The sequence below is a fragment of the Phoenix dactylifera genome, unplaced genomic scaffold, assembly GCF_009389715.1.
Source record: "Phoenix dactylifera cultivar Barhee BC4 unplaced genomic scaffold, palm_55x_up_171113_PBpolish2nd_filt_p 000434F, whole genome shotgun sequence".
NCBI classification, from domain to species: domain Eukaryota; kingdom Viridiplantae; phylum Streptophyta; class Magnoliopsida; order Arecales; family Arecaceae; genus Phoenix; species Phoenix dactylifera.
In genome coordinates, this window is record NW_024067870.1 from 30701 (window position 1) to 101137 (window position 70437).

The following is a 70437-nucleotide window of genomic DNA, read 5'->3' on the forward strand; positions in this document are numbered from 1 at the left end:
TCTAATTATTAAAAGATAGACAAAATTTTAGAGATTTTCCTAAGCAACTATGCTCTCTTTTAGAGGTGTACGATGCAATTCTAACTCTAGATGTGATGCCTACAGAATTCTAGGTGTGATGCCTAGAAAATCTCTATTTTTTTCTTTTTTTCTTTTAATCACAGCACCCTAAATCTCAAATTCAGATCTAATTCCATCCTCACTAAACCCTAGCAACTAAAAGCCACAAAACTTATAGCCATCCATCCATCAATGAACCGACAAATTCACAAAACAAACAAAATTTTATTCCCATTTTTCTACTTCCAGCTCACATAAAACCCTCAAAACTTCATCTTTTTGACATAAGTTTTAACCCAAATGGCTACCAATATAAACCATAGCTTCTTGCGCAATTTCCTTACCCTTTTAGCCCAAAACAAGCCGTTAAGCATCCCGGAATTTTCCCTAATCAATGCTGTCTGACATCAATCTGGTAAATAAAAATTTCCATGAAGCAAAATAAAAACAACAATGACCAATTTTTGAATGTATAGGAAAATCATTATTTGGCATCACGCATCGTTAGGCTCAGCAAAATCTTCTGACATGGACCATATTATTGCATTGATATGAATGATGAGATTGATGTGAAGTAAAATGGGGGAGGTCAAGATGATGAATCAATGCATTCAAAGAAGCATAGAACTAGCACCGACTGAGATCAAAGTGATGAGCCCATAAGAGGATTTACAGAAGCATTGGCATGGAAAGGTGTTCATATTTTCAATTAATGGCCCATACAAGGAGAGAAAACATATGATAGAAAGGTCAGAAGTTGTGTGAGAAAGGATGAAAATGCTTGTAGTGACAGCAAATCTAATCCTGACAGGAATATTAAAGAAGGATTAGGAATTTTTTGTGGCTGGGTTATGGTACAGAGAAAAGAAATGAAGATGGCAAAGGACAGAACTCCCAATATCTAATTAGAAAAGAATTAAACAGACATAGATAGGAGGGAGGGAGGAGGAAGAACTCTACCCAGTCTCAGAGATATTTTCTTAAACTAACCAAATTAAAATTCATGATTTGATTTTTGAACACTAAGACTAAAAAGAACTGATAAGCTAATGATGGGAAGTTTCTTTCTTTTATTAATTTGAGTGCAAATTCTGAATTCTCATGTTTTGATCAATTAGAAATGAAAGTAAAAGAGCTCTATTTTTTTTGGTAGTGAAAAGGACCTGTAGTCTATTAGACATGCTCAAAGCCTATCCCATAGGCTTCAGCCGAGGCTCTTACTGCCAATTGCTATGGGAATGCTTCAATCAAAAGGAGTTGTCTGCAGTAGCCAAATTGACCAACAGATCAGCCACCTGGTTTGCTTCTCTGCTTCTCTACATATACATGGCAACACTAGAACATTTCCACTGGTCGATCATGTTCCATATATCATACAGGAATGGCTGAACTCATCTTTATTCTATTGAGGATCCCTCAAAAGTACATTAGCAGCAATCTAGAAAACCTAATCTTATTCATCCCTGTTGGAACAAGAAAAATAGGTGAGCGAGAAAAACAAAGCTACAATCCAGAATTTTGCAAAAACAGGGGGCAAGAGACTTTGATTGTGCATTTTATTGTACTTCTCCAGCAACTAAACCCAACATAACATTTGAAGACATTGTTTTCTTCAATTGACCAAAAAAATAAACAACTAAACTCGAGGACCTATCAAAAAAGCAATCAATTGATCCCATGAAATGAAGCAACTAATTAAATAAGAAAGTAGTTAAGAAAATGTGAAGCCAGTAAAAAGTACATGAAAATCAAATAAACCAGAACTAGAAGTGAAGTTTTATATACATCTCAGGATTTAGATTACGAGTAACAGGAGATACAGAATACGAAAAATGCTTCATTATAACGTATCATACATCCTATTTCATACATTCTATTGTTGTTATAAAAGTCAGGGTCATGGGGCTTTTGTATATTTTAGCATATAGGTGTATGATCTGAAGAATATAACTTATGTATGGAAGAATAAGTTATTGTGCGCTATACGCTCTACATTGGCATCTATGATATCAAAACATAGCCAACCAATTTCAATATATCTGCTATAAAATCTCAGCAAGTTTAGAGTAATAAACGAACCCTAAGGACAAGCACGTCCTGAACATTGCTTCTTTTTATTTCCAAATGATTTTTATTATTCTTCTGCAAATTCTCATAAACTTAAGCATGACATCTGGTGGCTTATGCCTATGCCCTTTTTTTAGTGCCTGTGACATTTTGAAGTCTGGGTAGTGCGCCCTCAAGAATTGCAAGGAGGAATTCAAAATTGCAAAAGAAGTTGACCCGAAACAAGGATAAGCTTATAGGTGGAGAGAAACAGTGAAAGCATATGTTGTTGTTTATTAAAGACAATATGAAACGACATAGAGTAGCACGAAGGTCGCATCTTGCTTCTAATAACAGTGACTGTGATTTTCTTAAATGTGAAGATACAGAAGAAATAATATGTCATTCCTATTCCAAATGAATCCAGTCCAGCAAGACATCCCACAAACTGCCTCAACTCTATACCCCTAGCCCCAAGGCAATTGACCAATACAGCTTCAGCCCATTGACTCTCTATAGGAGGTTTTCACCATGGTACACGTCTGAACATAAATTCCACATCCTTCCCACCTATACGTTAAAGGTTCCACAGGGGGCTCCATGGGTCTCCAAGTGGCTCATAAAGCATTCTTGGTGCTGGGTTCTCGCTATGTATCCTTCTAACTCACATTAGGGCCTCAAGAAATCTCTAAGACAACACGCAGTTAGGCCTCAACGTCATGACTAACAAATAAAAAAGAAAACAATATGCGATTCAGCCCATTGCTAAATATCGTGCAATTATTGTTACACATGATTCCCAAGACATCAAGCAGAGTATTACGGGGGCCTCCCTATGCTTCATGCAGCATCGGCCCGTGATCCCATCCGGGCTGCGACACGGCAGTCGCAGAACGGATGGTGAACCTAAGCAGATAGATCGGCCTTTGGGCTTCCCTCCAGCTACCTGATATTTTTATCTGGGCTCTCGCAGGCGGGCAGGGAGGAAGGCCCATGTAAGTTGTAACCGAAACCTTCCCAGGCGACCAACCTCCTCTACACTGATCCAAGGAAGAAAAAAACCCCAAATTCTCGAGTCGTTCTGGATCGGAAGCCCAGCAACACGACTTGCCTCCGGAATCGAAATCACTTGCCAGATCCATGGGATCCGGTAACAATTTAGGCCAGAAAATCCCCTCTCTTTTTTTTATTCCCTCTCCTCTCTCAATCGAACACTAAATAGATCTAACACACACCGAAAACCAAACGCGAAAAGAAACCTAGGAGCCTATAACAACGACAGCGGAACCAAAGCAAGCGACTGACGAAGAGGTTTCGCGGAAGAAATCAAATCTTACTCGGAGAAAAAACCGGGCAACCCCACAAGAATCTAAGAAGAGAAGAAAGATCTAGCGAATCTTACCGGAGATCCGAGGTCGAGGCTTGCGATCAAGTGGACCACCTCGAGTCGAACCCTAGGGGATGGAGGCGAACGATGAATGAAGAGAGCAGGAGAGAGAAGCAGCGATGGCGGGAAACTCTGATCCTTGAATTCTTCTGCTATTTTAACCCCTTGCCCCCTTCTCGAAGAGAGATGGTGGATCGGGGCCGATGGCGAGATGATGGGTCGGAGGCCCTCAGCGCATTGGAAACCCTAGCGAGAGAGCGAGCGAACAAGGGCGAGAGAGGGGGGAGAGGGCGACCGAATCCCCTTTCTTTTATGGGCTCTGTAGCCCAATGGGCTTGGGACACCGAGCCGCCGTCCAGCCTGGACGAGGACGGTCGGTCGTGCCCCGGAGTGGGCCCGGGCTTCTTCCTTGGTTCACGCTGTCTTCCTGGGCTTTGCGTGTGGGAGTCCCCAGGCTGGGACCTAATTAGCCCACATAAATTTTTATGGTTTCAGGGTGGGATGGGATTGGTTTGCTGGGATGGCTGGATCAAGTAGGTGGATCAAGGAGACTCGAGCAGGTCTCCATGCGGCTTGAAGAGGAACCCATGCCCTTTTTTTTTTTTTTTTTTTTTTTTTTTTTTTTTTTTTTTTTTTTTTTTTTTTTTTGGTAAAAACGGCTACTCATATTGGTAAAAACCCATGCCCCTTTGTGAGGGGATGATGGACCAATGCGGAAGCCCAAGCTGTAACAAAGAAGAGCCCAAGGCTGTGCTGACGAGAGTTGCTTCCCTCTTACCAGCCCATGACTGCCCCTGCTTTCTGCGTGGACTGGGAGGCGTTTCCGGCAGTCCGACCCACTCTGATTTGTGGACTTGTCGCATTGAGGGCTATAAAATTTTAAACTTGGGTAAAATGGGCATTGTTGGCATCATGACGCAGATGGGCGTCATGGGCGATCCAGCAGCGCTTGCCACCGCAAACTGTATAACTAGTGCACAGTTAAGAAACAAGTACATCTATAGTTTACATATATGAACATATTATTAGAAACTAAATAGAAAACTTACAATTTTTTCCATTGGTTGCGAGCTAGCACACCTGGGGAGGCTTGGTTACTGGAGTTATATGGTATGTAATTTCATATTTCATATGTTTATCCTGAAGAAACTTGTTATCATAGAAGAAAATCTTCCAGTTATAACCTTTTTTCTTTTTTTTTTAAGGAATTTCTAGTGTAATCAAGTTTAGACTATTGGAAGACTGTTGCCTAGAAATTTGCTATGTCATTATTTTAAAATAGTATTATAAAAGAATAATTTACTAAAATAAATTCAAAAAAAATTTGAAAAGAGCTTTTTGGATTGAGACGTGTGATATACACTTACTTAAGAATGTGATTCGCCCCTTACGTACGGGTTTGCAGCGAACTCGTTCCTAAGGTATAACAACCTGGCTCAGCCCGATCCTTATCTAATGAGCACGATCGCTGGTGACGCTTGACCCGGTCGACTCTTTCAATTGTCTAGAGAAGAAGAAAAGATGAAAATCAGAAAGTTAAAAAGTACAAAAACTTTATCTGTGGAAGAAACTTTTGGAAAATAGAGTACCAGTGAAAAAAAGAGAAAGAGATTAAATTAGATTACGATTAATTCTAGAGGAGTCTATTTATAGACTCTATTCGGAACACCGAAGAAATGTGATGGATCTGAAGATTCATAATTTTTTGAAAACACCGTATCTTTTCGGAAACCAATGTTCTCTTTCGAAGAGTCACAAGTTTTCTAAAATAGGCGTCTCACAAAAAGTATCTAGCATTCCTTCGATCGATAAGCTTCTCTCCTTTCTCAACCCCTTTTCTTTTCTTCATCAGCTTCTTTTTCTATTCTCCTTAGTTTTTGAACGTATGGGTCACATGAGTGACTTGCCAGTTGGTCATCCAGCTTGAGCTCCTCATTAAGTCAGTCTTCCAATAGCTCGCAAGCGGTCCAACAAGAGGTCCCCTACAATCTAGGCACAGCGGAGCGTGTCTTGGACAAAGGAGATTTAGATAGGTTTTGGAGAAGCTACTATCCTATGTGTCTTCTCTCGTAGGCTGCCCGGGCCTGAGGAAAGGGCCATTTACTGTTCTCCTTGCCATCTTTGCTTGTACAAGAAATCTTTGAAGAAAGGGATGATATTTCCTCTGCACTCCATTATTCTTCTTTTAGACTAGTTTCATCTTCTCCCACCTAATTGGTCTGCAATTCATGGCGGATTATTATAGGCTTCCACTTCCTCCTAGCTCTACATGGTGTCCATCCCGCCATGGACCTCTTCCGAGCTCTTTTCATTTTGAAAGAGCATCCCTCTGTGCACGGTTGGTTGTACTTTCTTGCTTGGAAGGGTTATCAACTGATCAAAACCCCTCTTCAGTCCATGGTGGGAAGAGCCATTTCTATTTTGTTGTGTCCAAGCAAACCTAAGGGTTCAATACTCTCTGGTCATGAAGAAATCTAGGTATCAGGCTCCAAGTCTCTCTAGTGACAAGCAACAAGTACTTGAGCTCCATGCTCTGTCCGTGTTTCTCTCGTCTGGGAGCTCTTGGCTGAGCAAACTCTGGTTAACACGAGTCTGAGCCCCACCTAGCGTTAGGGTAAGGACCTCCTTATTGTTCTTTATCATCCAAGCTAAAATTGACGAGCTATCTAAGTTTCATGTTTTATATGCAGATGTGGTCTTGGAAAGCTTTACCGAATAAGGCTATTGCCGCTGTTGCTGGAAATTGGACCCGGGGGCGACCGTCGGTTGAGAAGGAGGAGCTCCGATGTTGGAATGGCAGGTGGCGGTCCGTCGGCGAGCGGCGTCCTCCGGAAAACCTGCAACAAGCCGGTGGCCGGAGTTTCCGGCGCCGGCCCTCCGATGCTTAAGTCAGAGGGGGCTAATGTGCAGGAGGAGGGAGGAGATATCTTTTCTGGGTTTTAGAGTCCAACCCCCTCTAAGTGGGAGGGTTTTCCTTTTATAGAGGGGTACTGGATTACCTGTGACATGACGGGGCGAAGTTACCGTATGATTGAGCATGTCGCCTGAATTAATGCACGATCGTGTGAATTAATGCCTTGTCGTAGGAGATCAGACTGGAGCCAAGGAGTTGTCATGACTGATCAGACGCAGCCGAGCAGATTTACCGTGGAAGGCTTGAGATCCGTAGATGGCAGGGGCCATGCGCATTAATTGTTGAGTAAGCTGGAGGTCTGCAGGGACCATGCGCATTAATTGTTGAGTAAACCGGAGGTCTGCAGGGACCACGTGCATTAATTGTTGACGGCAGTGGCAGGACATGGTCTCTGGTCGAATTGCGGAAGGATGTGACTGTGGTAGGTGAGTGGTGAGGTCGGACTTCTAAAGTTAGGCTCTCGAGGGAGATTAGGCCGAGGTCGAATGCTAGGATGAGGCATCTCGGAGTCCAGCGCCTGATCGGACGTCGAGCCTGGTTGCTCATCTTCAGGTCGGGCGCCTTCAGGTCGGGCGCCTTCAGGTCGAGCGCCTTCAAACACGTGATGGTCACGCACCTATGTATTCCCGGATGACTTGTTTTTCCCCCCCAACAGCCGCCAAGCGGAAGGCAATAGAGTAGGTCGTCTTTGCCTACCAAGTGGGCTTGTGCTGCCACGACTTCTTAAGAAGGTCACGGAGTAGCTAAAACTCCTCAAGCTAATCCTACTGCACCAATCTATTGGTGCGAAGGTTGATCTTCCCTGGCCTGATATCCTCATCCACCGCCTCACGCCCGCACCTCGTCGATCGGTGAACCTCATGCCCGCGTCCTCCTCCCCTGGTCGATCAGTCACCAGCATGTTAGTCTCCTCCCCCTCGGTCTATTAGCCTTCTCCTCTCCTGGTCAAATGGTAAACAACCAAACGAAGCTCTGTTAGAACGGAGGTCGTTCGGTAACTGGAATGTTTCCTTGGAGTTCTGGTTTTGGGAAGGGATTGGAGGGAGGATGACGTTCTTGGTCATCGATGCCGTCACGACTGGCGGTGGAGGCGGATGCCAGCAAGTCCCCAGAGCCTAGCAGCTATTGAACATCGCGATCCACCAAGCGTCGCGGGCGTTGGACGAGGCAAGATGCGTGAGGGCGGACGTTCTCGGGGGCAACGTATAGCAGCACTAGCCATTTGGAAACTTCGCTGCCTGCTTTGTTAGTTTCTTTCGATGTTCTCCTTCGGGATTATGAATATATAAAATATATTGGTGAGCTAGGTTGGAATCATGCTTGCCTCGCGCATGAGTTGCATGTAAACCATTCCATGAAAAGTTTATGACAGTTCTTTTTTCCCTCTTGAAATTCTTAGTTCTTTCTCATGTCTAGATTATATGGATTTCAGTTGAATTCACTGACTTTGGTTACAAAAGTGGAATGCGGGGAGAAGATACCGAATGGATGAAAGCGGTGCTTCGATGTCCCAATCCAATTCATGATGATTGGATTGGAGTGTTCTCCCCTGCAAAATTCAAGTAACTCGCTCAATATTTATTATCCTTTCAGATTAAATAAGGTACCAAAAAAATAGGTTTGGAATTAATCTAAAAATCATGTAGTATGAGCGAACCTTGATAAGTATTTTATCTTATGTTTAGTAAATGAGAATGGTTATGCATTGTTTTTTCTATTTCTCAGTTCATCTACTTGTCCTGCCGAGAATGGTAATGGCAGAGAGCAAGAGCCATTGATATTCTCAGCTCTTCAGCTTTTCAATGACCGGTCCAATCTTTGTAGCAGCAAGCATGGAAAAATGTGACACAAAATCAAGTGATTGCCTCCATTTCTTTCTGATACATGATTTCAGCTGTGGCACGCCTTACTTCTTGCTGCAGACATATTTTGGTTTTTTTGGTGTGCCGAGGCTGCTTTATCATGTCAGGTTCTGTGTTGCTAGAACACCTGAGGTTCTCTCTTTATTAGCCTTTTTCTGTGCCTTCGGGTTGCATGGTTCGACTGACTTTGTAGACGGGTGTGGACTAGTTTTCCAAATCTCTGTTTCTAAAACCTATTCAAAACTATGAAAACGTAGAGGGGGAGGAGAGAAGAACTTTGAGAATATTGTCATATATTTTGTATATTTCAACGAGTACAAGAGCCCACCTTTTATAGTTGAACTCATCTAATCAACCCTATAAATAATCAATTATAGCTTATATACACCAACAAAATATGGCTAAACATGGCAATCCTGGATCATACAGCTCATATACACCAGCATCCTCCTTCATACAACTCATATACACCAACACAATATAGCTAAATATGGCAATCCTAGATCATACAGCTCATAAACACCAATATACAGCTCATATACACCAACATTCATCCTCAAACTCAAGATAGTAGCGAAGATGCCAACTTGACTTTGCTAACCAAATCACGGTGATGCCCTGATAGATGGGCTTTCGTAAAAATATCTGCAAGCTGATCCGCAGAAGCAACATATATTAATTAAATAGTGCCCTGCCTGATATGATGCTGAATGAAGTGACAATATATACACTAATGTATTTTGTGTATAAGGAAATGAAATCAGATAATACTCCTTTCTTCCTGAAAACTCTATTCTTTCTCTTCTCTTCCTCTCATGCACGTAAGTCGCCATCTTCAAGAACCCTAGGGCACGTAGCCATCAAAGGAGAAGTCCTTCACGTCCAAGGACTTGAACCAACCATCAGCTGCGCGGCGGTAAGGGAGAAGTCCTAACCTGAATAGGACTTGTGTTCGGCTATAAGCAAGAAGAGCCTATTTCCGCTTGGCTCTAGTTCTCTTCCACCATCAAAGAACCAGTGATCCATACCTCAATCAGCAAGGGGATGCCCTAGGTGCTGAGGTTTCAGAGGCGGTTCATCCCCCCACAATTGGGATCATAGCTTTCTATCTCCTACAAACTTGAGATCGTTGGCGTTTCTTTGCTCATTCAACTCGATGAGATGGTACAAGAATGACAGCTTCCATGTTGAAGGTAAGGTTGAAAGGTGGCTCCTTACTTGGTGTCCGTCGAGTGGTATAGTAGGCCCACAATATGATGGGCAGCTCGTCCACCCATAGGCCTTTAGCTCGATCAAACCTAATCTTTATCATAAAATACTCTTGATCCTAAAAAATACTGTAGAAGATTATGTTATGCATGTTAGTCATATAGATCATGTTTCTACCTCTTCATTATCTCTAACTAACATTTATTTAATTCCTAAACTTACTTTAAATCTTATTTTTATCTGTCAATTGTGCGAACTTGGTCTTGATGTCTATTTCTCTGGTAATAGTTATTGTGTGCAAGATCATCAAATGGGTTAGCCTCTTGGGACCGCCCGTGTGACTGGACACATGTTTGAGCTCATCAATCTCCACATTCTTCTCAATCAGTTGCATTTACCTCATCTAATTCATCTTTGATTTTTTGGCACTCTCATTTGGGCCATGTTTTTTTTTTGAATAAATTGCGTACTTTATTCTCCACTGATTTGTTATGGTCAGTTAAAATAAAAATATTGATTGTTTATCTTGTCTACTTGTTAAAAAATTGTTTTACGCTTTAATAATAATAATTCCGTTTCTTTTGCACCATTTGATTTGGTTCATTGTGATATCTGGAGCCTTTCGCCCCATGCTATCGTAGGAGAGTCAATATTTTATGATATTTGTTGATGATTACTCTTATTTTACATAATTATATCTCATGCATCGTATATCTAAGTTACCTAACATTTATTATGATTTTATCTATAGTGTTAAATCTTAATTCTTTTGTCATATTAAGGTATTTCATTCAGATAATGCCATAGAAAATAGAGAAATAGAATTTCTTAACTTTCTTCATTAGCAAGGCATCATTCCTTAATGTTCTTGTCCAAGAACATCCCAACAGAATGGGAGTGCTTAATGTAAACATAGGCATATCATCGAAACTATTTGCGCCTTGCTCATATTCTCTTCTTATCTTGAATGCTTCTAAGGTGAAGCAACTCTTATTGTTGTCTAGACAATTAATTGCCTTTCTTCATTCAGATAATACCATAGAAAATAGATAAATGGAATTTCTTAACTTTCTTCATTAGCAAGGCATCATTCCTTAATGTTCTTGTCCAAGAACATCCCAACAGAATGGGAGTGCTTAACGTAAACATAGGCATATCATCAAAACTGTTTGCGCCTTGCTCATATTCTCTTCTTATCTTGAATGCTTCTAAGGTGAAGCAACTCTTACCGTTGTCTAGACAATTAATTGCCTTTCTTCATTCAGATAATGCCATAGAAAATAGATAAATGGAATTTCTTAACTTTTTTATTAGCAAAGCATCGGTCCTCAATATTTTTGTCCAAGAACAACTCAACAGAATGGGAGTTCTAACAAAAACATAGGCATATCATGGAAACTATTTGCACCTTGCTCATATTCTCTTTTTGTCTTGAATGCTTCTAAGGTGAAACAACTCTAACTATTGTCTACACAATTAACTGCTTTTCCTAACTTATCCTTGTCAACCAATCTCTATATGAACATCTATATAGTACCCCTCTTAACTACAGTACTCTTAAGGGCCCATTCTTTTGAGGTTAAATATCATGGGAAAGTTCATCAACTTTCCCATTAACCAACTTATCCATGTTCTTAAGCTCCTCCCAAAATAGTGATGTTACTAAGTTACTTTCTCATAAGGAGCATTTAACCATGAAATGGACAGAAACACCTACCCAACTGAAAGATAGGTAAATTGGTTTCCCATCAGCCAGTAAGGTGGCCCTATTTTTTTACTAAAATACCCCCTTTATGATGATACACCAACAAATCTTGACCTCTCATTTACTTTTTTCATCTGTAATGAATTCTAATCCAAGTAGCAACGCTGTAATCCCCAGCCAATTTTTAGCCATAAGATCGGTGGATTCCGATGAGTCTTTCATAGTTTTTAAGTTAAATTTTTATGATTGATTTGGTGAGATTCTACCTTTTTTTTAAGTTCTATTTCATAATGGCATTCAGTCCTTGAAACCTAGAGGACTAGTATTTTGTTGTGAAAAGGTCACTTGAGAAATGATGATATGTTCTCTTTTAGTTTCTTTCATACCTAAGCATTTTAAGTTCTATGTTAGACATTCTCAAATTTGTACAAATGTCCACTTCTTGGCTCATTGTTGTAGCTCTTATTTTAGTTTGGAAAACCTAATATGGGTTGTAATTTTTTACTTTTGGTAAATCCTAATTCTAGATGGGACTTAAATGTCACGTTAGAAATTTTTTTAAAAAAAATTGACCAAACTAGCCTTAACTGATATAATATCTATCTATGGAGGAGAACAACTGTAAGGCACCATGGGTTTCGAGTTTAATTTTGACAAACCATCTAAAAAAAGCCATGTACTAAAGAAAAAGCAATCTAGATCTCTCAGGCAAGTGCATGCCTCTAATATTTTCTGCTATAGAGAGCTTGTGTCAAGAGTTTTGTCACTTGAGCCAGCCTGTTCATAGTCCATGCCAGGCCATGGAACAACTGATGCACCCTTCAAAAAGAAGGGTTCTCACGTATCTACTAATTTGGATCTTTTTGATGACACACTGCCAAAGCTATCATAGTTCCATTTGTAGACATAGAAATCTTTATCCACAACGACAATATTAAAAAATCATGTCTATGGTATTGGACAAGTAGAACTAGGAATTAACAAATAATGTACTAGCATCTCCAATCTCTATGACGTGGTAGATGGACTGTGAAGTGAGAACAAAACCAGATCAGGAAGGACACCCGTTGTTGGATGTTGGTTAAGAAGGATGCTCGTTGTCGGATGCCGGTTGGAAAGGAAGCTTAGTATTGGTCGCTTGTCGGAAAAGGACGCTTGTGGTCGAGTGGCAAAGCGAGAAAGAAATCTTAGTTACCCAATCTCGAAAAGAAGAAGATTCTTGAAGACGGAAGACTTCGAAGAGATCCAAAAGTCAAAAAAGTGAAAGAGGAGCCTTATTTTTTTTATAGAAATAATTTTGACTTTTCACAATAGATAAATGGTTTCACTAACATTATAAATTTAACTAGGAGTATGTAAAAGTTTAAGTATAATAAATCTAAACTTTAGAGGGTTTTTGTAATTTACTCATATATTTTCTTATGTCCTTAAATAGTTGTTACATCACGTAGGGCTATTTTGGTTAATTATTTTTTTTTGAGGTGGCATTTGAATTTCATTAAAAGTTAATGTTTGACTAACGTTCTATTAAGTTATGGATTAAAGTATTGGATAAAAATAAACCTAAATGGATAATTATAGATTTTTTATATTATTAGGTATAAATATAATTTACCTTGAAGATTTTTATAATTTATTTTTTTTACTATGTTAAATGTTATTCTGCTATCATATACCAGGTTAGATATGAGATCGACCAAAATTCTTGGGAGGTGAAAACTGTTGTGTAAGGGTTCTGAATGAAAAAAAAAAACCCTCTACGTAGGAGGAGATTCCCATACCTCAAGAGGTCAGTTCATATTTGGCTCTGGTTCATAACACCAAAGATTATATTATCCCTTTAGCAAAAAAAATAAATAAATTATATTATCCATGTGAGTCATTGGACGGGGATCTTAGCAGCACTACAGGAAAACCAACTTTTTCCGGCGCTTTTGGCGACCTTTAGTGACGCTAATAAGCGTCGGCTAAAATACCACTGACGCAAACAGAAGCGTCGCCAAAGCGTTGGCAATACTGAAGTGGGAAAAATTTTTCCCGACGCTCTTGAGAAGCGTTGTAAAAGGTGGATTTTTAGCGACGCTTTTTAGCGACCCTTAAAAGCGTCGCTAAAACTACCTACGCCGACGCTTATAAGCGTCGGCTTTGGCCCCAAGTTTTTTTAAAAAAATATTTTTCATCAGGGACTTGGTGTCCCCGATGGTTGTTGGCTTAACTCCCTTCCTCATAATGGCTATCCTCTCATTTCCAGCTGCAGCTCTCCGATTTCCCATCTTCTTCCTCGCAGCTATCTCCAGCAGTAATGGAGATTGTGTGGCCAGCACCAGCTAGTTGAAGAGGGGTTTGGGGAGAACCAGACTGGGAAGCACTCTTCTGTGAAGCAGAATAGTGCTCCTGGGGAACCCATAAATCTCCCATAACGACAACAGGATGGTTCACTGCCGTCGAAGCATTCGGCACCCTTTAAGAAGCAAGAAGCAAAGAGGCAATCAAATTGAATCCAAACCTACCTGCAAATGGCTCTTCACTTCATCATTGGTGAGCCCGTCAACCTTCATCAGTTCTCTGATCTGCTTTGGGGTAGCCACTGCATCAAGAGAAACTTCAATCAGATCAAAAGAACGGAATTGCGCTGTTCTAATTACTGGGAATTGCAAATACCTTGGTGTACCCTTGTCCCCGATGGTGACCAGGAGAAGCTTCATGGCAACCTCATCTTCCACAGAATCTTCCCCGGTCTTGGAACTCCATCGCCCTCAGATGCGCCGATCTGCAGGGTTCCAGAATCAAGAAAATGAAAAACAAAAAACCATTAACAATTAAAATGAAACTTTGGATGCCAAAAGGAACTAGAAAGAACATACCGGAAAAATTAAAGAATTAGAACATACTCATCTCTCTGATCTCTTTCTCTAGCCGCCTCCGAGGCCTTTGAACGTTCCTCGGGGCCTGATCGAACTTTGGATGCCACGAGCCGCGGCCTGGGCCTCCGATGAGGGGAGGGTGAGAGGAGGAGGAGTTTTTGGAGGGAGATGGGGCTGCAAGGCTGGATGGAGAGGTGAGGGGGAGATGAAACTCACGAGATGGACGGGGGCCTCCATTTGCCTGCATCCATGGCCACTCATCGCGTCGGACCACAGCCCGCCTGCCGTCACCGCCGTATCCTCAGCTCGGAGGGGTAGAATACCTTTCTCGACGGCCACCATCGTCCTCGAAGCTCGGAGGGGGAGGGGGATCCGAAGAAGAACAAGTTGGATCAGGGAGGAAGAAGGGGGGGATGGCGGCTGGGTGGAAGGGTTAGGGTTTGCTCCGCGTGCGAGAGAGAGAGAGAGAGGGCAGGGGATCAGGGATGAAAAAGGAGGGATCAGGGGATCGGGGATGAAAAAGGAGGAATTGGAGGTGTTGGGCCCCTTTTGGTCTCCGACGACGTTTTAAAGCGTCGTCGTATCCAAATTTCATCCGACGCTAACAAAAAGCATCGCCAAATTTGGCCCCCGCTCGAAATGCGCTGACGCTGTTTGATAGCGTTGATAGCGTCGGTGATGAATAGTCGGCAAAGCCCTACTTTCTTGTAGTGCAGGTATATTATCCATGTGAGTCATTGGACAGTGATCTTAGCAGGTGACCTGATTTGTGCTGGCATCACCACTAAAGCTGAGAACGCTCACCAGCTAACTTTAGGAGCTAGCGAATACAAGATGTCCTACTTGATGGGTCACCGTGATCAGCTGCTGCTGTCGTTGTTTGCATATTAAATGCTGGCGTTGGTTGCATATTAAATGCTGTCGTATAAAGTAAATAAGCAGCTGGGACCTGTGAACTGACGGAAACTTACATGAATCAAAATGTTTATTTCCTGTATTCACCATAACGTTGGTCAAGTGGTCTCTCTCTCGCTCTCTCTCGGCTTCCAGCTGGTAATAGGTATTGGTTGTTCCAATCTTTACCACTTTGGCCTCTGGTGCAAGCTGTCCATGAGTATTTGTGAGTTGGGACAGGACAGATGCTGAAAGCCAAGCAGAGGTATGAAGGTGGTGGTTTTCCATTGAAGTGGAATTTATGAGGAACAAAAGATTAAGTACTCTAGCGTATCTGTGTCATCATTTGTGGAGTTATGCTTTTTATTGTAGAAGTATCCCCTAGTTTGAAGTGAGTAGACAGGATGTAATACTAGAGTTTCCAGACAGTTTTACCGATCCATCGTTATCATGAAGAATTCGCCTGCCATCGTCTCAGTCCGTAACTTACTGGCTTCACAAGTTTAGCTTTTTTTGGTCAACATTCATCTCTTCGGACGGCAGCTCTTACTCCTAGCTCACTTGCTTTCCAGACTTTTTTTTTTTTTTTTTTTCCATCATGAATTTTTAAGGCAGGTACTTTCCTGCTGCTTTGTGTCAGCTCTAGAGGTTTTGGCAGATAGAATTGGGCTGATAAAGCAGTGGTGATGTCTTGATTCGCCTGCGTCTTGTCAAGCACGGAAGGTTGTTTCCTTCTACAGAGATAAGCCAGCCGAGGCTTGGCCCATCTTTGTCAACTTGAGGGTGTCTATAATTGTGCCACGTGGTGGCATTCTAGAGAGACAACCATTCTTTTTTATCATGTTGCTTCATTGCTTGCTAATTAATTGGTTGTTTGTTTACGTTTCTCAAAAAAGTTTAATTGATTGATTATGCTACGTATAACTTGATCTCATGGCGGATGCTTATGAGGTTTGCCTCCAAAAGTATTAGTTCCCCTTCTTGGATTCCCGCAGTGCAAATCCGAGTCCACGCTCGTTTCAGTTACAGCCAAATGGGAAAAGGTTGAAGGATGACTTCAATACACTTAAATTCGACAATAGTGATGGAGTGGACTCATTATCATGACTGAATACAATACTTGTAATTCTCTTTGTCGAGAAACAAATTAGATAGATTAAAAATTTTTACGGTATTTTTATATTTTTAGATTTATCCAGCCTGTGCTTGGATTTGGTTTATGTCTGTCTTAATTTAGTGTGAAATATGGATGGGAAGATGTTAATGGAGTGAAATAATGGAGTGCCCTGCCCATGAAAAAAAATAAATAATGGAGTAAAAAACAAGAAAGCTAGTGGTACGGACGAAGAAGGCAGTAATGGCGGGTAAGGTCAAAAATTTTTTATAGGACTAGAATTATTTATGTGGTTTTAAGAGTATTACGTGAGCGACTGCCAACCATAAAGGCTGTCCGATTCATAAATGCCGGCCAAAGTTGTTGCGCCAAAGTTTTTGTTTTAAATTGCCGACAAGCTAGCTCCAACGGCCTTCCCGAATTGCTTCCTCCCACAGCCCAAACTTAATTTATAGCTCTGAACAAGCCACCGAACTCCCTCTACTTCCCATCTTCTCCAACCTATTTTCACTGGAGGCTGTGTGCTCTTTAAATGACAGCTAAATCTTCTCCACGCTAATCGAACGCCATACACCGGACCGGACAAAAGGCAAGATAACTGGGGGAAGACATGGAAGTTTATTCCGTTAAGGTGGAGGAGTCGAGACCGGCCGCCGGAAACAAGCCTTCCGCCGGTCCGGTTTATCGGTCCATCTATGCAAGAGACGGTCTCTTGGAACTGCCCGCTGGCATCGATTCCCCCTGGGACTTCCTTAGGTTGGATTTTTCCGGTTAATTTATTTGTGTGTCTGCGCTCTTCATGATTATAATCTTCGTTCATCAACATATTTCTTGTGCACTGTGGTTCCTTTTGCTAAGTTTCCATTCTCAAGTGCTTCTTGGGTTTCCATTGATTGCTTTTGCTCCATTTGCTTGAAAAGCATGGATGAAGTGAGAGTTAATGAGAATGTTTTGTTCTTTTATGCATTCTTTAATTTCTTCCCTTCTTACAATGACCCATTTTTTCAAGGAAAAAAATGGTTTTTAAATATTTAAGGGAAGCTTTTTTTTTTTTTTTTTGGCCACAAGTTGAATGTGGGCGGTACACAACAACATTTTTTGCTCTTTGAGGATTTCTAGTTGTATTAGATCAGATGATATCCTGTCGAAGACTCCTGAGTTAGCACTTGCCCAATTTGGCAGAGCATTGATTTGAGTTCACGACTTCTTTCTTTTCTTTTCTTTCTTGTGTATATTTCCAGTTTCCCAATAAACTGATCATATCTACAACAGGTCCGACGAAAAACAATGTACGATAAACATGGGAAAGGATTTCTTTAGAGAGAGAAATTTGTTTTGAAATGGAGGAGGCATGCATTTGAACTTCTCTTTGTTACCGTTAAATTATGTGACTTACTATGTTTTGTCTCTGTTTTCTTGCAGTGGATCAGTTAAAAGATGTCCTCAGAACCAAATGCTTGGTCATCGCGAAGTCATTAATGGGAAGGTAATTGGCATATCTTTACATACGCAAGTATCCATAGAAAGTGCATAAATCGTTTTAGAGAAACACAGTGATCAAGTCACCAACATTTCATTAAAGGGAGAAAAAGTGCGTATGCGCAAATGGATGCATGGATATGCATAAAGGTACAGTATAAGTTTGTTTTTGCATGGTGAAGAATGTTCCTTCCAACTGATGGCCTTTGTCATCCGTATTTGCTTATTACATGATAATCCCGAATGCAGCTGAATTGAGACATCTATTTATGGGTTTATGGGTTTCTCTCTTTCTAATCCACCAAAATTAGAGCAAAATCATAACTTATACTTGGCCTAGTTAATTTTCATAATCCATAAATGCTTTATACAATATAAAGAATGTTGTTGTATCAATTGTGCACAACAGCCTATTGCTATTACTGCTACTGCTGCATAGTGGCAACAATACTCAGTGACTAAAGAGAAGCTGAATTTGTAGGTCGGTCAGTATGCATGGCAGACGTATGGAGAGGTCTATGACATAGCTATCAAGATTGGATCTGCCATTCGAGGGCTTGGCATTAACCCTGTAAGCCAACCTAAATGCTTCTATTACATGTGACTCTTAACTTTAGGTGGTGCATACTTGACTGGGTTTGCATATGATGTGATAAGATTTTTGTTTGCATGAGGCTATATAACAAAATACTTACAAGATGCTATTTTATTCTTAGGGAGATCGTTGTGGCATATATGGATCCAACAGCCCTGAATGGGTGATTTCCATGGAGGTATAGTTTTTCTCTGTTATTGTGCATCTTATGTTAGTCATACATTTCATAAGAGCCATGTCCACCTGTACGAAAAATGGAAAAGTGATGTTGAGTGCATTTTTTTTTTGTTACACCAGTTATATGATTTATAATGTTTTTGCATAATGGGGGTGAGGAATACAAAATTGTTTCTTAGACATTTTCTAATCGTGAGAAAATAATTAATATAGGCCCACATAGCGTGTTAAAACTGTTCTTGAATTATTAGCTCGCTCTTGTTAGTAGTTCTTAGTTTTAATACATCGTGGATTTTGCAGGCCTGTAATAGCCAGGGAATCTGTTATGTGCCTCTGTATGACACCCTTGGTAGGTGCTTACTTTCTTTTCTCATGGAATAATTCAAATGGCTTATTCTGATTTATTTGCATCATAAACATGAATATCTATTCTGCTGCAAAAGCTTAAAATACAAAGAGTCATACTAGATTGTAGAATTTAGGTGGGTATCTCTCGAGAAAGATGATATGTTGTTGACTGTTGTCAGCATCAAGTGATTCCAGTGCCCCATGTTTGTATTAATATATTCCATAAAACTATACCATATAATATATATGTCAGATCTGAAGCATAAAAAACTTTTACCCAGTTAAGGCACTATGCTATATTGTTTAGCAAAATGCTTGCTTATCAAAAGAAACAAAAAGAACTAATTGGTTTATTTTCCAATATCATTATTCATAATAGTAGCATGTTCAAGTTTGAACCATGCATATGGTGGTTATTCAAAGATTCCTCGGAAGATTCGGTGACGTGACTATGAGAATCTACTCTCTTCATCTTTACATGACATTCATACACTTAATTTTTCAGACTTTAAGTCTTAGCATTTTTTCATTAGTTTTACATCTTGCAATGCAGGTGCTAATGCAGTGGAGTTCATCATCAACCATGCAGAAGTCTCAATAGCTTTTGTTCAAGAAAACAAAATAAAATCTGTATGTTGAAATTATTTTCTTACCTCCCAAGTTATGTCAATTAGTATTTATTAACAACCTTCACATGCCAGTGGTTGCTGAGACAGTTTCAACCTACCTCTTGACTCTTTCAATCAAGATATATAGGTTTGTTTCGTAATAAATATGGATATTGTCTGAATTTGACCAGATTAAGATTATATTTGTCCCTTTATTAAGTTTTACATGTGCATTTGCTGAAACCTGTTCTGGTGGTAAAGAGCAGTTTCACTGCTGCACTACTAAGAAAATTTGCAAATTAGTTAGAGCTTTAACTATAGAATATTTTCACATTTTATAACATATTATACTCAGCCTGAACTGCATGTACTTTCTAAGCTAATCCGACCACCGGTTCATATGCATATTTGTGGATTTCTTCATGTTGTAGCATTATGCTGACCACTAAGAGCTCAGTCAGTGTGTTGCATCCTCGTGCCCGTCAGTTGGCATCATGAGGAAGTTTTTATTTGGGTCAGAGTTAATAAGTTTAATATCTTGTTTTGCCATTGTTGATGTGTTGAATTTTATCCATTAAAAATGATAGAACGGGGGGAACCTTTGTTTGGTTTTATATTGTTTCTCATGCTTCCAAAGCTACACAACCACAAGTCCTAAATCATATTCTTGTAAAGGAAAAATTTGCTTACAAGCTTGACTTATTATATCAAGAAATCCTAAATATACTCATAGTGTTGGTCGGGCCTGAGCATAATCAACATCATTAACCCCTCCTTTTATGTTATATGTATCTCACAATTTGACTCTATGTTATTCAGATATTGATGTGCCTACCAAAATGTGCCATGTATCTCAAGAGTATGTTGAGCAGCAATCTTGTATTTCAATATCTATGCATTACAATGCTTCGGGGCAATAACATCTTTATTATGCATTATTAAATCCAGCAATTGTTAGCTTTGGAATGGTGACCGATGAACAAAAAAGAGAATGTGAACAAGTTGGGGTATCTTGCTTTTCTTGGGAGGACTTGATCTCTTCGGTAGTATCTTTACACTTCCTAATGTTAGAGTTACATATTTTAAATTCTTTATTTACCTTTGCTCATTGCTCTTGAAGATGCTAGTTAGTTTTTACATTTTTAACAAAGCATATATCCAAATCAATAATACTTCTGCTGGTTATCCCCTTCTTCATGGCATGATACCTCCCAAGTGTATTAAGTCTGCAACTATCATGTATATAATGCGAGCTATTTCTAATGTGCCATTAGAAGGTATGTAAATCTTTGTATTCTTAATTCAGACAGCAGATTTATACATGCTACTCTTATTTGCAGATTTACAAGTGATAAAATCAAACATAAACTATATCTGCAGTAGAAACTTCATTCATATGATTTTGACAAAAATCTGGACCTTTTTGTTTTTCAGGGTAGTGCTAACTGTAAACTTCCTCCAAAACACAAGGATGATATATGCACAATTATGTATACTAGTGGAACAACTGGAGACCCAAAAGGTGTCATGCTGACAAACAAGGCTGTTATTGCTGAAGTCATTACCACAGAACATCTACTTCTAGAAACAGATAAAGTGGTAAATACTTAGCTCCCAACACTTGTAATGATATACAGATTTTATTGTTCTCTTTCGGAGAGCTTTTCCACTAGGGTAGCTTCAAGAACCTAGCTCTTTTGCTTAAAGAAGGGTAGAAAGGAACTCCAAACTCCAATTTCGCGTTTCCTATTACAGCATAGCTGACTTTTATGTAACTGAAAAATTAAGTAATTTCCAATTGGGATGGATGCTATTTGGCGACTAGCGTGGCATCACATTTTCTCCATGTTTACCCATTTTTCAATTTCGCATTTCCTATTACAACATAGCTCCCTTTATTTAACCTAAAAATTAAGTGATTTTCCTTTTAGATGTTGCCGCTCGGAATTGGTTCAACTCTGGCGCTGAGTTGGTGGGGGTCGCTGGAGATCCTGGCTTGTCTGCTGTCTGAGTTGGAGAGATTGGATGGGATTGCTACACACCTCCATGGCGATGCTCCGGTGGACTACTGTGCTTGATTTGCGGTGATCCTAACGTCGAGCACCCACAAGTCGGCATTAGATAGTGGCGGAATGGCTTCGAGTGGTGCTCCGACACTACCTCTGATCTAAAATAGAAAAAATAAAGAAATCCATCTTTCGGAGCATGTTCAGTAGGGCGCCCTCCAATGCCTAAGTCAGATACAACTCTCAGAGAATAGGAGGCCTGAGAGGGACAAAAAGGCAGCGCAAAGAGTCGAAAGAGAATTTACTTGGAGGGCCATCAGGAACATAATATATAGGCGAGAACCAAAACCTGTCGCTAAGTGGTTTGGGGCTATATGCTGGTTGATTGCTTGTGAATCTCACCCATGCTTCTTGGTTGTAGGATTTGTTTCAGTACCATATTTGTTAGAAAATAGTTAATGATACAGCCGAGTTGTTGCCAGTTGTGGAAAGAGTTTGAGACATAGAGGACTCTTTGCATGCTCTTTGAGTCGGACATGTGGTAAGCTTTCAATGGTCAGCTTATGGCTAGGTGGCGAGTTTTCATTGGTCGGTTTGCCTTGTCAGCATAGGTTGGTTCTGAGGTATATCACTTGCCCCCCACTTCTAAGGCCAAGGGATCGGCTCGAGCAAAGGAAGTGCTTTCCTCAGGCAAAACCGGTTAATTAAGACAAGTTGCAAAGTTGATCAGTCGGGCTATCTCGTTAGCTTCGAAAGCCTTTGGAAGATTGCATCCTTGGGGCAATCCCGACCTTGAGAGGTCAGTTGGCTCGCCAGATCATTGGTGTGGGTGCTGGTACAGGATAGAGATGTTGCCTCCTTAGGGCTGTGGAATGGCTCTCCCGACCTGTGCACCCGAGCTGTCTCGACCTTGAGAGGTTGATTGACTCGTCAGGTCTTCAGCATGAGGGCTAGTTCAAGATGAAGATTTTGTCTCCTCAGGGTTGTAAAATGGCATGTTCGTCCTATGCACCCAAGTCATCATCCCAACCTTGAGAGCTAGGTTAGCTCACCAAGTCTTTGGCACGATGATCGGTTCAGGACTAGGTGTTGCCTACGTGGGGTTGTAGAATGGTTCACTCGAACTATTATACTCAAAGGCGCTTTCGTCGATGATCACTAGAAAGACTTGCTCAACAATATAATCCATGACTGGCATTCATCGGAAAGGATGCCTAACTAGGGTGTTCTAGGCACACACACCCATTATGGGTATTGCAGTCAACAATCTTTAAGGGACACGCTTGATCCCCTTTAGCTTATTGTAGAGTAAGTTACCTAATCTGAAACACTCTTGATAATTTTTGGAGAAACAATGTTTCATTTATTGAGATTAGGTTTACATTGCAATAAGACATTTCTTATTGATAATACATTCAAAGATTGGTTGAATTCCATATCTAAGTTACAGGTGTCCCATCAAGATGTTGTAGATGATAAATTCCGAGGTGAATGGCCTCCGTTACTTGGTATGATCCTTTCCAATTTGGAGTGAACTTGCCTTGTTCTGTTGGTTGAATCACCTTAGTCCTTTTGAGCATTCTCAAAGTTGGAAGAACTTAACTTTTACCTGGGTATTGTAATACCGAGCTACTCGTTGTTGATACGTGTCCATTAAGATCCGAGCTTGTTTCCTTGTTTCTTCTAGCAAATCCAAGTTATCTTGGAGGCCTTCCAAATTTCTTTGCTCGTCGAAGAAGTCCACTACTGGGAGGGTAGACTGATCTCCAAAGGGATCATAGCTTCGTTGCCGAAGGCGAGGTTGAAGAGTATTTCTTCCTTTAGAGTTTAGTTAGTAGTCCGGTAAGCCTATAGAATACTACGGAGCTCGTCCACCCAAAGCCCCTTTGTTCAATCTAGCCATACCTTTAGATTCTACGGGATGGTCCTGTTGGTTACCTTGGCTACTCCATTGGCCGTGAAGATATCCGACTAAGGTGAGCCGATGATCTATGTGGAGGTTAGTGTAGAACTCTCTGAAGTGGATGTCGTCGAACTCCCTTCCATTATTAGTGATGATGGCCCAAGAAAGCTCGAACCAACATATGATGAACTTCTATACGAAGTTCTGGGTGTTCTTGGTGATCCGGGCTAATTACTCAGCCTTGACCTACTTGGTGAAGTAGTTGATGGCCGCTATTAGGAACTTTCTTTATTCGGTTGCCTATAGGAATGGTTTAAGGATGTTCATCCCCCAGAAGGCAAAAGGTTGAGGAGCACTGATCGGTGTGAGAGAGGCAACTCGTTGTCGCTGGATGTTTGCATGTCGCTGTCATTGGTCGCACTTCTTCATGAAGTTAGCTGCATCCTTGTGGATGGTCAGCTTGTAATAGCCTTGTCGGAGGATCTTATAAGCTAAGGCCCTGCCCCCTAAGTAGTTCCTGCAAATTTCTTCATGGACTTTTTTGAGTGCATATTTAGCTTCGAAAGGTCGGAGACATTGAAGGAGAGGTAGGGTGAATGATCTCTTGTAGAGCTTCCACTCCAGGAAGATGGAACATGAGGATTGATTCTTGAGCCCTCGAGCTTCCTTCCTATCCTTGGAAAGTCTTTTGTCTTGAAGGTAATCAACGAGGAGGTTGATCTAGATCAGCTCAAGATTAGCTTGTGGAACTAAAGCTGGCTCCTCAATGTTTGGCTTGTCAAGCACTTCAAGGTAGGCCATCCTCGGTAGATCAACACATTCTAAGGTGGCGAGCTTCAAAGGTAGGTTAGTCATAGCATTTTCCGATCGAGGAATCTGTAGGATCTCAAACTCCTTAGAGGGCAAATTGATGTTCTTGACTTTTTGAAGGTATCTTGACATCATGGGCACCCTTGCATCTAAGTCGCCTTGAACTTAACTGATGACTCATTGGGAGTTGTTGAGAGCCTTTAGGCACCAAACTCTAAATTCTTGGGTTATCTTAAGGCCGATGAGGAGGGTCTCATACTCGGCTTCAATGTTAGACGCCTTAAAGCTTAAACGCAAGGCATACTCCGCCACGACTTCGTCTGGACTAGTGAGGATTAGCTTGGCTCCACTTGTATTTGGGTTGGAGGATCTGTCTATGTAGAGCATCTAGTAATCTTCCAGTTTGTGCTTCTTTAGCTTTGTGTTAACCTCTGCATCTTTGGCAATCATGCACTCTACGAGGAAGTTGGCTAGTGCTTGAGCTTTGATGACTGGTCAAGGTTGATAGTGAATGTCGAACTTAATTTCCAAGCTTGACTGCCCATTTAATCAGCCTTTCTGATGCATCTAGCTTCTGCATGACTTGCCTTAATGGTTGGTCAGTTGGCATGGTGATGGAATAGGCTTGAAATTGGAGCCAAAGTCTCCTAGCCCAGGTGATGAGAGTAGAGGCTACCTTTTCAAGCTTAAGGTACCTTGTCTCGGCGCCTCGGAGGACTCAGCTCACATAATAGATTGGCCTCTATACTTCATCTTCTTTATGAATGGGAATTGAGCTTGCAGTGGAAGGAGATACCGCAAGTTAGAGATAAAGCATATCTTTTAGATTTGGTTTGGTGAGGAGGGGTGGTGAGTTGAGGTACTGCTTGAGTTGGTCAAAGATGGTCTGAGACTCCTCGGACCATTAAAAGTCTTTAATCTGCCTTAGCACTTTGAAGAAAGATAAACATTTCTTGGTTGATCTTGCCACGAACTTGCTCAATATCGCGATCCGACCTGCCAAGTGTTGGACCACCTTCTTCATCTTCTAGGGCATCATTTCCATCATGTAGATACTTTCTTGCATTGACTCCAAAAGGGACTTGCTTGGATTAAGCTTCATGCAATACTTTCTTAATGCTGTGAATGCCTGTTGTAGGTCGATCATGTGTTGTTTGGTCTCATTGCCCTTTACCAATATGTCATCAACGTAGATATCCATATTGTGATTGATCTGGTTCTTGAAGATCTTATTGACCAAGCATTGGTAAGTTGCTCCAATGTTCTTGAGTCTGAACGATATGACCTTGTAGCAGTATAGCCCTTTACCAGTGATGAAGGAGGTTTTTTCTTCATCCTTCGGTACCATCGGTATTTGATTATAGCCCGAGAATGCATCCATGAAGCTTAGCATTCAGTACCCTGATGTCGCATCGATGAGCTGGTCGCTCCTCGGCAATAGGAAGCTTTCTTTAGGACAAGCTTGGCTGAGGTCGATGAGATCAATATATGTACGCCACTTTCCATTAGCCTTCTTCATGAGGATGACATTTGCTAACCAGTCGGGGTAAGAGACTTCTTGAATGAAGCCGGCTGTAACGAGCTTGTCTACCTCTTCATCAATGGCCTATTGTCTCTTAGGAGCAAAGCTCCTTTTCTTATACCGAACTGGTCTAAATGTTGGGTCCATACTTGTGAAAAAACATATCAGGGCTTATATCTGGCATACCAGAGGCTGATCAAGTGAAGATGTTGGCATTGGTCCAAAGGAAATCCATCGGCTACACTTTGGTAATTTCATTGAGGTTGGCTCCGATCTGTACTATCCTTCTTGGGACCGCTTCGCTGAGAGAGAATTGGAGGGGTTTCTCGGCCGGTTTTCATTGCTTCTGCTTTTGCTTGTCACAAGTATCGAATCCTTCAAATGTAGTGCTTCTGTAAGATTCTTTTTTTGGAGAGTTGCCACATGGCATTGACGACCAAATGTTTGGTCCCCCCGGACTTCTTGTGTATTGTCTAGTTGGAAACTTCATGACTAGGTGGTAGGTAGATACTACGATGCAAAAGGTGTTCGACTTAGGTCGGTCCAAGATGGCATTGTACTCTAAGAGGACTTTTACGACTAGAAAATCGAGCATCACAATTGCTTGCTTTGGGGTCCAGCCAGCTATGACTGGAAGGAAAATAAACCCCTCTATGGAGATGGGGTCCTCCAAGAATCCGATCAGAGAAAAGTTTATCCTCTTTAATCGGTCAGTAGGCATATTTATCTTGCAAAAAGCCTTATAAAATAATACTTCCATCGAGCTTCCATTATGCACTAAAACATATTTTACATTATAATTAGTGATGGTTAAGGAAACTACAATGGTGTTATCATGCGGAGTTTGTACATCCTTTATATTAGCATTCGAGAAGGAAATCACCATGTCCGTCCTCTGCCTTTTCGAATCAAAGCTTCTTGCTTGGGTAGAGCGCTCACAGTTCCTTCGCACAGACGAGATCATTCCACCTACTGTTGGATCATCCAAGATAGTGTTGATGATGCCGCAGTAGGCTAGTTGATTTGGTGCTCGGCGGCAAGCAACTCTCGCTAATGTTGTTTCAACCTTGCAAGTGGTCGATGAAGCACCCAAGGTACTCTTGCTGGATCGGTAGTTCCATCGTAGATCTCTAGTTGGGACATCTTGAATCGAGGAGGATGGGATTCTTCCATGATCTTCGTTAAGAATGAAGAGTCGGTTATGAAGTCAACTTCGTCCTCGAGCTCGATGTTGCGGCCTCTTAAGGCCTTAAGACACTGATCCATCTCCTTAAATCTATGGTCGAGGTTAACCACCCTCCTGGAGATCCTCTCGAATGGTGGTGGGATGAATGTCCCGGCGTTGATCCCCCTCGAGACTGCAAACTTGGGGACCAATGCCGCCTCCCTTGCCCTAACTCCTTAGGAGAGAATAGTGATTGTGTCGGGCCTGTCCTAGACTTTGAGGATGGGAATAATGACTCGACTGCACCGGATGGTCCGGATCCTCGTGATCTCATGGTTGTTGTCATTGTGGTTGCTGCTAATGCTGGTTAGCAGCCATCTGCTGCAGGTTCTAGATGGTAGGGGTTAGTATTTGAACCTGCTGCATGAGTAGAATGGATTTGCTTAGCTGTGACCAATGGGTTAGGCTGTGGCTCCTGCTGAGGAGGAGCACTCCAAGGGCTCTGTAAAGAGCCGTCAGACTCTAGGGCTACATTCTGCTGGGTGACTGTAGTCACTGCACGTGTTCTTGATTTCATAGTTGTGTCATCCACTCGATCGATTAGATCTCCAAAGATGGGGATTAAAGATCCTTCTTTTAACACCAATTTGTTGCCGCAGAGAACCGGTCCAACCTAGTGCCCAGTTGGTGGAGATCGCTGGAGATCCTGGCTTGTCTATCGTCTGGATCAGAAAATCGGATGGGTTCGCTGCACGCCTCTATGGCGATGCTTTGCTGGACTGCTGCACTTGATCGGCGATGATCCCGACGTCGAGCACCCACAAGTCGACATTGGAAGGCAGAGGAATGGCTTTGGGTGGCGCTCTGACCTAAAACAATAAAAACAAAGAAGTCCACCTATCGGAGCTTGTCTGACGGGGACCTTTTGATGTCTAAGTCAAACACAAATCTCAAGAAATAGGAGGCTTGAGAGGGGTAGAGAGGCATCGCAAGAGAGTCGAATGAGAACTTTCTTAGAGGGCCCCCGAGAACGCAATATATAGGTGAGAGCCAGAACCTGTTGCTAAGTAGTTTGGGTATATACACTAGTTGACAAGGCAACAAATTGCATATTTTGCCCATGAATCTCGCTCACGCTTCTTGGTTGCGGGATTTGCTTGAGTACCCCATTTATTAGAAAACAGTTAGTGATATGGCCAAGTTGTTACCAGCTATGAGCAGAATTGGACATACAGAGAACTTTCTACAAGCTTTTTGATTCGGCCATGTGGCAAGCTTTGAATGGTCAGTCTGCGGCTAGATGGCGAGCTTTAATTGGTCTGTTTGCCTTGTTAGTATAGGTAGGTCCTGAGGTATATCAGGATGGATGCTATTTGGTGATTGACATAGTATTATATTTTCACTTGTTTATACATTTTCTCCTAGATTGCTATATCATATAAATCATTTTCAACTCCTCAAGATACCTCCATGTTTGTACATAATTTGGAGAAATCTTCCTGTTTTTAACATTAAAAAAATTGCCTGTTCTATGGCATACTAATTTGGCAATATGGAATGAATATCTGGGGATCTACTCATGCCTGAAATTTGCTAGGTTATTTTGATAGTGGTATTGTTGTTTCTTCAATGAAAACTAAGGTATTTTAAGAATTTACTGTATTTTATTTGGCATATTAGTAATAGATAGTCATTTCGCTGCATCAACATCTGCAAGATCTCATCTTATTTACAGGGCAAAGTGTCCAATGCTTAAAATGTCCAAAGATTTAAAAATTGTTGTCCCAGCAATATAATTCTGTTTCAAAAAGAATTACAATTAAATTTTGATAATAAGATTGGTTAGACATCTAGTCTCTAAGCTTATGAGAAATAGATTTCTTAGTGAAAATCTGAATTATCTCTTCAACTACATGTTTGAGATGTCTGTTTGGAAACAATCTTAGACTTTCTTCTTTTCATGTAATTTCTTCCTAACCTATAAAAGAAATAAAAACATGTTGCCATGTAGTCATTTGCAACAACTTGGTTCCAACGCAAGGGGTGTGCCAAATAAATGATTTTTGATTTTAGAGGTAGTATATCATATTCGTTAGATCATATCTTCGTTTTTAAAAACCCCCATCTTCAAATGTCACCTAATTGGATTTTGTATCAAACCCAGTTAATCTCACCACTACATCTGTATATTTTTATCTATCCACAAAAAGACATACATTTGATGTCTTTCTATCAATCTCGATGTCTTTTTCTATAAATTATGCTAGCAAGACTTGAAACATACTACAAAATACACACTTCTGATATGGAAATTGAGCAGCATAGACATGTTGTATTATCTGCATGCCTGCCACTTGGATCTGCAATTTAAGCATTTTAATTTCATGTGCTTTATATGACATGATTCAAGGTTTACCGCAAATTTGGATGCCTAGATTTAGATTGATCTCCAAGAAGAGTAAACTAATGTTCTTTAGACAATCTATCTATTGTCAGATTGAGAGATCATGAATTTTGTGCCTATAGGTGACTGAGGAAGACTCATACTTCTCATTCCTTCCCTTAGCCCATATATTTGATCAGATAATTGAGAACTACTGCATCTTTAAGGGTGCCTCCATAGGATTCTGGCAAGGGGTATGACCTATGTATCTTTGCTATAACCTCCCTTTGTTATGATGACTTTCTATTCCCCTGATTTTCTCTCAATTAATTTGCACTTGTTGTTTTCTTTTGTAGGATGTTCGATATTTGATGGAGGACATTCAGGAACTGAAACCCACTTTATTTTGTGGTGTACCTCGAGTTTATGACCGTATATACACAGGTCCACTGCTTATAGTTTATAGTTTTTGGTTAACTTCTTAAGCAACTTACTGTCAGAATTTCCTTATTCAATTTTCCACCTTGACATTGTGAGGTGTATGTGACTGAAGGTATAAATCAGAAAATTTCATCTGGAGGAATGTTAACAAAGAAGTTATTCCAGTATGCTTATGACTAGTACGTTTTTTAGAGTGCAGCCTCATGGCACTGTCCTTCTGATTGCTGTTGTTGATTTGCATTTCATAGAACATTCTTTCAATCTAGATTCCAGCAAATTTTTTGATAAATATCTATATTTTATTTATGTTGTATGGCATCGCTGTGCTTTCATCAGCAAATTGAAAAATTTGAGGAGAGGGATGAAACAAAATGAAGCATCACCTTTCTTCGACAGATTAGTCTTTGATAAAGTATGTGCCAACTTTCAGCCCCTCCTCCATGACTTCTTGAGATGAGAATGTTTAGATTTCCCTTTTCTTGATCATCACCACAGATCAAACAAGGACTCGGGGGCCGAGTGCGCATCATGATATCTGGAGCTGCGCCGTTACCTAGACATATTGAGGAGTTCCTCAGAGTCGTATGCTGCAGTGTCTTTATACAAGGATATGGTAATGGTGAACTACCCTTTTGGTGCATGTAATCTTAAGAAACATTGTCATATGTTGTATAGATCTTGTGCTGTACTTTCACTGCTCTTGGAAGAAGCCCATTCTCCACATTGTGATATATCTTCTGCATATAATTGAACACAAGACAGATCTTCTATGCATAATTTTTAGTACTTCTATTATATTTGGCTTGCAGGTCTTACAGAAAGTTGCTCTGGGTGCTTCACATCTATAGCCAACGTACTCCCAATGATGGGAACAGTGGGAGTCCCTGTCACGACCATAGAGGCAAGACTTGAGTCAGTGCCGGAAATGGGGTATGATGCTCTTTCCCATGTACCTCGCGGGGAGATTTGCTTGAGGGGTAAAACCTTATTCTCCAGTTACTACAAGCACCAGGAGCTTACGAGTGAAGCTATCGTAGATGGCTGGTTTCATACAGGTTAAAAGAACTCTATCTATCCCCTCTTCTGTATATCAAAAATAAGCATCAATCTGTTCAGCATCTTGCAGACCGTTCTAGTTGAGATTCACACTAGTGGAAGAATGCGTGACCGAGTTCTTCTTAAAGCTCTGACATCAGCTTAATGAGTTGGGAAAATCAATTAGAGCAATTCAGAAAGATGGATTTCCACTTACACTAGCTAGATTTCTCCTGCAACTATAAGTTTCAGGGACTGCAAAGCAAATTTATATATAATGGCATTTGCTTTAGGCTTTTAGCTATGCTGGTGGTAGTTATTTTAGTCTTTATTATGCAGGTGACATTGGAGAATGGCAACCCAATGGTGCAATGAAGATCATCGACAGAAAAAAGAATATCTTTAAATTGTCTCAAGGAGAATATATTGCTGTGGAGAACCTTGAAAGCACATACATGCAGTGCCCTCTTGTCGCATCGGTAGTAATACTAGCATATTTATCTGCAGATTTGAAATATGTTATCATCTTACGTAGTTTATATCGTGTAGGTTTGGGTCTACGGAAACAGTTTCGAGTCCTTTCTCGTGGGCGTGGTTGTTCCAGAAAAGAAGCTGGTAGAGGAGTGGGCAGCAGTCAATGATGTCATTGGTGCATTTGAAGAGTTGTGCAAGCATCCAAAAGCAAGAAAATACATTCTTGATGAGCTCAATAATACCGGTCGAAGACATGAAGTACGTCATTAATCATTGGCATTTCAAAACACTTAATGATACTGCAAAACATGACTTGACTGATATAAAATTCGATCACCGCAGCTTAAAGGATTCGAGCTGCTGAAAGCAGTTCATCTCGAACCAACACCATTTGACATGGAGAGAGATCTGATTACTCCGACCTTTAAATTGAAGAGGCCGCAGTTGCTCAAATATTACAAGGTAGTAAGACTCAAACTGATGCAGTGCTTTCTTGGTGATTTACAATTTTTATATATCATTTGTAATTTTTTTCAATTATTTCTCATCATGGGAAACAACGATTAATTACAGGACTTTATCGATGGACTGTATCAAGAAGCGAAGGAAACAAAGGCATGATTCCTTTAGCCATGTAAAAACTACTGTATTATGGTCACCCAGACGAAGTACGTTCATCTGAAAAGTTTCTCTTCCCTCATATTTAGATGTAAACGAAGGTTGGGAGAAAACTAACAAAAAAAATAAGGTTTCTCGGTTCTGTTTTCTCTGTAATTCCTGCTTTTCATACTTACTGCTTTATCACTGCGTCAGTTTCTGTCAAGTTTCTCAGCCCCACCAAAAAAAAAGAGAAAAAAAAACTGTGATTGATTAATTACGACACTTGAATAAAATTTGGATTGAATAATTCTGATCCTCTGAGAAGTATCCTGCAGTTGTTTTTCTAATCTGGTAGCCTGTGATGAATTATATCCATGCACTTTTGCTTCGTTGCATTGTGAGCTTCGAAAGGAGGAAAACACAAGCTGAGGAGATGAATACAGCTCCGGCAAAGCAAGCTAGATCCAAGCCACTGGCCAAGGTCACGTTCTTGAACTTTTCTAACATCCCTGTTTGAAGTATCAAAAGTATGGCATGCCCAATTTTTGATTTTGCCTCTGATATCGACTGCATCTCCATACTCTTTGCAAGCATCTGAAAACGATTTAGCAATATTATGAGATTCCTGCTGAAATGTTTCTCAGTTAAATCCAAATATCTAACCTGAAGGTTAAATGAGCCAAGGCTGGACTCGGCAATTTGCCATCCTCTGTTCTGTTTAGTGTCGGCAGAGCCGGAAAACATGACATACAACCCCATCCCGAACGTAAGCAGAGCAGTTCCAACAAGAAACGTATCTGTCAGGGATATTGGTCGAGACCATGAACTCGTTACTGTGTGAATAATGAAGTAAAAATTTGATTTAAAGATCAAAGGAGCTCCAAGTAATCGATGATTTGGAAGTATGGGGAATTTGTACCTATGGCTTCGATGAGTAGCTGTATGATACCTCCTTCAGCCAGCCGTTGTGATATCATATGGAAGTACTGGAAAAATGCCTCCAGAACAAGGAAGCAACCCTGAAATCCATCAAGTACACGTGCATTTTTTTTTCAAGTCAAGAAGGGGGGGGAAAAAAAACTCTCTGTGAATCAGCAATTCCATAGAAATACCTCAACGAAACACAAGACCGAGCCGATCAGGGATCCTGCAACCGCGATTAGTGTGAAGGATTGGCATCCAGCGATCCCCTGCTTGAAGCAAGCAGATAGGTGAGGAGATGGATTCCGCAAGATGAGAAAGCAGCAGTAGTAATGGTAGAAGTAGTAGTGCTAGTAGTAGTAGTAGTAGTAGTACGGTTTCGACGAGCATCTCGGAATGCGCAGAAGAAAATCCCTCTGGAGCCTCCTGCCGCGATGGAACGAAGAGTGTGAGAGCCAGCTTTGCTACCTGAGCTACGCGGGAAGATGAGAGATCCATAATCTCCATCCCCTTTTCGAAAAAAGAAGGCTCGTGCTTCTTTTCAGGTGAGGTCACCGCGGTGCCCGGAGAGACGGGCACCCTCTTCCTTCCCCGGCAGTCTTGTGGAAGAATGCTCTTCGCTCCTCGACCGGTCAGAAACTTGGGACACGGGAGACGACAAAAATTGGAAGAAGAAGAGGAAAATGGAGGGTGGTGATCTGATTGGAGAGCTCTGCTAGTCCTTAGCAATCTGCTTGCTCCTGCCATTTTTGTTGCTTTTGTGCTTTTCTTGGAACCCCTCTCTCTACTTATTCCAAACTCCCCGTGTTTACTTGCTGCCGTATTTATTCACGCGTATCATAGATTCGGGGGATGGAGAGGGCGCTGGAGGGTAGGTGGAGGTGTGGGAGGGGAGAGGGGAAGATTCGAGGCATATCTGTGGGCCCATCGGCCGAGCGAGGAGATTCGGCGGGATCCGACCGAGAGGACGGAGAGGGAGAGAAGTAGTCGGCATGGAATTCAATGCAAAGAAAGCAAGTACAAGTTTCCATCGTCCTGGGTGGGCCCGCGAGAGCTCAGAGTCGGACGCGTGTCGTAGAGCGGAGCCTCTTTTCTGCGACGTTATTCTCCCGACTTTTCCCCGGCCTTTCCACTTCCACGGGACCGGAGGAAGGCAAGAATGGGTGGCCGCTCGGTTTGGTTAACCAAAAATAAATAAATAAATAAATAAGGAAAAACACGTGCAAAGCTCGGTCTCTCTCTCGTATTGGACGGTCTGGAAGCGAAGTTTCCAAACCGAAGAATGGCTCAGACACAGGCCGTGTCTAGCAACTACTTGTGCTTCAAGCTTCCAAGTCTAGACTCCGCGTATCATAATGGTCGACATCGTTAGCAATCATAGAGATGCGCTTTTTTTTTCAAAAAGCCTTCTATAATTTCCTTTACGGATAGCTATGGTAGCTTGAAACTTCTCCCTGCTGGATCCTGCATCCTCCCATGGCATGGAATCCAATACCGGATGTCCCCGCATTTTTAGAAAAATGATGAAAAAATTTTACCTTAAAAATGTATTTAAAAATAATTTATCTAGCTTTCTGAGATGCAAAATTACTAATCAAACTTTCTACTTAAGATTCAATAAAGTACTATTTTCAATCGATAATATAGCTAATCTATTTAATTTTTTTTGTGATATAGTTGACCGCAAATAATATTTTATTAACTTTAATTTTGAAAAACTTCTTTTAGTAGAAACAACTGTTACATGCATTGTTAACAATATCCTGTAAGCAATGCATGCATTTGGAAAAGAATTTACTTTTTTCATAAAACGTAAAAGATCAATAGGGATACTAGTTTTCATTTGTAAAACTTGTTTTAAAACTTTTAACTCTGAAAATAGATCAAGACCATCAATATCAGAATATTCACCATGTTTTCAAGATGAAGACAATACTTTCTCAAATCCTCTTCATTCAAAGATTTTAACTTTCTAAAATTAAACCAAAAACCAAAAATATTTTCATATATTGTGAATTGTTCAAACCTATTTTGAATTGAAGAAATAGCTTGATTTACTATATATAAAAAGTAATCAATTCTAAACGATCCTTCAGCTGATCTTGCTGTCTCATCATCACTATTTTCATCAAATTGTTTTTTCTATGGATCACATATTTTTTACGAAATGTAGAAGCTCTATTTTTATTTTATTTGCAATTTCTTTAGATGAAATTAAAGCAGTCATGAATCCATTTTCTCTATAACTTTTTAAATAAGAAAGAAGACCGTTTAACTGATTTATAGCAACATCAATATGCATACTTCAGATTGTAAGTTCTTACTAACTGAGTTAACAGCAAACAATATATCATATCAAATATTCATGCCCAATAAGAATTCAAAATTCTCAATCTCATATATAGCTAAGAATGTGGCTTCACTCTTTGTTTTAGGATCTTCACTAGTTTTCGCTAATTGAACTAAGGCATCTCTTATTTTAGGAGCTTGGTATTTAATTGCTTTTACACTTTCAATATGACTTTTCCAACCTGTCTGTGACAACGACTTAAGAGACAATGTGCATACATTATCTTATAAAATATTTCATCATTTTATAGAAGAAGAAAATAAGGTATAAATTCATTGTATCACTCTAGAAAAAGATATAGCCTTAGGACATAAGTTAGCAGTATCATATAATACTAAATTCAAGTTATGACATCCACATAGTATATAAAATGCTCTAGGATTTATATCCAATAATCTTTTTTGTACATATTGATGTTTTTTTTAATATAAGATCCGCTGTCATACCCTTGTCCTCTTATATCATTAACCTAAAATTTATGTTTTTGTATTATATTTATAAGTTTACTAAAAAGGCCTTTTAAAAATTCTTAAAAATATTCTTCTATTTTTACTGGACTTGTTGAAGTATCTACACATCTTAAAATTAGGATCATTTGTTCTTGATGGCTTGCATTAGGAGTGTAATCAAGTAGTACAGCGAAATATTTTACTTCTTTAAGTTTTTTAATTATTAAATTTTAATTTCAGATGCTAACATTTGAATTAATTCATTTTGAATCTTATGACCTAAATAATAATTATGAATTTCACCATGTTGAATATGTCGCACATGTTCTTGCATTACTAAATCAAATTCTGCAATTATTTCAATAAGACTTAAAAAAATTTCATTATTGCCTTAGTAGATCTTTTTATTTTTTTTCCAAAATACTAAATTATTTTTTGCAAGATTTTTTACGACAACAATTATTCTCAATAGTACTTTTTTCAATGATCCTTCTCATGGTTTATTTGTTCTTGGAGATTTTTGTCAGTTGTTCTATTTTTCAACATTCTCACTTCTAAATCAATCCAGTTATTCTCAATAGATTTTACTGTCCTAATCACAATACGAGAATTGTGGAATCGGAAATGCTAGATTCCTTCAAAAGGGTGAAATCAGTGGGAGTGATACACCACGAAATGTGGTGATTCAAAAAGTTAGGATACCAGTCCTAGTACCCATACCTTCAGAAAATATTGTTGCTCCAACTATTGTGGATCAGTTTGACGATGTTGAACAACAATCTACTGATCAATCACTCTAGAGTGAGATTGTCACCAATGAACCGATTGTAGAATAACCATATGAAGTAGCATTAAGAAGGTCGCAAAGAGAAAGAAGATTGGGTATTTCGGATGATAATGTGGTTTATCTACAAGAATCTGATTATGACATTCGGACTAGTAAGGATCCGGTTTCATTTTCATAGGCCATATAATTCAACGATTCAAAGAAATGGATTAATGCCATTAATGAAGAGTTGAAATCATGGAACAAAATGAAGTCTGGGATCTCGTCGAATTGCCTGAAGGATTTAACACAGTCGGTTGTACGTGGGTCTTTATGACCAAGTTTGACTCTAATAGCAATATCGAACGACATAAAGTTAAACATGTTGCCAAAGGTTTCACTAAAAAAGGGAGGCATTGATTATAAAGAGACCTTCTCTCTCGTTTCTAGGAAGGACTCATTCAAAAACATCATAGCATTGGTAGCTTATTTTGATTTGGAGTTACATCAAATGGATGTGAAACTTTTCTGAATGGAAGTTTAGAGGAAAAAATCTATATGGATCACCTCGAGGGTTTCTCAATAAAAGAAAAAGAGTAAATGGTTTGCAAATTAAAGAAGTCAATATATGCACTTAATCAAGCTTCCAGACAACGTACCTTAAGTTTCATGATACTGTTGTTTCTTTCGGATTTAAGAAAAATACCATTGATTGGTGTATATATTTGAAGGTTAGTGGGAGCAGGTTTATATTTTTGATTCTATATGTTGATGATATCTTGCTTGCCAGTAGTGATCTTGGTCTAATGTCTGAAACCAAGAAATTTCTCTCTACAAACTTTGAAATAAAAGATATAGGAGAGGCAGCTGCATGATAGGAATTGAAATATTCCTGATAGATTACGAGGATTGTTAGGATTGTCTCAAGAAGCCTATATTGAAAGAATTTTAGAAAGATTTAACATGAAGAACTGTTCAGCTAGTGTTGCTCCAGTGTAGGAAGAGGACAAATTAAGTCTCATGCAATGTCCACAGAATGAATGGAAACATAAATGGATGGAAGCAATTTCTTATGCATATGCAGTTGGAAGCTTGATGTATGCACAGACTTTCACAAGGCCAGATATTAGTTTTGCTGTTAGTTTATTGGGAAGATATCAAAGCAATCATGGAATGGAGCACTAGAAAGCTGTAAAGAAAGTTATGAGATACTTGAGAGGCACGAAAGATTTTATGCTCACATATAAGAGGTCTGATCATTTGCAGGTGATTGGTTACTCCGACTCAGACTTCACCGGATGTGTTGATAGTAAAAAGTCCACGTTTAGCTATTTGTTCCTGTTAGCTGGAAGAGCAATCTTATAGAAAAATGCCAAATAGATTATTATTGCAACATCTACTATGGAAGCCGAATATGTGGCATGTTTTGAGGCCACAGTTAATGGATTGTGGTTGCGAAACTTTATCTCAAGACTTGGAATTATCGACAGTATTGCCAAGCCACTGAAAATTTATTGTGATAATTCGGTCGCAGTGTTTTTCTCCAAGAACGACAAATATTCTAATGGTGCTAAGCATATGGAGCTCAAATATTTTGCCTTTAAGGAGGAAGTTCAGAAACAGAGAGTGTCTATTAAGCATATCAAGACTGAGCTCATGATTGCTGATCCCCAACGAAGGGTTTACCACCAAAGACATTTAAGGAACATGTTAACAGAATGGGCTTGGTTATAACTTGTAAAGATTGTGAATCAATTAATGATTGTTTATGCTAATGATATTTTTGAAATCTCATTACCGTGTTTTTGATTTTTCTGTTTCCCTATTGTGTATATACCTTATATTAAGGGCTAATGTTAACAGGAATTGTCTTACACAAAGACCTTATATGGACCTTATGTTTGAACTTCTCACTTATGGATCATGGTTAAACAATTTGCTTGTATTGTAGTACATGGAAGGGACTATGTCGGTTTAATGATGTACAACCGCCCTGACTCGCACTAATCAGTTGTTTGATTATGATATTACAATGACCATATTAAGATTAAGTTGAATTGAATTTATTGTGCGCCTTATGTTAGCCTTGTATTTGTCTTGTCATATGGGCCAAGTGGGAGAATGAAAGATCTTTTATGTCCCACGTGACCAAAAAAAAAAAAAAATGTTGAATGACTTTTGATTTACTTGACTCTTAAGTTATTTGGCTCTTTCAATTCCTCATAAAGTTTGTTAATGCTCATAAAGTGTGTTAATGGCCATAAAATGGGCTAATGGTCAAATTTGTGAGAGGTTAATTTCCTCTTAAAACTCCCACTTTGATGGACGGTGGAGAGGCTTACGGTATGTAAAAGGTTGGAAATATGGTCCTCTATCTACCCTGTAAATGAACACTATCTCCAGCATTTTGGTGCATCTGAATTGAGGGCTAAGTGAGAGAAATCATTGCTCTAAAGATTTCAACAACAAGAATAGGACTTATTCTCATGGATTCAGGTATGTCCTCTAAATTACTTGAGCCTTATGTTTTTATTTGTGAAAATCGTGATGGTTGAAGGTCTTGGGGTTTATGTTTATTAGATCTCTTATATGTTTAGATCTATCTTATTGATTAACAATGTGCAGTGAGCTTCGCTATATGAGCCATCCCTCTCCATCCCTTAGTTTTATATCCACAAGGTCTGTTTGAGGATGATGATGTCAGCAAAATCAGTTAGTTTGTTTAACAGAAAGTTAATTGTAGGAGGTTATGTGATATGTATATAGTAAAACTTAAGTAGTGGAATGAGTATTTTGAAAACATTCGCTGGAAATCTATAATTACTCTAAATCTCGAGAGATTATTTTCAAACTAACAGAAAGTTAATTGTAGGAGGTCAGTGTAGTTTACTCTACAATTTATGATATTTTCAAACTAATAGAAAACTTTTATCCTAAATACTTTACTTGGCAAGAGACAGGATCGATATTTGAGATATTATTTTGCAATACCGTAGATGTGGTGTGCCACATTACTCAGAATTAAAAAAATGTGTCATCAATTAGTGAGGACAAGAATATTAGAGATGTACCCCCCTGTACATATCATTGGATTAGACTTGTTGGGGGGGAATAAAGTTTCCCCCCAAATGACATAAATACCCCTAAGAAGCCGTACACCTCCGACCCCGGACAGCCGAAGTCAGCGTCCGACCTCGGAACGCTCGGCCACAAGACGACCGACCCCGAAACCTCCGACCTAAGAGAAACCCCGATGTCCGAGGACCGTACTCTAACACCCCTCCGGCATTTATTGCGCATGGCCGCTGTAATCTTCCGGCACACTCAACAATAAATGCGGATCTCCGGCTTACTCCACCATTAATGCGGATCTCCGGCTTACTCCATAATAAATGCGGATCTCCGACTTACTCCACAATAAATGCGCATGGCTCCTGACATCTACGGATCCCCAGCTCTCCACGGCAAATCGACCCAGCAGGGTCTAGTCGACTATGATAAGTCTCTGATCTCGGCCATACCGCCGACATCAGTGCAATGATTCGCCTGACCGAGCGCCGACCTGAACAACATGCCAAGCCGTACTACGGTCTCGCCCTGTTACATCACAGGTAAACCGACCCCCGCATATAAAAGGGAGCCTTGGCCTCTCAAGAGGGGATGGGAACATTCATACACCCAAAAATCACTGTTTATCTCCTTCTCCCCACTATTTGCCCCCTCCCTGACTTGAGCGTCGGAGGGCCGGCGCCGGAGAACCCGGCCACCGGTTCGTGTGCAGGCACCCGGACGGAGGACGCCGCCAGCCAACGGATCGCCGCCCCGCTGCGAGGACCTGCTGTTCCTTCTCTCCGACCGCCCCGGACGGTGGACGCCGCCCGCCGACAGACCGCCGCCCCGCCGTGAGGACTAACAGTCGCTCCCTCTCCTCGACCGAAGATTGCCCCCGGGTCCAATTTCCAGCAACAGTTGGCGCTAGAGGAAGGGACCGAGTAGCAGTCATGAAGTTGAGAAGTAAGGGAGCCTCTAACGTCTCCCGGCGTCCCCCGCAAAGTCCTGGACACTCCGTCCAGAATTCTCCAACTCCGGCTGACCCAGCTCCTCAGGTCCAGCCGGAACAGTTCAATGCCCTGGTACAGCAAGTCCAGGCTCTGGCCGCCGCCGTTCAGGGCCTGCGGCGCGTGGAGGCTTTACCGGCACTTCCCCCGCAGGCCCAGGCCCCGCCGGAGTGTCTCCCCAACGGCCCGGTTCTCCCCAGCCAAAATTTGCATGGCTCCTCCAGAGCCAACAATGGAGAACGAGCTTCTCCCCGGAGAGAGTTACCGGGAGAAGGCTTCGATCGGAGACCCCAACTTTCTGAGGCGGAGTCAGCCCCGGATCACCGTGAGCTGGCGCAAACCACAGCGACAATCCCACGGGTGGGGGAGCTCGACCGAAAAGTCGAGCATCTGGAGCGCCAGATTGCGGCACTCCACAGCAAGAAGGCAAGACAGGAAGGGGACTTTGAGTTCACTACCAAGTCCCCCTTCTCCCGCCAGATCGAGGACGAGCCAGTTCCCGCGAGGTTCAAAATGCCTCAGGTGGAGCCCTACAGCGGAATCACCGACCCCCTCGACCACTTGGAGAGTTATCGGGCCCTCATGGCCCTACAAGGGTCCTCGGAGGCCATACTCTGCAAGGCCTTCCCAGCAACCCTCCGAGGGACCGCTCGGCTTTGGTTCTCTGGTCTGAAGCCGAACACGGTGTCCTCTTTTGAGCAGCTCGGCAGGCAGTTCGCCACCAACTTTGCTGCCAGCCGGCGCCAGCGACGGACATCAGACTCCCTCCTAGACATCAAGCAGAAGGAGGGGGAGTCCCTCAAAGAGTACCTGGACCGCTTTACCGCCGCCACATGGGAGGTTCGCGAGCTAGACCAGTCGATAGCCATGTCGGCTCTGAAGACTGGGGTCCGCTCCTACCGATTCCTCTTCTCCATCGAGAAGAGCTTCCCGGCCGACTTCACCGAAATGCTGGCCCGAGCCCGGAAGTACGCCAAGGCCGAGGAGGCAGTCGCCTCCAGGCGGGGGGCAATCGAGCCCACCTCGAAGAAGCGGAAGAAGCGCCGCGAGGAGCGCGGTCGACAAAGGAGCCGGTCTCCCCGCCGAGAGAAGAATCTCCCCAGACTGAGGAGCCCGCCCCGTCAGCAGGGGCGACCTCAGCAGAGGACACCTCCTCGTCCGAGGTCTCCACCACGGCCCCGGACGTACCAGGCGAGGTACGAGAACTATACACCCGTCAATGCTCCTCGGGCCGAGATCCTGATGGAAATTGAGGGTCGGGACTTCTTCCGACCCCCGCCTCCTATGCGAGACACGGGATTTCCCCGAAATTCTAGGAAGTACTGCCGCTTCCACCGAGATCGCGGGCACGACACGGAGGACTGCTTCCAACTCCGGGACGAGATAGAAGCGCTCATCAGACGGGGAGTACTCAACCGGTTCGTGAGGAACCGACATGAGGAAAGGAGGCCGGCGGAGAATGTCGCACCAACCGAAAATCCTGGCGGCAACAGGCCTATCGCCGGCACCATCAACATGATTGGGCGGACCTCGGCAGGAACAGCCGCCCAGGGAGCACCCCCGAAGCGCCCACGCACTGATGAAGTCATCTCGTTCTCGGACAAGGACTTAGAAGGGGTCGAGACCCCTCACGATGACGCTGTGGTCATCTCAATGATTGTAAATAGGTTTGATGTAAAGCGTGTCCTAGTTGACAATGGAAGCTCAGCCAACATTTTGTATTACCATGCCTACCAAAAAATGGGGTTGACAGAAGGACACCTCCGGAGAATCAATGCCCCGCTGGTCGGGTTTACCGGAGATGCGGTCCCGGTTGAAGGTGAGGCTAGCTTCCTTGTCACAGTTGGCCTCGCCCCCCGGGAGAGCACTGTGAGGATGGACTTCCTGGTGGTCCGTCTGCCCTCGGTCTACAACGCCATCCTTGGGCGCCCAGGGTTAAACGCCCTTCGAGCAGTGGTTTCAACTCGCCATTTGCTCATGCGGTTCCCCACCGGCCAAGGAGTGGGCGAGGTCCACGGAGACCAACTGGTCGCCAAGCAATGCTACATGGCGGCCCACACAGTAAAGCAACCAGCCGAGGCACCAGACCGCCCGATGGGCCCTTCACTGCCCATAGAAACCCTCGATGCGAGGGACACTCTCTGGAAGAAGCAAGTAGAGCCCGGTGAGCTCCTTATTCAAATCCCACTACAAGAAAATTTTCCCGAGCTAACCGTGCAGGTTGGCTCCGGCCTCGGCGCCCATGAGAGGAATCGCCTCGTCAGCTTCCTGCGGGACAACGCTGACGTCTTCGCCTGGTCGCCCGCGGACGTGCCAGGAATTGACCCCGAGGTCATGGTCCACCGACTCCAGGTGAGGCCAACCAGCAGGCCTGTAAAGCAGAAGAAAAGAGGCTCCGCCCCTGAGCGACAACGAGCTGCGGCCGAGGAGGTGGACAAACTCCTCGGAGCCGGCTTCATCCGGGAGGTCTCCTACCCGGATTGGCTCGCCAACGTAGTCCTCGTAAAGAAGACCAACGAAAAATGGCGTATGTGCGTGGACTACACCGACCTGAACAAGGCCTGCCCAAAAGACAGCTTCCCTCTCCCGAGCATCGACCAGCTCGTCGACTCCACTTCAGGACACCAACTGCTAACTTTTATGGACGCCTTTTCAGGATACAACCAAATCCGAATGGCGCCAGAAGACGAGGAGAGGACGGCCTTCATCATCGACAAGGGTACCTACTGCTACAAGGTGATGCCCTTTGGCCTGAAAAACGCTGGAGCCACCTATCAGAGACTGGTCAGCCAAATCTTTAAAGACCAGATCGGCCGGAACATGGAAGTCTATGTGGACGACATGCTGGTAAAGAGCCAAGCGGCGGAACACCACATAGCCGATCTCAACGAGACATTCGCCAAGCTCAGAAAATACCAAATGAAACTCAATCCGGCGAAGTGCGCGTTCGGGGTCACCTCGGGCAAGTTCCTGGGTTTCATAGTGACCCAACGCGGAATTGAAGCCAACCCGGAGAAAATCCGGGCACTGCAAGAGATGTCGCCTCCAAAGACAGTTAAGGAGGTGCAGCGGCTCGCGGGGCGGGTAGCCGCCCTGGGAAGGTTTGTTTCTCGATCAGCCGAGCGTTGCCTCCCCTTCTTCAAGAGCCTCAAACGGCCGAAAGACTTCCGGTGGACAGAAGAATGCCAACAAGCCTTTGAAGAGCTTCGGAGCCTTCTAGCCTCTCCCTCGCTGCTCACCAAGCCCCAGAAGGGCGAAATTCTTTACTTATATCTGGCCGTCTCCCCAGCTGCAGTAAGCTCGGTCCTCGTCCGGGAAGAAGACAAGCTCCAAAAGCCGGTCTATTACACCAGCCGGGTTCTCAGGGATGCTGAGACCCGATATTCTAAACTTGAGAAGACCATCTTCGCTCTCATCATCTCGGCTCGGAGACTCAGGCCTTACTTCCAAGCCCACACGATAGTTATATTAACCGACCAGCCTATGAAGCAGATATTGCAGAGGTCGGATCGTGCGGGGAGGATCGCCAAATGGGCGGTCGAGCTCGGGGAATTCGACCTAGAATATCGGCCCAGGCCGGCTAACAAAGCTCAGATACTCGCCGACTTCATCGTGGAGTGCACCCTTCCGGACGACCCCGAGCCGCCATCTGAGTCCGTGGAGGGAGACCCCGAAGCAGCCATGGGTCCTGCACTCGGATGGGTCTTCGACCCCGGGGGGCAGCGGGGCCGGACTTATCCTCACCAGTCCAGATGGAGTGGTGGCCGAGCAAGCTCTGCGCCTCGAGTTCCCGGCCTCAAACAATGAGGCCGAGTATGAGGCTCTCATCGCCGGGCTCAAGCTGGCGAAAGAACTAAAAGTGGGAGACCTGACGGCCTTCAGCGACTCCCAGCTGGTGGTGAACCAGGTCCAAGGAGATTTTGAAGCTAAAGAGCCATCCATGCAAAAGTATCTCCAAAAGGTGCGGGAACTCACATCTGCCCTGAATTCTTTCAATATTCAGTATATTCCCAGAGCGGAAAACCTCAGGGCAGACCAGCTATCCAAACTGGCCACCTCCCGCATGAGCGAGCTTCCCAAGGGAAAAGCGCTCGAGTATCTTCGGGTCCCCAGCACGGAGGAACCCGAGCCCACTATATGCGTCGACTCCGAGCCAAGCTGGATCGACGGGCTCGTCTGTTATCTTCAGGACGGAACTCTACCTCATGACGAGACGGAGGCTCGCCGAATCAAGCGCCAGGCTCCCCGGTATGTCTTGTACGAGAATAAACTCTATCGACGATCATTTACTTCTCCCCTTCTCAGATGCCTCCGCCCCTCCGAGGCGGACTACGCCCTCCGAGAGGTCCATGAAGGGATCTGCGGAAATCACCTGGGGGGTCGAGCCTTGGCCCATAAGATCCTGCGGCAGGGATACTACTGGCCCACACTCCAGAAGGACGCAACAGATTTCGTCCGCAAGTGCGATCGGTGCCAACGAAACGCCAATATCCAGCGCCGACCTTCAGCTCTGCTGACCTCCATCATCGCCCCCTGGCCGTTTGCCCAATGGGGGATCGACATCCTGGGGCCCTTTCTCCTGGCCACCGGACAGAGAAAGTTCCTGGTCGTCTCCATCGACTACTTCACCAAATGGGTCGAGGCCGAACCTGTTGCCCGGATCACCGAGCAAAAGATGCGGGACTTCGTGTGGAAGTCTATAATCTGCCGATTCGGACTACCCCGTATCCTTATATCTGACAATGGTCGACAATTTGACAATGTTCATTTCAGGGAGTTTTGCTCTGAGCTCGGCATTGATCATCGCTTCACCTCGGTTGCCCATCCCTAGACAAACGGGGAAACTGAGGTAACTAACCGAACTATTTTGCAGGGACTTAAAGCTAGGCTTGATCGGTCCAAAGGACAGTGGGTCGAGGACTTGTACAATGTCCTTTGGGCGTACCGGACCACGTTCCGACTGCCCACGGGAGAGACCCCCTTCAACCTAGCATACGGCACTGAGGCCGTCATCCCATTGGAGATCGGCTTGCCTTCTCCGAGGGTGGAGCATTACGACCCCGATACCAATTCCTCCCAGCTCAGGAGCAATTTGGACCTCGTCGAAGAGACAAGAGAGGTCGCCCGGGTGCGCATGGCGAGATGTCAACAGCGAACGGCCCAATACTACAACTCCAGAGTTAAGCCCAAGCTCTTCAAAGTAGGGGACCTCGTCCTCAGGAAAGCCGAGGCTTCTCAACCAACCGAGCAAGAAAAGCTCGCCCCAAACTGGGAAGGACCGTATCAAATCGCCCGGGTACAACGGCCAGGGGCGTACAAATTGAAGTCCCTGGAAGGGACTCTGATCCCACGAAGCTGGAACTCCGAGAATTTACGAATGTACTACCAGTGAAACCCCAAGGGGTTCAAGATAATCAGGATAATGGACTCAGCTCCTTTTTCTGCAAATATTTCTCTCATTTTGATGACTGTAATCCTCTTCTAATATTGGGTCGTCTGTGATCCTCAAATTCCCCGGCCAAAATCTGGATGCCTCGAGGCTCGACCGTAGAGTCCCAAACTCCCTCGACCTCGGGAAGAATCGCAGGACGGTGAAACGTCGACTGGTGCAAGATTCCTCGACTAAGGTCGAGATGCCCCGAGTGTCGACAGTGCGTGCCCAGACCCCTCGACACTTCGGGAAGACGGGGTAGTACCTTCGCAGTCCCCCGTGGCGCTCAACACCAACAACGGGGTAGTACCTTCTCGGCCCCCCGTAGCGCCTCCTCGACTAAGGTCGGGATGCCCCGAGGGTCGACCGTAGAGAACCAGACTCCCTCGACCTCGGGAAGGCGCCGTGAGGGGTGGAAAGGGTGGCTCCACCCGGGGCGCCACAAAGTGGACCCCCGGGAGCGGTCGACGATCCCCGATCCCCGAAGCGAGCGATCCCTCGACTAAGGTCGGGATGCCCCGAGGGTCGACCGTAGAGAACCAGACTCCCTCGACCTCGGGAAGCGTCGCCGGTCGGTAGAGCGTGCCCAGACCAGCCGACCTGACGAACGATCCCTCGACTAAGGTCGGGATGCCCCGAGGGTCGACCGTAGAGAACCAGACTCCCTCGACCTCGGGAAGGCGCCGTGAGGGGTGGAAAGGGTGGCTCCACCCGGGGCGCCACAAAGTGGACCCCCGGGAGCGGTCGACGATCCCCGATCCCCGAAGCGAGCGATCCCTCGACTAAGGTCGGGATGCCCCGAGGGTCGACCGTAGAGAACCAGACTTCCTCGACCTCGGGAAGCGTCGCCGGTCGGTAGAGCGTGCCCAGACCAGCCGACCTGACGAACGATCCCTCGACTAAGGTCGGGATGCCCCGAGGGTCGACCGTAGAGAACCAGACTCCCTCGACCTCGGGAAGGCGCCGTGAGGGGTGGAAAGGGTGGCTCCACCCGGGGCGCCACAAAGTGGACCCCCGGGAGCGGTCGACGATCTCCGATCCCCGAAGCGAGCGATCCCTCGACTAAGGTCGGGATGCCCCGAGGGTCGACCGTAGAGAACCAAACTCCCTCGACCTCGGGAAGCGTCGCCGGTCGGTAGAGCGTGCCCAGACCAGCCGACCTGACGAACGATCCCTCGACTAAGGTCGGGATGCCCCGAGGGTCGACCGTAGAGAACCAGACTCCCTCGACCTCGGGAAGGCGCCGTGAGGGGTGGAAAGGGTGGCTCCACCCGGGGCGCCGCAAAGTGGACCCCCGGGAGCGGTCGACGATCCCCGATCCCCGAAGCGAACGATCCCTCGACTAAGGTCGGGATGCCCCGAGGGTCGACCGTAGAGAACCAGACTCCCTCGATCTCGGGAAGCATCGCCGGTCGGTAGAGCGTGCCCAGACCAGCTGACCTGACGAACGGTCCCTCGACTAAGGTCGGGATGCCCCGAGGGTCGACCGTAGAGAACCAGACTCCCTCGACCTCGGGAGGTATCACAGGTCAGCAAAGCGTCCACGAACCCGCCGACCTGACGTGAGATCCCTCGACCAAGGTTGAGGCGCTCCGAGGTCCGACCATAGGGTCTTAAGCCTCCTCGATCTCAAAAAGGGCTACAAATCAACAGAGCCTCCCCAGATCCTCTCAACTCCGGCAGGAGTCGCCGGGTCCATGGGAAGCCCGAGCCCCTTTTACAAGTCAAAAATGACTCCGGAGGTCGACGAGGAAGGGAAGCGACCTACTCCACCATGCGAAGCATGACCCCGAGAATGCAAGAGGTACACCCAACTAGACGCCCTCCTTGTCAAATTTTATCTACATATTGCCGAGCGGGATCTCGTCCAATGTTGGAGTCTTATTTTGCCCCAAAGCCGGGCTTCTTCGCTGGGTCGGCTTAAGACCGACCTCCCAACTTCATTATGCCTGCTCTGTTCGTCAAGTCTCCGCAATCCGTACTAAGGCTTCATAAAGTAGGGCCCAACTCGGCTCTTCTAAGTAAACTCCGACGTCCAGCTGAGAAAGTGGTCCCGGCCACGAATGTACCAGCCAAGCACAGGTACCAAGGCAATCTTTGGGAATCCCAGCCTTGTTCACCGAAATCTCGGCAGGGTCCGAGAACGATAACTATGAAAACCTTCGGCAATAACTTGTTTATTAGGCCGCGCTCCCTATGAGAGGTTCGGAGTTGAGTTCGGAAACCCGACTAAACTCCCCGAATAGCGGCACGAATAGACCTATTCCGGTCCCACTTGAAGGGCTAAGGCCCGACCTCGGTGCCTTAAGATTTTCCTAAAGGCCAAACGTGGCAACTCCCACGACTCTAAGATCCGAGTTATAGGACTTAGAGAAATTTTCTAGAAACCTAAGCTCGGAGCTCCCTTTGGTCGAGACGACTGGAATCCGAGAAGGCTAAGATATAGCCAGGGAAAAGGGCAGCTTCGTTAAGCAGCCCAAAGATTAAAATACGAAGTTAGAGGTCGTCGAGGCGGTTAGCTAAGGTTCTAGCCTCATCCACGACAACAGAGGGAAAGATGAACACAGAATGACAAAAACATTTCTTCATTAACAAAGGGCCGGAAGGCCAATTACAAAATTGGAAGTCGGCCACTCAAGGGCCGACCCCGGATACAATGAAAAAGAAAAGAAAAATATGCTAAGTCCTAAGCGGCGGGAGCCACATCCGGGGGGTCATCCGGCACATTGATGACCTCATGATCTTCCTCCGGAACAGGCTCGGGGCCGGGAGCAGGAGCTTCGGGCGCCGCCTCCGGGACAGCGTCGATCTCGGCCGCCGGAGCCGCCTCCATGACACCGTCCGCCTCGGCTACCCCCATCGAAGGCTCGGCGGGGTCCTGCTCGTATATTCCCGCCTCGGACGTCAGGATGGCAGGAAGGGCTTGCACGTCGGACCCCCAGCCCCGGTCCTCCCTCGGACGGACCGTCGAGAAGTCGTACTGAGGGCAGTACCGGCGCACCTGCTCCCGGAAGTTCTCGAAGCCTCGAAGGAAACCGTCGACCGTCTCCTCCTCCAACATGTCGCGGAACTCTTGCGACTCTTTGAAGAGTTCCACAGCATGCTCGGCTCGTTCGAGGGCCCTCCTCTTCCGGGCCTCAAGTTGCCCGAGTCGGAGGTGGAAGACCCCCTCCTCATACTCGAGGGCCGCGACCCTGGCCTGGACCTCCCCTAAGCGCGCCTCCGTGCCGCGCATGGTTGCCCTGGTCAGGGCATGAGCCGCCTTCTCCTCCTCGAGCGCCCCCACCATGGCAAGGCGCTCAGCCTCGGTGGCTGTCCACCGAGCCTCGGCCGCGGCCAACGCCGCCTCCAGCTCGGCGACTCTTTTCTTGGCCGGCTCCAGTTGCTGGCCGAGCTGTTGAACTTCTTCCCGATACCCATGGGCGATGAACGCCATGGTGTCGAGCTCGAGAATATGCTGAAAAGAAAGAAACGAGGGTATTGTGAGTTGAAAAGCACATATGTACGCTAAAAACTCGGGGAAATTAAGAAGGAAGCTTACCCGGGCGGTGTTGCAGTAAGCACTGCCGACGACCTCCTCCAGCGAAATACCCCGGAACACGGCCCGGTCCGCTGGAAGCACCGCACGCCGCAACATGGAGCGTGCGACCTCGGCATCTTGAAAGGCCGAGCGCCCCTCGGGAATAGAAGAGTCCGGCTCGACCGACTCTTCTCGGAAAGCCCGGGAAGAGCTCGGCACGATCGAACCCGAGGTCCCGGAGCCGCTCGCCTCGGTGCCTCGGGTAAGCTCGGGTCCTGGCTGCTGCGGCCGGACCACGGACGGCTCCCCCCGCTGGGCAAGGGGGGTAGGGCAAGGAGGGGCCGACGGGCCCGCATCACCAACAACCCGCTCCCGCCTCGGGTCGGCTGCAGGGGCCCCCGCCTCGGGGCCACTCGTCTTGGCCGACGAAGAAGCGCCGTCCGTCCTCGCCCTCTTCCGAGGCTGGGGCGCAGCACCCCCGGCCTCGGCCTCTCGCCTCCTCAGGCGAGAGAAAAGTGATGTGTTGCTGGTCGGCATGCGTGGAATATCTGAAATCAAGAATTTTGTTAAGAGTCAGACCAGTGACCGTAAAGACGGAGAACAAGAAATAAATAAATAGAATAATGCAACCGCCCTTACCCTCGGGGCGCGCCGAGCTCAGACCCACGCTCGCCAGGGCGTCCTCCCGCAGGAGCTCGGTCAGGTCGTTGCCCCTCCCGAGGGCTCGCAAAGAGTCCAGGGTCCTCAGCTCCCTCCCCGTGGGCTCGGAGAGTTTGTTGAGGGCCTTCAGCCGAGGGTGTCCCCACCTTGGCTCGAACCCCCAAGGCGCCGCAGACGCCAGAAAGAAAAACTTCCTCTTCCACTCGTGAATCGAGGAAGGGGCGCCCCGGAAGAGTGACATACCGCCCCGAAAGGCGAAATATAACCACCCTACGTCCGCCGGGTTTTTCTTTAACAGAAAACACCGGCGAAAAAGGCCTACCGAAATCGGGATCCCGTGCCCGAGGCACAGGGATAAAAACCCGATTATGGTCCTCCATGAGTTCGGAGCCAACTGCGCCGGGACGAGCTGGTACTCGGCCAGCAAGTTGCTCACGAACTCATGGGCGGGAAAACGCAGGCCCGCCCAAAGTGTCTCGCGGTAAACCGCGATCCGACCTGGGGGCGGCTGCGTCACCCTGTCTTCCGGCCCTGCGGTTTCAAGGCGAAACCCGGGCTGGAAGAAGAAACGGGAGCGGATTAACTCCAGCTCCTCTTCCGACAGACTCGACCCAACCTCTTCGGGACCGGAACCCATTCTCACGGAAGAGTGGAGCAAAAGTTAAGAGTAGAAAATGGAAGTTGACGAGGAGGAGAAAAGAGGAAACCCTAGTGAAAACAGGAAGAAAACCTACTGGACATTGCCGGAAATCGCTCCGGGCACCACCAGCAAGATTCAGCTGAGGGAGGAAGCAGGGGGGAAAGACGACGAAAATAAGAGGCAGCCAAACAAGACCTTTAGGGCAGACTCGTGGGGTTTATATAGACCCCCCTGACGGCCCAGATCGACGGGGTCGGTTCCCATCCCCCCGACCGGGTTGCGCCACGTGTCGACCTCGGAAGCCGAGGCACCGTACTCACTCCGGTTTAATAAATCGGATACGAAATCGAAGCGTTGTCCCATCGGATCTCGGGGCCTCATCATGGGTCCACAGAATCAAATCGTCTTGAGGAACGAGCGGACGTAACCCCCGCTCCCCTCGTTTAATAAGATCTGGGACACGTGGAGCCCCGATGAGGCCTCCACTTCTTCGGAATTATGATCTAGTAACATGAAATCGAAAGCGTCCGACCTCGGGTCGCGCCGCGTGTCCGTTTGAAACCCCGTAACGGCACACTCATTAATGAGCCAGAAACGTCGATTACGGAATCGAGACACCGCCTCGACGAGCTCGAGGTCCCCCATCATTAATCCGCCGTAAAATGATCCTGGCGATTCAAGAAGCATGATGATACGAGCTCCATCATTAGCTCACCGAATAAAGCAGCCTCGAGACGCCAAAGGGCGCATATCTCACCATGAAAGCTCCGGAAAGCACAAGGGGGCGGGCGAGACCTTCCCCCCAACCTTAGTGACAGACTTTACTTCCCACGTCCGAGCCCCACAAGCCGCTCGAACTCGGAAGTCGGGGGGTAGTGTTGGGGGGAATAAAGTTTCCCCCCAAATGACATAAATGCCCCTAAGAAGCCGTACAACCTCCGACCCCGGACAGCCGAAGTCAGCGTCCGACCTCGGAACGCTCGGCCACAAACGACCGACCCCGAAACCTCCGACCTAAGAGAAACCCCGATGTCCGAGGACCGTACTCTAACACCCCTCCGGCATTTATTGCGCATGGCCGCTGTAATCTTCCGGCACACTCAACAATAAATGCGGATCTCCGGCTTACTCCACCATTAATGCGGATCTCCGGCTTACTCCATAATAAATGCGGATCTCCGACTTACTCCACAATGCGCATGGCTCCTGACATCTACGGATCCCCAGCTCTCCACGGCAAATCGACCCAGCAGGGTCTAGTCGACTATGATAAGTCTCTGATCTCGGCCATACCGCCGACATCAGTGCAATGATTCGCCTGACCGAGCGCCGACCTGAACAACATGCCAAGCCGTACTACGGCCTCGCCCTGTTACATCACAGGTAAACCGACCCCCGCATATAAAAGGGAGCCTTGGCCTCTCAAGAGGGGATGGGAACATTCATACACCCAAAAATTACTGTTTATCTCCTTCTCCCCACTATTTGCCCCCTCCCTGACTTGAGCGTCGGAGGGCCGGCGCCGGAGAACCCGGCCACCGGTTCGTGTGCAGGCACCCGGACGGAGGACGCCGCCAGCCAACGGATCGCCGCCCCGCTGCGAGGACCTGCTGTTCCTTCTCTCCGACCGCCCCGGACGGTGGACGCCGCCCGCCGACAGACCGCCGCCCCGCCGTGAGGACTAACAGTCGCTCCCTCTCCTCGACCGAAGATTGCCCCCGGGTCCAATTTCCAGCAACAAGACTCATTTTGATTCTTCCAGTTTCAACAATGACTCCAGAAAGGAAACTCCCAGAGATAATGAATTTGAAAACACAGATCTTGGGAATAAAATTGAGGATGGATTTCTTACTGGTTATCCAAGTGTCTATATTGAAATGAAACAATTAGGAGGTTTGATACAGATCAATATAGATGAATTTTAGTGTATGACACAACTTAGATAATTTTTCACTGCACATTGTTATCAATAAAGTTTCTATTTTTTTCTCAAATATGTAAATTTTATTTGTAAAATATATTTTGAATATTTTTAATAAAAAAGTTGCCGGCATTCCTAGCGTTGCGCAAGCTGCTGGTGCTAGATTCTTGTATTTTTGCACTCTTGCAAACTTGGGAAATTTAAAGGTACAAATATTGGTAATGGCTCAGCAAGCTATGACGTAGCACGGCTTGGCTTGCAGGAACCCATGCGAGACTTAGCTGTCCCATCTCTGTCTCATTGCATTTTTAAGTTTTAGAAAGGAAAAAGGAGTAGAGGAGAGATTCCGTCCCCTGCTCGCTGCCAACAAAAGTTGGACGGGCGTGGCTGGAAGGCGAGCTCGCAGAGTCCGGAGCCGACGCGTCCAAAAGGTTCGAAGGAACCGGACGGAGGGCCGGCGCTCGGAGTCTCCACAAGAAAATTGCCCTGGAACATATGCTTATTATAAGATACTTTAAAAAACAAAGTAAGACGACCTTGCTATACAAGCAAGGTGGGCTTTCATACGTGGTAACAAAAAAAACGTAAAACAAAGAGCCAAAGCCGTCCCGTGTTTGTTCCGGCCGTCCCGCACTGTCTACGGGCTGAGCTCCTCCAAGCGGGAGGACTTGGACTCCACCACCGTGCGCTCGTGCGAGTCGCACACCTGCGTGCTGAACCTGCACCCCAGCCTCGACATCCTCGTCCCCCTCCTTCTTGCTCCACCCACGCCCGGCCTCCCACCACCTCTGCGGCCGGGCCCGTCCATCTTGGCGATGGCCTTCTTCATGCTGGCGCACTCCCGCTCCAACTCCTGCACGCGGCTCCGCATGCTGTCCATGTCCAGCCTCAGCACCTGGTTCTCCCGCTCCGCCGTTCGCCGCGACAACGAGGCTGCCGACGTGTCCCCGCCGCCGCCGACGACGCGTCCGCCGCCCCTTGTCCTCCCGGCGCTCGCCGCCGCCGACGCCTCCTGCTCCGCCGCCAGCAGCGTCCCCGCGATGGCCTGCCGGAGCTGGAGCTGCTCGAAGAAGAGCACCTGCACCACCGCCCGCAGCGGCAGCCGCTCGTTCTGGGCCGCGTGGGTGCACGCCTCCAGCGTCAGCTTCCGGCAGTCCACCACGCCGCATACCCGCTCCCGCTCCTCCTCCCTCATCCGCGGGTGCGCCTGCGAATGAACGATGTCACGTTGCTCCTCCCCTTTTACTGTTCTCGTTGTTATTGCATGCAGTCGAAATTTTGACTTGGGATTCAACCCATCGATCCGGGGACAGACAAAAAACAAAAGCAAAATAGAAAGAAAAAGAAAAACAGGATGAAAAGAAAAAACCCCGTGAATGAAGGATATCCTGAACGAAACGTACCGTACCTTCAGATAGATATCAACGGCCCGATAGAGCCCGTCGTAGAAGACCCGCGCGCGATCGGGGAGGGCCAACGCCAGCTCGCAGAAACCGTCGGGAGTCAGATTGGTGTCCGACGCGATCTCCGCCAGGTACCCGTCCACGAGCTTTCCCACCGCCGTCAGCTTGCCGGCACGCGGCAATATCCTCGCGCCCCTATCCTCCTCCTCCTCCTCGTCGGCGGCGAACACCGCCGACGAGCTCTCCTCCTCCGCCTCCGCCTCCTGTAACCCCTGGAGGAAGTGGCCCAAGATCCGCTGCACGCAGTCTACGTCGTAGAGCGTCTCGGCCAGGTAGGAGAAGCTCGGGATCAGCAGATCGTCCAGCGTCGCCTGTTCCAGCTGCGACGCGATCTTCCGCTCCAGAGCCGTTCTCGAAGCTTCCGAGGCCCGCAGGATGTTGACCGTCCGCAGGAGCCCGAAGAGGAGTCGGGTGGTCGTCCGCCCCAAGCGCAAGCTCTTCTCCGGGGGCAGATTGGTGATTACGGTCTCGAGGAGCTCCCTCTGCTCCGTTTCCGAGGCCACGGGCGCGGAGGCGTGCCGCCGGGTGGTGGTTGACCGGGAGAGCCCCGGGATGGATCTCTTGGCGTAGGACACGAGCGCCGCCTCCATGGCCTCCGAGCCCAGATCACGGGCCTTCAAGGCCGCGATCACGCGCTTGTACATCGGCAGACTCAGGATCGTCAGAGCCTCGAACCAGGAGTCCGCCGAGGAGGCGGCGGCGGCGGCGGCAGCGGAGGAGGAGGAGGATAGGATCCCGCCCCTCCGGCGGATGCCGGTGTCGATCCCGTTCCAGAGGACGGCGTTCGAGGCGCCGCCGTGCCTGTCATTGACCGGCCACCCGAAGAGGGAGCCGGGATCGGACGAGGTGGCCCTGGCGGCGATCGAATCGATGCATCGCTGTACGATGCCCAGGTCCTCCGCCAGGGGAACCAGGTCCTCGCAGGACTTGAGGGCTCGGACCGATTCCCGGAGGTTGCGGAGAATGGATTGGGCGAGAAACCGCTCGGTACGGGAGACGAGGTTGTCCTCTGCGAATTCCTCGGTCATCTCAAGGTACTCCGCCGCGCAGCGGAGGGGGGCGACGTTCCACGACGTGAGCTCGACGTTGACGCCGTAGCAGAACTTGGCGGCCCCCTCGAACGTCTCCGGCCCGCCGGGGAAGTCCGGGAGGCAGATGGGGCGCGTCCCCGGTTCCTCCCCTTCCTTCTCTTCTTTGATCTCATCTTCTTCTGCTTCTCGTTGTCCCTCCTCCGCCTCCTCCGCCTCCTCCTCCTCCTTCTCCTCCTCCTCTCTTGATTCAGCATCATCGTCTCCTCCGTTCTGCGCTCTTCTTATTCTTCCACGCTCTCCAGGGTTTTCTTCCTGCTCTGTTATCAGCCGATGGAGCTTTCTGCTCTTGGACATCAAAGGGAACTGCCGCCACGGAGGCCAAAAAGAGGGAGAAAAAGATCTGTAAGTCTTCTGGGGATCATTTTATATTCTTTCCTTGAACTCCAGACTACAAGCAGTAGAAACCAAACAGAGCAAGAGATGAGAATTCTCGATCACCTTGTGGACATGGAAGATCATCTCTTCGACTTTGACGACGACATCGCTCGGCAATCCAGTGGTACAGAACCTGCCGATGGAAGTGAATAAGGTTCCACCATCTTGGAGGTAGCCGAAGAGAATGGGGCAAAGGAAACGAGCAAGAAGGAGCGTTCTGAATGTAACAGGGAAATTTTCTTACCAAGCCTGGCCTTTGGAACCGAGCTTCTCTGCCACCATTTTTCTCTAGCCCGAGTTCTTCGGAATGTGCCCCTCTACCTCCTCCTCCTCCTCCTCCTCCTCCTGCTGCTGCTGCTGCTGCTGCTAGCACCAGAACCCGTCAGTCCCGCAGAACCGAGTCCCCTCTTTCTCCAAACAACATCTCTTCTTTGGATGATCCAAGTTGTGGAACGAGAGCCTGGTGATTTCTGGGATAGGCTGGAAGCCGTGTGCATCCGCGGCGACTCTTGAAGCCAGGAGATTCCACAGGCAAAGCGTCCTCTTTTTAAAAAGCAGAGGAATTCCACTGGGGAGCGCAAACAAATGGAACATGGCAGAGCTCGAAAAAGACCCCGCCCGCAAAACACAATTATTGTCATCCTTTATTTTAATTCATTACTCGAACATCGATCATTGCCTATAGCTGTTCCTCTTGCAGGCTTAATTATAATTACCTCAGAATCCCACTCCTGGTAGTTATTACAGAGGTGTCAAGAATCAGTGGGAAAGCTCATTCCTTCCTTTCCAACATTTTCATATGCACAAGCTAATCATCCTTCCCTTTGGTAAAATATAATCTTCTTAGTTTCATATGCTTTCTTCCTTTTTACTTGTCTTCCGTTTTTTTATTTATTTTCAATTGTTTTCCTTTTGCCGGTGTTTATTTTCCGTATTTGGGACTTGCAAGTCACGAGACTTTTCAGGTTTCTGCAGCCGCTCATAAATATCCCATCTACCGTTCGATATGGCGCGTTGAAGAGAGGGGGACCGAACGGGAGAGGCGCGGGAAACAAACTACAAACTTGAAAGGGGCATCCAATGCAATGCATGCCCTCAGGATCCAAAAATGTAATTTTCCAATTCGAATTGCGAGTACTGCTGCTGCCAAAATACGATCTGATAATCTGAAGTTATAGAGAATGCTGATCGATCTGCCACGGTAGAAGATGAAGTACCTATCTGCATTAAAAAAAAAAGAAAAGAGTAAAGAAGGCTGCCAGAGTTGATCCGGCCGAGAAGCCTTGAATGCTCAACTCTAACAGAACTTAACGAAATGGGATATATAGAAAATCGAGGAGGAAGGGAAATTATCGAGCTTGCAGCTTCATGGTCATACGTAAGGCTTTGAGTTCCTTTTGTAGACAAAGAGTTTGTTCCATCAGAGTTGGGCTCTAAAATTTAGAGTTCATAGAGAGTTGATTTCCGATTTTTCTTAACTTGATCAATCTAAAAATATGAGTCCAACTGATCCTCTGCTTTGCCACATGTTAACCCACGATTGGCTAGTCCGATTTTGGCCAAATTACATACCCCCTACTTCCGTGTCTGAGCTATTCTGTCTACTCGGGCTAAGAAAGTAATTATATGATTTAATAATAAGCCGAGTAGGGTTCACCTCAGCTTGCCTATTTATGTAGGCCGCAGGCCATCCATCACATTCAGAGAAAATTGAGTGCAGATATGAAATTTTTGGCAGGCAATTTAAGCAAGCATTTTGAAATCTGAAAAGGCTTTATGGTTGATGTTGTGATTCAAATCTAGCCTGAGGGTGACCATACCGATGGAGTCGAGGGAGCTGTCGGTGTGGAGAGGGGAAGACGGAAACCACTTCCTACACGACGGCCGTAGATCTGCACAAAGCCTCACCGGTTTTTTCGGTGAGGGTCCTCCGACGATCAAATTAGAGTAGGCAAATTTTGGTCCAGCCAAGAGAGTCCCCTAGGGATGACCTGACCGAGCTATTTATAGCCTCGGTGGAGTGGCCCAGGTGACGAAGGTGCTGTCAGTCCCCATCATGAGGGGGTATGGTTCTAAGCCGGATGGCGTGCAGCACAGCCCATTCTTAAGAAGGGTAGGGCTTTGTCAGTTACAGCAGGGTATGGCCGGAGTAGTCAATGTGTCGTCGGACTGCTGTTGGCCGGTTATGGAGATATGACACGGTAGTGTGGTGGAGTACGGCCTCGTAGGTGGGCGTAGGCCTGCACGTGGATGTGGTTGTTGGGAAGGCCGAGCTCGTTAAGTAGTTGCGTCAGGCGTTTAGTGAGGCCGGCTCGATGTAGACTGGGAGGGCTCGGTTTTTCGGTTTCCGAGGTGTACTCGAGGGAGCGCTCCGAGCTCAAGGGTCGGAGCGTATGTGGTGTATTGCTGGGGTCGGCTTCTCGAACTTGGTCGGGACGGGTCGGCGTTTGCCTGGAGGCACCCCGAACTTGGTCGGGGGGGTTGGCGAATGTTCGGAGTTGGTGGAGTTCCGAGGACGAGCTGGCTCTGGGCCGAAGTGAATGTTTAGTCATTCATTGTTGGTGTTTACTGGGCCGAAACGGGGCGGCCTTTTAGTTGTGGGCTGGACGATCCATTTTTTCCTCTATCATTTGCCCCCCACTTCCGAGGTCGAGCTGCCTTGCTGCTCGGACGATGGAAGTAGTCGGACTCCTGATCGTCCAGTATCTTAAATTCATAAGAAGAGGCACGTACTGGACTGGGTAGGCTTCGACACACTCCTTGGTTGAGAGCTCGGCGCTAGATTCGGGGTGTCCAAGCTGCTAGATTTTTCGAGAATAGAATTCGCCGCGGAAATTTTTCGGGGTTTCACGTAGGTGTCTCTTTCTGGAAAGTGGTTGAATTGGGATGAGGAGGGTTTCGACCATTAATTCCCCATCCCCCGAAGCATTCCTTTTGGCGGAGCATGAAGAGTCAGCCATTAATGCTCCCTTCTCCGATGCGTCTCATCCGGCGGAAGGCAAGAGGTCAATCATCAATATTTCGAGCTCCAGAGTGCCCTTCATAATGATCCGCATTTAGTGAGGCGATTCAGAGAGATTTGTTGAGGCCGTCTTAGGGCTCGCCACATGGTTGATTCTGAACCGTATGATCATTTAGGTCGCTCGATCGGAGCCGTTGCAATGGCCTATATAAGGCCTGAAGAAGGGGTCGTAGGATCGTTACTTGACCTTCCTCCTACCCTGGTCTAGCCGCCGTTACCGGAGTGTTGGAATTCTCTTCCGAGGGATCCTGGGAGTTCTCGGCTAGCCTTTGCGTCATCCGTCGTTTTTCCATTTCGGGGGTCATTCTTCTTCTTTGCTCATCCATCTTTTCCGACGAGTTTTCGGGTAGGCATTTTATCCTTTATTTCGGTCGCTCGGAGAGTTTTTCGATTTCCTCCTCCTTTTTAGTTTCAGAGCCTGGGCAATGGACTCGCCGACGAGGGCATCGATGTTCGATGCAGGTCCATCGCGAATTCCGACTTCTTCTGAGATGGAAGAGGTCGGAGTAGAGGTGGGCCCAAGCCCATATGGAACTAGCTCGCTCATGACCGATGAGGATCTAGGCTCGGTTTGAGCCCGATTTTTCATTCCTTTGGAGTTCGTCCTTGAACTCCCAAACCTTGGGGGCCGAGTTACCAACCCCCCAAATGGTTGGGTCGGAGTGTATGTAGTACACTCCAAGCAAGGCTGAGTTTTCCTTTTCATAAGTTCGTGGGCGAGCTTCTGACGGTGTACGGCCTGGTGCCCGCGTAGCTTGCCCCGAACTTATGGAGGCTAATTATTGGTTTCCTCGCCCTCTGCCTAGCACATAGCTTGCCCCCCTTAGTGAACGTGTTCAGGAGCTGCTTTATATTAAAAGGCAACCCTGTAGATAAAGGGTGGTGGTACTTCTCCCCTTGAGGAGGCCGCAAGCTATTTGGGGGCCTGCCCACTTCCATCCATGGATGGAAGGATAACTTTTTCTATATCTCCTTTGAGCAGTCATAGGATTTAATCCGACCTGGAGCTTACCGTTAGTCTCGGTGAATAATAGGCTCCCGTAGTTATCGCAGTCCGAGCAGTGAACCCTAGATAGTTTGCTCGGATTGAAAGAGACTCCTTAGCTTACTGACCTGCTCAGCAAGGAGGCCTTGGTGAATCTTGGCTTGAGTCCAACCCGTCCCGAGGGTAAGAGCAATTTGACTTTTTCTTTTTCCATTCTTATGTTAGGGATGCTGACAAAACTTTTTGTTTTTAAATATCGCAGGGATGATTTTCGACACCAAGACGCTGGTGGCCATATGTAAGAGGAAGAGGGTCGCCCCCGAAGGGGTCCGTCTTGAGGTGAGGCCGAAGAAGGCAAGAATTGCTTCCGGCCTTGAGGTCGGGCAGGGAGAAGTCATCACCCCTGCTTTGGTCAGGCCTAGCTGGGGGCCTGTAGGGGAGGCCGAGGTGCCCCAGTCGACGACTGGGGGAGATCTCCCTGGCCGGGCGGCGGTCGTGCCAACTGACCAAGTCCCGGAGATTGCCGCCGCAGCTCAACCGTCCGGGCTGGATTCTGAGCCGACGTGTGGGCCTAGGACTTCAGTTCCTCCCACATTCTTGGTGTGCGTCGAGGCTGTAACTCCCTCCGAGGCTCCAGCCTTGGGGAGAATTGAGCCAATGATTACCCAGTTCGGTGGGGAGTCATCGCAGCGCGTACCTAAGGGCGATTCGACCCTCGGATCCGAAGAGGTCGCCCGTGGACTCATGCGCAGCATCATGCTTCCGTGTGACCGTATACTGATGGAGGGTGACCTTGGTGACCTCGTCGATCATGTCTATTCAGCGAGCATACGGGTAAGTGATGCTCATTCTTTTGTCCTTTTTGTTTTATGGATGTTTAACTTTTGCTGATACTTCCCTTTCTGTGCCAGTCTCTTCACGTGGTCAACGTGTTGATGTCCAACATACTCGCCGACCGGGAGGAGCTGAAGGTACTCCGATTGAGGACAGAGCTTGCCGAGCTCTAAAGTCAAGAGGCTGAAGGCCGGGCAGCGTCTGCTGTGCAACGCTAGCGTGAAGCCGAGGGTCGATTGGCAGCCGCCAAGCAGCAGCGGCATGAAGCCATGGAGAAAGCTGCTGCCACTGAACAACAGCTTCGGAAGACCAAGAAGAAGGCACGCGCTTCCGAAGCTGTAATAAAAGATAAGGTTGCTCAAATTCAAGTCATGGAGGCTGAGCACTCCCAAGCCTGCTCCTCCTCAGCAAGCCATATTGCTGAGCTCGAAGCCGCTCTAGCCCGCCTTCGGGGCGAGGCGGAATAGCGAGAGCTGAAGATCGAGAAGCTCGAGGGCCTAGTGGAATCGTCCACCTGCGAGGCCATCGAGAAGTTTCGTCAGTCAGGGAAATATATCGCCGAACTGGCGGAAGGGTTTGCTGCCGCCATGATCCAAGGTTTCGACAATTGTTGTTTCCAAGTTCAGTAGCTCTTCCCCAAAGTCGACCTCGGCGGCCTTGAACCGAATACGGATAGGGCCGCTGAGGAAGGAGAGGACGCCGCCAAAGTTGCTAGCAAGACCAGGCCAAAGATTTCCTTCATAGGTGCCAATGGGATGGAATCATCAGCCATTCCTCAGGCCGACCCTAGAGCCAAAGCCACCGCAGTGGGTGGGGACGGTGCTCCCGAAGTTGCAGCCGAGCCGGAGGCTGCGATCGATAATAACGTGGAGGTCATCCACGTCGATTGATTCTTATTTTTGTAAGGCTGGCCACTTGGGTCCTTTGTAATTCTCCTGACCATGAGGTTGGGTGCTCTTGTATTCGGCCTTTGGCCTTTTTTGCCAATAAAAATCCTTTTTCTGTCAATTAGTGCTTTGAGTTTGCTCTGTCTTGTGCTTAGATATAAAGATTCGAATTATGTGACCCAAACTCGGGCAAGTCTTTCATAGCAAGGGCTGCACTTAGTACTTGGAGGAACTCTGAGTTTGGTACACCCCAAGGATAAACCTTGTGTGAAACGAGCCCGCAGCTCTTCGTTTAATAGCGCGAGCCGTTTGAAGCCTTGCCAGGGAGGGTGAAAGAAGCGATCGTAAATTACCTTAAGGATAGCAGCTCGTCCGGGGGCTTTTGTCAACTCAGGGGCGTACGTAAGTTTGGAGATACGCATTTACCCGAACGCGGAAACCTGCTCGAGGGGCCAAAGCCTCCTTGAGTCTTAGAAATCCACCCGAGGGGCCGAAGCCACTTCGAAAATAATAAGTTCGGGGATAAGCATCCATCCGAATGTAGAAACCTGCTCAAGGGGCTGAAGCCACCTCGAGACTTAGAAATTTGCCCGAGGGGCCGAAGCCACCTCGGGAATAATAAGTTCGGGGATAGACATCCACCCGAACGTAGAAATTTGCTCGAGGGACCGAAGCCACCTCAAGGCTTGGAAATCCATCCGAGGGGCCGAAGCCACCTCGAGAATAATAAGTTCGGGAATAGACATCCATCCGAATGTAGAAACCTGCTTGAGGAGCCGAAGCTACCTCGAGACTTAGAAATCCGCCCGAGGGGCCAAAGTCACCTCGGGAATAATAAGTTCAGGGATAAGCATCCACCCGAACGTAGAAACCAACTCGAGGGGCCGAAGCTACCTTGAAACCTAGAAATCTGCCCGAGGGGCCGAAGCCACCTCGGAAATAATAAGTTCAGGGATAAGCATCCACCCGAACGTAGAAACCTGTTCGAGGAGCCGAAGCCACCTCGAGTCTTAGAAATCCACCCTGTTGCCCAAGGTGACAAGCCAAGAGAGGAGGGGTGAATTGGTTTCTCTTAATTTTTACTATCTTACTTTAGTCAATTGATGAGTGAGTGAAATTAGAACAATGCACAATACAAACACACAAGAAGTATAGTGGTTTGGTGCTCTCCTAAGCACCTACGTCCACTCCCCAAGCGACCCCTTGGAAATTCACTATAATCCCGTGGATTACAGTTGGATTGTTTTCCAGGCTCACAATCCAAAAACCTTTATACTTTGGTTTTTCGGGATCACCAAGAACCTATGTTGGTTTTACGGGCTCACCAACGAACCTTCACAATTGGTTTTACGGGTTCACCAATAAACCTACACCGTTGGTTTTACGGGCTCACCAACAAACCTTTACAAGGTGATTAAAAAGAAAGAAGAATGTTGAAACTCCTAGATGAACAAATATAACATTTATAAGCTACAAAGAAGAGTTTAGAGAATAGTTATCGCTTGATGAAACTTCTCTCTTCTTTGTCAGGAATGCTTCACTCTTCAAGGGTGGATGGAGCTCTTAATATCTCTTGGAATCTGCTCAACTACTTTCTTTTGACTCTTGAATGAAGCACTTGGATGAAGAAGATTAGGGCACTTGTCTTTCTTGTGTAAGCTTTGATATTTTGCAAAAGGATGTTTCCTCTGATGAATAGTGTCACTTTAAATAGTTTCCTTCATCCATTGGACAAGCCCCAATGGTTAGAATTCAAAAACTAGCCGTTACTCACTGTTGGGAGGTCTGAAAGTACTTCTGCAGAACTAGCCGTTATGCTTCTGCCCGTGATTGGGTCGACTCAACTTTTACTGGGGTCGACCCAACTTTCACTTGGGTCGACTCAAGCAACATTGGGGTCGACCCTCTCAGAAACCACAGAACTTTGTATTTCAGCCTTCCTTCACTTGGGTCGACTCAACACTTTTTGGGTCGACTCAAGGTTCAGTTGGGTCGACTCAACTTCCAGTTGGGTCGACCCTCTCAGGATTTCTAGAGAACCTATTTTTGAATGCCATTGCCTTTGGGTCGACTCATGTTAACTCGGGGTCGACTCAAGTTTGGGTCGACTCAAGTTTCATTTGGGTCGACCCTCTCAGGGTTTTCAGAGAACTGTTTTCTTAAGGCTTGAGGATTGGGTCGACTCATCCTTTGCTTGGGTCGACCCAAGTACTGTTCATCCGTGCCATTTTTGCAGAAGTGTGCCAGATGGTTTCTTGATGTGCCGGGGTCGACTCAATCAATCTTGGGGTCGACTCAATAAATCTTGGGGTCGACTCAATCCACACTTTGCTGCAACTTAAGGTTAGATTCATCCATATAATCAATGAAATAAACTTTAAACAATTTTAAATATATGTCATGGTAGTGCTACATATTCCAAACAATGAAAATTACTATTGTCTACTTAAGAGTATGTTTCACTTAAAACTTTGCCGAATTAGAATTTAGAATTCACTATCCCTTTCCTATCGCAAATTTTATCTCATTAATAATCATTAAAATACATCTTAATCTCATTATACTAATGTATCGAGAGTGACAGACTTATTAATGATGTATCGAATTAACTTGTAACATACTCTTAATCATTGTATTAATCATCAAAATACCACTATCATCCTCAATCGCCCCTTTTTTGATGATTACAAAATATTGAGTACGAGCCTATTGATACTTATCTTAAAATTAGTTTTAGAAGGGCTCAAGTTGCTGAATTTCAGCTTTTCAAATTTGAGAGTGAAGTCTCCCCCTATTTTATCCAAATATTTCCAATTTGACCTTTTGAATTACTCCCCCTTTCTTTTATATTTCATTAAAGATGAAACTTCAAAAATTTGAGATAAAGCATGAGTTTCAGATTATGTATCGAGGTGTGAAAGGTATGTGCCAAATTCTGAAATTCTATGTGCCAAATTCTAAAATTCGATTTAAATCTTAGACTTTAACATTTTCATTGTTACAGATTACTCCCCCTTAAATGTACAGTCTTTCCTAATATAATGTTCAACCTTGTTTGTCAACTCATTTCTCTTTCCTTGCTTACTCATTTCTCTTTCCTTGCTTCTCTCCCTTTTTGTTATCATCAAATAGACACAATAAGTAGACATAATAAATAATAAACAGTTCAATTTCATTGATCAAAATGGAACATTGTAATACATTAATGCCAAAACAAAACAATGTTCCTCAATCAAAGTACAAAGTACATGATCAACACAAAATACATATGAGAACTAGATAAATCCTAGGCACTAATACCAAAGGTGCTAACATCAGCCTAGGGGGTATCTAATGGCTGTGATCTAGTCCTCATCCTCCTAGCATAAGTGGCGAGGGGAGGTCGAGCCTGATGGGACTGAGTCTGGCGTGGAGCTCGGTGAGCTGGATGACTCTGTGCTGAAATCTCTGACTCAGCTGCCTGGGGCACAGATGGTCCATGAACCTCTCTCTCTCTCCGTAGAGCTCCTACCTGCTCTCTAAGATCGCTAATCTCGGCAGTCATAATATCCAATCTGCTCGTCAGTCCATCAGTGATAGTCCTCGCCTGAGCTGACATAAGCTCAGTCATCCTACTCCAAAACTCATCTGTGTATCCCGCAGGAACAGATGACGAAGGTCCAGCCTCTGAAGGTGCCGTAGGATGATCCGTAGGCTCCTCATTCTCAGGGATGGGGTCTCCAATCTCTGGTGCATCACCCTCTGGTGCATCACCCTGAATTCTAGCTCCTGCACGTACCCACTGCCCGTTCACCTTCTCATAACCCATGCGAATAAGGGATCGTGCAGTGTATATGTCAGTGAATAGTAGATGCCTGGAGATCTCTCCCTCTACTGATATGTCATGCTGTTGGAAGATCAGGGTGAGTATCATACCATAAGGCAGGAAGACTCTCAAATTGCATATGACCTTTCTCACCTGCCTAAGTATCATAGCTGGGAGGTTCAGGAGAATGCCCTGAATAATGTGCTCCATGACGACCAGGTCTCGCTCAAAAATGAGATCAAATCTCCTACTTTTCGAAAACAAAATCCGACCTATGAAGTTGTGCAACAACCTCATTTCAACTGAAAGAGAGCTTGCTATTACATTTTTGGAATAGTCAAAATCATCATCCTCAAGAATCAACTGTAGAGCTCTCAACTTATTTTCAGGCTTTTCTGGAGTTGCTCCTTCGCAGGGGAGATGAAGCAACTCACTTAAACTTTCTTCGGAAACCCTAACCCTCACTCCTCGGACTTCAGATATAAGCCCTCCCATTCTAGTTTTCAGGAAGGCATAGAACTCACGAACCAATCCTGGGTAGATCACCACATCTAGGGAGCAAAGATACTCCCATCCTTGCCTTCGGATCCAATCACCCAACCGAAACCCTTCTTGATCCAAAAATTCGGAGTGGATCCTTCTTCCCGTGGTAACCGGTCTCCCCGCAAATTTCGCAAGTTGGACTGAAGGGGAGGGAGGAGGAGGAGGCTCTACACGTGTCTCACCTTGTGGAGACACTGTAGAAGGCTCTGTAGCATCTCTTTCAACACGGGTGGTCCGTGAAACCCTCCCGGATCGCTTGGCTACGGCTTTCTTGGGTCCCATTTCTTCAAGATCTTGATCTAACGGCTTGGGGAAGCTTCCTTCTACTGTTTGGAGATGATTGGAAGATATTTGAGAGTGGAAAATAGGGTTTTTGGAAGAGGACAAAGTGAAAACAGTGTCCTAGATTGCTCACGGGTCTCCTTTTTAACAGTGGGGTCCCGTTGTTGGGTCGACCCTTGATTTTTCTTGGGTCGACTCAACGTTGGGTCGACCCCATTCTTGGTTGGGTCGACCCTAGTTCAGAAATTTTTCTTTCTCTTCCTTTTTCCTTTTAAAAATTTTCCTTTCTTCCAATCCTTACAAATTCTTACTGGGACAATGATACATGAGTAAGGAATCTATAGATGACTAGTTTGACTAATGTTTCATGGGTTTTTAGAAATGGGAGGAGAGTATCATGAGACAGCTTGCTCCTTTTTATATCTCCTCAATCAAAAGGATCACATATGCCTAATTCCCTCCTAAGCATGCAAAATCTATCTTCACTCAAAGGTTTTGTGAATATGTCAGCTAATTGTTTCTCAGTACATACATGCTCAATACATATGTTTCCATTTTGCACATGATCTCTAATAAAATGATATCTTATTTCAATGTGTTTGGCTTTAGAGTGCTGAACCGAATTTTTAGTAAGGTTGATGGCACTAGTATTATCACACTTTATAGAAATGCTATCTAATTTAACTCCATAGTCCTCTAGTTGTTGCTTAAGCTATAGTACTTGAGCACAATAACAGCCGGCAGCTATATATTCAGCTTCAGCCGTTGACAGTGCTCTGAATTCTGCTTTTTGCTAAACCATGATACTAAGTTATTTCCTAAAAATTGACATGTTCCACTAGTGCTCTTCCTATCTAATTTACATCCAGTAAAATCTGCATCTGAGTAGGCAAGCAAATCTAGACAGGAGTCTCTTGAGTACCATAATCCTATGTTTGTAGTTCCTCTTAAATATCTAAGGATTCTTTTAACAACACTTAAATGTGACTCCTTAGGATCTGAACTCTTTAAGGTTGTAACCCAGAAAATGGGGAAAGATGATAATATCCCCTCACTCAGAGAATAAATTACAACTAACCATTCTGCATTGAATTTTTGCACGTTTGGGGAAATATAGATGAGTCATTGACCAAGGTTTGCGTATTGTAAGTGGCAATGTTGAATCTCTGTTTTGTGGTTGCCTTATGTTTTATAAGAACAATTGCTGAATAAGGATTATCAAATCCAACCATTAATAGTTTGGTCAAGACTCTATGGTCTACTAGCAGTAAGGTAGAGCAAAGATCCAATTAAGCCTCTATAAAGCTTCATATCTATACTTTTTCTTTTCTCATCTTTGTCTAGCTTACTAGTGGGATTCATTGGGGTGTCTATTCCCTTGTGATTTTCATTCCCAAACTTCTTTAATATTTCCTTTGTATACTTAGTTTGATGAATGAAAATACCTTCTTTGGCTTGCTTGATTTGTAATCCGAGAAAGAAACTTAGTTCTCCCATCAAACTCATCTCGAATTCTCCGTGCATTAAATTAGCAAACTCTTTGCAAAGATTATCATTTGTGGCACCAAAGATTATGTCATATACATATATTTGTACTACTAGCAGATTTTTATCTTTTCTTTTGAGAAAAAGTGTTTTATCTACATTTCCTCTACTGAAGTCATTATTTAGTAGAAATTTGCTTAGTTGATCATACCAAGCCCTAGAAGCTTGCTTCAATCCATATAATGCCTTATGTAGTCTAAACACATGATTTGGCAATTCATGATTCTCAAAATCAGGAGGTTGCTCTACATATACTTCTTCCTCTATAAAACCGTTTAAGAAGGCACTTTTTACATCCATTTGATACAATTTGAAATCCATGAAACATGCAAAAGCTAGAAGTAATCTAGTAGCCTCTAATCTAGCTACGGAAGTAAATGTTTCCTCAAAATCTATCCCTTCTTCTTGATTGTATCCCTTAGCTACAAGTCTAGCTTTATTTCTTATAACTACCCCATTTTCATCTAATTTATTTCTAAAGATCCATTTTGTTCCAATTACAGAGTTATGCTTTGGTCTCTCAGTTAATGTCCATACATTACTTCTTTTGAATTGATTTAATTCTTCTTGCATAGCATTTATCCAATTGGTATCTTTTTCAGCTTCTTCATAAGTCTTAGGTTCTAACTGTGAAACAAAAGCATGATAATCATTTAAATTTCTAAGAGAGGATCGAGTTCTTACCCCTTGAGATGGATCACCAATGATTAAGTCTTTAGGGTGTCCATATGCATACCTCCATTCCTTTGGCAAGTCTTGAGATTATGGTGGCACGCGATCATTTTCCTTATCTTGATTTGGCACGTCATCAAGATTCAATTTTTTTCAAAGTTAATAATTCCTGCATCATCATCAAGGATATTTTCTTTCCTAGCAGACTCACTATCAGACTCATCAAATATGATATTAACTGACTCTTCGACTACAAGAGTTCTTTTATTAAACACTCTGTATGCCCTGCTAGATGTGGAGTATACTAAGAAGATACCTTCATCTAACTTGGCATCAAATTTACTTAAATCCTCCTTGCCATTGTTTAAAATAAAACATCTACATCCAAATACTCTAAGGTATTTAGCGGTTGGTTTCTTATTCTTCCAAAGTTCATAAGGAGTTTTCTTGGTTATAGGTCGTATTAAAACCCGATTTAGAATATGGCAAGCAGTGCTTATAGCTTCAGCCCAAAAGTACTTTGGAAGATTTGACTCGCACAACATCGTGCGTGCCGTTTCTGCCAAGGTCCTATTTTTTCTTTCAACAACCCCATTTTGTTGAGGCGTTCTAGGTGCTGAAAATTGATGTGAGATATCCATTTTCATTACAAAATTCTTCAAAGTGTTGATTTTCAAATTCAGTTCCATGATCACTTCAAATTGTTATTAAGGTGAGCTTCTTTTCATTTATGATATTATTATAATATTTCAAGAATGCTGAAAATGCTTCATTCTTATGTGCCAAAAATGAAACCCATGTATATCTTGAAAAATCATCTACTATAACTAGTCCATACTTCTTCCCTCCTATAGTCGCAGTTCTAGTGGGTCCAAATAGATCCATATATATGAGTTCAAAAGGCCTAGTTGTTGATACTATATTCTTTGATTTGAAGGATGATTTTGTTTATTTTCCTAATGAGCATGGTCCACAAATTTTGTCCTTTTCAAAGATCAATCAGTAGGGTCGAGTGAATAATTGGATACAGCAACCAAAAATATTTTGGCACATCTTTTATTAATTCCTTCTTGACTAGTTTTGATATTAAATCCATACTAGCATGTCCTAGTCTACGATGCCAAAGCCAACTTATTTCATTTTTTTTTTCTTCATTAGTAATTAAACATAATCCATTTTTCTTGCCTAATTCATGAAGATCTACCATGTAAATATTTCTTTGCCTTTGTCCTATAAGTACAATGCTATTATCTTTAGGATTTGTGATTATGCATACTGATGCTTCAAATGTGACTTTAAACCCTTTATCACAAAATTGACTTATGCTAAGTAGGTTATGTTTCAAACCATTAACTAATAAGACATTTTCTATGAAGGTAGATGGAGTAATTAAAATTTTACCCTTTCCAATGATATACCCTTTTCCATTGTCTCCATAGATTACTACTCCACCCTTCTTAGACTCCAAGGTGACAAATTGGTCTACGTCACCGGTCATGTGTCTTGAACAGCCGCTATCTAGATACCATCGTTTATCCACCTTATTAGCTGCAAGACACCCCTGCAATCAAGATCAAGAATGAGCTTTAGGTACCCAAACTATGTTGGGTCCTTTAGGGTTAGTACTTGATGTTCCTTTTGGAATCCAAACTTTCTTGGATTTAAGCTTATAATTATTACTCAATTTGTTGTAGCTAGACTTTCTATAGTTACATTCATATGCTTTATGTCCTAATTTATTGCAATAATGACAAGTTATATTTTCATTTTTAGCTTTTACAAATATGTTCTTTAAGTATTTTTGTTTTCTATTTGTTTTATATCCTAATCCAGCTTTATCATATACAACTTTTTGACTATCAAGAATCATATTTAATTTGGTTGAGCTAAGTGTAAACTTGTCTACTAAGGATTTATATTTTTCAGCATCTTCTTTTAACTTGACATTTTCAGCAATTAGATTCTTGGCTTCATTTATGAGTCTCCTACTTAATGTTTCATAGTTATTAGATAGTTTCAGCTTATTTTTGATAAGAGATTGATTTTCTTCTTTTAGAACTTTATTTTTATTGATCAGTTTTTTGTGTTCTTCCATGAATTTTAAAAATGCATCATGTAATTCATCTACAGTAAAATCACATTCAAGTTCAGAATCTATCTCATCGTCATTAGGCCATATGGCAGATTTGGGCCGTCTCTTGATGATCTTCCTCTTCCGAACTTGACTCCTCACTTTCACTCCATTCAGCCATGAAGTTCTTCTTCTTAAGTTTTCTTGCCATCCACTTTAATTCCGGGCAATCTATCTTGAAATGCCCAGGCTTGTTACATTCATAACAAATTGGTGTTTTCTTTTCTTTCTCTTTGTCCTTACCCTTTTCTTTGCTTGAGCTACCTTTGAAGAAGGGTTTCTTTTTATGAAATCTCTTCTTACCTCTCATAAATTTTTTGAATTTTCTTCCAAGCATAGCCATTCCTTCTTCATCAAATTCATCATCATCATCAGATTCTTCCGATTCAGTTTTTTGGAGTGGTAGACTTTAGGGCAATGGTCTTTCTTCTCTTGACCTCATCTTCAGAATTTTGCCTTATGGTCAACTCATGGGTCATGAGTGA

The 70437-nt window shown here is 44.9% G+C and overlaps 4 protein-coding genes and 1 long non-coding RNA gene across 11 annotated transcripts in view; 1 reads left to right on the forward strand and 4 right to left on the reverse strand.

The window, feature by feature from the left end:
- LOC103696924 (zinc finger BED domain-containing protein RICESLEEPER 2-like) overlaps window positions 1–3789 on the reverse strand; it is an 11718-nt gene extending 7929 nt beyond the window's left edge. For 2 of the 4 annotated variants that reach the window (XM_008778649.4, XM_008778651.4), the window contains exon 1: window positions 3509–3789. The gene's annotated coding sequence lies outside the window, so the exon portion shown is untranslated. Of the gene's footprint in view, window positions 1–1223; window positions 1524–3508 lie in introns of all 4 variants that reach the window. The other 2 variants (XM_008778650.4, XM_008778648.4) reach the window with 2 other exon arrangements.
- Window positions 3790–12668: 8879 nt separating this feature from the next.
- LOC120106027 lies at window positions 12669–14010 on the reverse strand. Its single transcript, XR_005508260.1, has 2 exons — window positions 13845–14010; window positions 12669–13770 (listed from the first exon to the last, which is right to left on the reverse strand). It is a non-coding gene; the product is annotated as an uncharacterized LOC120106027 (long non-coding RNA).
- A 2458-nt stretch (window positions 14011–16468) lies between these two features.
- On the forward strand, window positions 16469–31849 carry LOC103696927 (long chain acyl-CoA synthetase 2). 2 transcript variants are annotated; one of them, XM_008778653.4, is made up of 19 exons: window positions 16469–16811; window positions 17478–17541; window positions 18016–18105; window positions 18251–18307; window positions 18607–18655; window positions 19208–19284; window positions 20082–20121; window positions 20211–20305; window positions 20697–20861; window positions 29195–29305; window positions 29408–29495; window positions 29605–29671; window positions 29829–29904; window positions 29988–30105; window positions 30302–30547; window positions 30867–31006; window positions 31077–31259; window positions 31344–31463; window positions 31575–31849. In XM_008778653.4, the coding sequence occupies exons 1-19, from the start codon at window positions 16666–16668 to the stop codon at window positions 31620–31622; spliced, it is 1980 nt and encodes a 659-aa protein (XP_008776875.1). In that variant the 5' UTR covers window positions 16469–16665; the 3' UTR covers window positions 31623–31849. The 2 variants fall into 2 exon arrangements, with proteins under 2 accessions (XP_008776875.1, XP_017696033.1); XM_017840544.3 differs by lacking the exon at window positions 20697–20861.
- Window positions 31770–33400, reverse strand: LOC103696925. 2 transcript variants are annotated; one of them, XM_008778652.4, is made up of 5 exons: window positions 32898–33385; window positions 32714–32791; window positions 32521–32620; window positions 32265–32398; window positions 31770–32195 (listed from the first exon to the last, which is right to left on the reverse strand). In XM_008778652.4, exons 1-5 carry the CDS (start codon window positions 33267–33269, stop codon window positions 31968–31970), a joined length of 912 nt encoding a protein of 303 aa, XP_008776874.1. In that variant the 5' UTR covers window positions 33270–33385; the 3' UTR covers window positions 31770–31967. The 2 variants fall into 2 exon arrangements, with proteins under 2 accessions (XP_008776874.1, XP_038974803.1); XM_039118875.1 differs by having other exon boundaries at window positions 31770–32398; window positions 32898–33400.
- A 19184-nt stretch (window positions 33401–52584) lies between these two features.
- On the reverse strand, window positions 52585–56055 carry LOC103696928 (BTB/POZ domain-containing protein At5g66560-like). 2 transcript variants are annotated; one of them, XM_008778655.4, is made up of 4 exons: window positions 55491–56055; window positions 55310–55379; window positions 53726–55174; window positions 52587–53524 (listed from the first exon to the last, which is right to left on the reverse strand). In XM_008778655.4, exons 1-4 carry the CDS (start codon window positions 55526–55528, stop codon window positions 52955–52957), a joined length of 2127 nt encoding a protein of 708 aa, XP_008776877.1. In that variant the 5' UTR covers window positions 55529–56055; the 3' UTR covers window positions 52587–52954. The 2 variants fall into 2 exon arrangements, with proteins under 2 accessions (XP_026656865.1, XP_008776877.1); XM_026801064.2 differs by having other exon boundaries at window positions 52585–55174.
- Window positions 56056–70437: the final 14382 nt, after the last annotated feature.

Coding starts and splice junctions, on each gene's coding strand:
- LOC103696927 (XM_008778653.4), top strand. CDS start 16,666: ATGGAAGTTTATTCCGTTAAGGTGGAGGAGTCGAGACCGGCCGCCGGA. Junction 20,862..29,194: donor TTCTAGAAACAGATAAAGTG/GTAAATACTTAG, acceptor TTGTGCCTATAG/GTGACTGAGGAAGACTCATA. Junction 31,007..31,076: donor AGTGCCCTCTTGTCGCATCG/GTAGTAATACTA, acceptor TATATCGTGTAG/GTTTGGGTCTACGGAAACAG.
- LOC103696928 (XM_026801064.2), bottom strand. CDS start 55,528: ATGGTGGCAGAGAAGCTCGGTTCCAAAGGCCAGGCTTG. Junction 55,380..55,490: donor GGTTCCAAAGGCCAGGCTTG/GTAAGAAAATTT, acceptor TTCCATCGGCAG/GTTCTGTACCACTGGATTGC. Junction 55,175..55,309: donor TGATCTTCCATGTCCACAAG/GTGATCGAGAAT, acceptor CCGTGGCGGCAG/TTCCCTTTGATGTCCAAGAG.
- LOC103696925 (XM_039118875.1), bottom strand. CDS start 33,269: ATGGCAGGAGCAAGCAGATTGCTAAGGACTAGCAGAGCTCTCCAATCA. Junction 32,792..32,897: donor CCGAGATGCTCGTCGAAACC/GTACTACTACTA, acceptor TGCTTCAAGCAG/GGGATCGCTGGATGCCAATC. Junction 32,621..32,713: donor CGGTCTTGTGTTTCGTTGAG/GTATTTCTATGG, acceptor GATGGATTTCAG/GGTTGCTTCCTTGTTCTGGA.